The sequence below is a fragment of the Staurois parvus genome, unplaced genomic scaffold, assembly GCF_062004578.1.
Source record: "Staurois parvus isolate SC_StPar_1 unplaced genomic scaffold, SC_StPar_1.0 ptg002985l, whole genome shotgun sequence".
NCBI classification, from domain to species: domain Eukaryota; kingdom Metazoa; phylum Chordata; class Amphibia; order Anura; family Ranidae; genus Staurois; species Staurois parvus.
In genome coordinates this window covers 44015-115192 of record NW_028320781.1, presented here as the reverse complement: position 1 = coordinate 115192, position 71178 = coordinate 44015, and the positions used below count along the sequence as shown (strand labels likewise).

The following is a 71178-nucleotide window of genomic DNA, read 5'->3' as shown; positions in this document are numbered from 1 at the left end:
CTGTGCAGCTGCAGCACACCCCTCATCTCTGCCCCCACCTTGTCTCAGCGGTTGGTAGCAGAGAGGAGGACAGAACTACTCCTACAGATCCTGTGCCTCTCTGTGCAGCCGCAGCACCCCCTCTTCTTAGCAGTCAGCAGTACAGAACTCCTACAGATCTTGTGGCACCCCCTCACCCCCATGTTGTCTCAGCAGTTGGCAGCGGAGAGGAGGACAGAACTCCTCCTACAGATCTTGCGCCTCTCTGTGCAGCTGCGCGCCCCCCCTCATCTCCACCCCCACCTGGTCTCAGCAGTTGGCAGCAGAGGAGGACAGAACTACTCCTACAGATCCTGTGCTCTCTGTGCAGCTGCGTATTCCCCTCATCTCCCCCCCTACCTTGTCTCCGCAGTTGGCAGCAGAGAGGACAGAACTCCTCCTACAGATCCTGCGAGTCTCTGTGCAGCCGCAGAACCCCCTCATTTCTGCCCCCACCTTATCTTAGCAGTCAGCAGCAGAGGAGGACAGAACTCCTACAGATCCTGTGTCTCTGCACTAGTCTCAGTCCCCTGCTCTCAGCATTCAGCAGCCTCCAGCCTTCCTGTGGTCCTACTCCAGACCCTGTGCTTTCTGCTTCCCAGCGGCAGCACAAGGTAATGGGGGGTGCATTGTGATGTAAGGGAGGGGACTCTGGACTTTTGATGGTGGGGGGGGGAGGGCTCCTGACATCTGATGTAAGGGGGGACGGGGCAGGGTTCTCTGGACATCCAGTCTCACAGATACAACTGAACCTTTGAGGGCGACCCTAGCGCTGATGGGGGCCACGATGCAATGGACAGCCGTGATCTGAGGGGTCAGACGGGCGATTTATACCATGACACAAGCCAAACAGATGCCTGCTGTACCCCATTATTACCGCCCGGGGACAGATTTGTAGTCTCCGATCCTATGAAAGGACTTACATTCACCACAATATGGAGGTTGCCATACTGACCAGAGTCCTGTGGGGCGGCAACACTCACCTGACAGGTCGTACATTGGGGTGGTGACACTCACCTGACAGGTCGTACATTGGGGTGGTGACACTCACCTGACAGGTCGTATATTGGGGCGACTTCCACCAGGTCACCACCTACGATATTCAGTCCCCGGCATCCGCGGATGATCTCCAGAGCCTGAAGGGGGGAGGGGAAACAAGAAAAGTTCGAGCGTGAGGAACTTCAGTCCCAGGATCGGTGTGCCCCTCCTCTCCCATGCGGCCATCTTTGAGTATCCTGCGTGTGTACAGATTTGCCGCAGGCTCTGCTGGGTCCCGAAGAACTGCGGCACACCTGGGAACGTGCAGAGCCTTCCAACGAGCACGCACCGGTCAGTAAGACTGCCTCCTAGGATGTGTGATATGGATATCCAAGGGGGGGGGGGTGCCATCTCATTCTGGCCTAGGTGAGAAAGAAGAAAGAGCTGTGCCCCAAAAAAGGTCAGTGGACAATATCCAATAGGGAGGGGGGGGGGAGCCAGAAGGAAAACGTTGTGTTATTGGGTGAAGGTCACACCTTCAGTACTCCTTGCTGCCTCTCTGAAAAGCGAAGAAGGCTCTTCATGGAGAATTAGGTGGCAGGTGATACTTCCACCTCCTGAAGGCCCTTTTGTTTGGTATATTAATACCATCACCACCCGTGAGCCAAGCCAACCATCTACTTGAATGGGTTGTGGATGGTGGTGGGTCAGGAGATGTAACTTTTGCCATGGCCGTGAATGTACAGCCCCAAGCGGTTGCCTGTTCTCTCATAGGTGGGCAGTTGGTGAGCGGCCCAAGGTGTGAACGAAGCCTTTGAACCACCAATTCATGATGGTCTTCTCAGCCTTCAGCAACAACCAGACCCCTTAATTTTGCATCATCTTGGAGGGCCAGCTTAGGCTCAGGTGGCATTGGCCATCTCCAACCATGGGCCATCTCCAACCATAGGCCATCTCCAACCATGGGAAGTCTCGATCTACCAGTCCCACGGGCTGGTTTTGCCTACCTGGTGTGTTGTAAGTCCGGCAACCTCCGGTGTCCCGGTGCCGGGGGCAAATGATGGGTCGATTCCGTCAATGTCAAAAGAGATGTAAACGGGTTTGTCCCCCATCTGCTGGCGAATCTCCGACATGAGAGGAACCAAAGACTTGAACCAGCAATCGTCAGCGAGGACGACGCGGAATCCCTGAAAGAGACATGAGACAGCGTGACTCCATCCTGCTCGGGGACGGGTTCCAGCATAGCCAACGTTGGCTGCGACCTTGGAGGCCTCCATAGATGACGTTTCTGACCACCATTACAACTCCCCAGAGTCCTCCGTGGATGACGTTCCTGACCGCCATTACAGCACCCTGAAGGCCTCCATGGATGACGTTCCTGACCGCCATTACAGCACCCTGAAGGCCTCCATGGATGACGTTCCTGACTGCCATTACAACACCCTGGAGGCCTCCATGGATGACGTTCCTGACCGCCATTATAACACCCTCTGCATGATACAAGGTTCAGGGGTCCTACCTGCTGCTGCCATCCAAACCTCAGTTTTCCTCAAGGTGGCATCATCCTCTGTTTCTATGTTTTTTCAAGGCCCCTAACTTTTTTTTTCTCCAGGAAAATCCAAGTATTTATTCAGAGAATAAAAGCCAAACTAAATTTGGGGGGGCAGTGAAAATATACCTGGTCTCTGCAGAATTTGTAGGGATCGGCGCTGTAGGATGAGCCTCGGATTCCAATCTGTACCACCCTCTTACAGTCCAGGAGGCCCTCATCCACGCAGCGTCGGAAGGGTGTCCCGTGGTAGATCTTCTCGCCGAGCGCCATGTCGCCTGTGTCGGTGTGCGCGTCCACATGTACCAAGCCCACCGGACCGTGCCTGCGGTGGGTGAACACAGGAAAGGGTTGTCATGTTAAGTTGTCGCTCTAATGAGTCATATAATAAATCTCTGACGTGAGGATGGTTCCCCTTTCCTCTGTGCTCTCACCCTCAAGCTGCACCTCACCCCAGGGGCGGACTGACAACTCATGGGGCCCCCGGGCAATAGGGGATCATGGGGCCCCTGCGTCCTTGCCCACATTCAAAAAAGGCTATGAAAAAAAAGGTACCAGGGGCATCTCATGGGGCCCCCTACTGACCCCGGGCCCTCGGGCAGTGCTCGAGTTTCCAAATTGTCAGTCCGCCCCTGCCTCACCCCTACCCCCGCACTCACAACATCGCCAGTGTACACCACCCCCTCCTTTTCACCATTGCACCTTTAGAGCCTCCCATGTTCCCATCACCGCACCCCGATCACCACACTCTTGTCACCCCCATCACCGCACCGGACCCCCATCACCGCACTCTCGTCACCCCCATCACCGCAGCGGACCCCCATCACCGCACTCTCGTCACCGCAGCGGACCCCTATCACCGCACTCTCGTCACCCCCATCACCGCACTCTTGTCACCCCCATCACCGGACCCCCATCACCGCACCATACCAGACCCCCATCACCGCACCATACCAGACCCCCATCACCGCACTCTCATCACCCCCATCACTGGACCCCCGTCACCGCACTCTCATCACCGGACCCCCGTCACCGCACTCTCATCACCCCCATCACCGGACCCCCATCACCGCACGCTCATCACCCCCATCACCGGACCCCCATCACCGCACTCTCGTCACCCCCATCACCGGACCCCCATCACAGCACTCTCATCACCCCCATCACCGGACCCCCATCACCGCACTCTCGTCACCCCCATCACCGGACCCCCATCACAGCACTCTCATCACCCCCATCACCGGACCCCCTTCACCGCACTCTCGTCACCCCCATCACCGCACCGGACCCCCAACACTAAAATACATGTTTTTGTTAAATCCAGCAGTGTGGGCCCTTGTGATGTACACGGATCAGCCGGAACATTATGACCACTGACAGGTAAAGGGAATAACATCGATTATTACAATGACACCTGAAAGTGGGCGCGGTATAATAGGTCAGGGAAGTGGGCGGGGTATATAAGGTCAGCGAAGTGGGCGGGGTATATTAGGTCAGTGAAGTAGACGGGATATATTAGGTCAGTGAAGTGGGCGGGGTATATAAGGTCAGTGAAGTGGGCGGGGTATATTAGGTCAGTGAAGTGGGCGGGGTATATTAGGTCAGTGAAGTGGGCGGGGTATATTAAGTCAGTGAAGTGGGCGGGGTATATTAAGTCAGTGAAGTGGGCGGGGTATATTAGTTCAGTGAAGTGGGCGTGGCATATTAGGTCAGTGAAGTGGGCGGGGTATATTAGGTCAGTGAAGTGGGCGGGGTATATTAGGTCAGTGAAGTGGGCGGGGTATATTAAGTCAGTGAAGTGGGCGGGGTATATTAGTTCAGTGAAGTGGGCGTGGCATATTAGGTCAGTGAAGTGGGTGGGGTATATTAGGCAGTAAGTGAACATGTTGTCCCTGAAGTTGATGTGTTGAAAGGAGAAAATAAAATGGACAAGTGAAGGATTGGAGGGACTTTGACTGGGACCAAAACTGCAGCTGTTGTGGGATGTTCCCGGTCTGCAGTGGTCAGGACCAACCAAAAGTGGTCCAAGGAAGCAGAACCAGCCAACCAATGACAGGGTCATATGGGGGGGGAGGCAAGGCTCATTGATGGAGGTGGGGAGTGGAAGGCTCATTGATGGAGGTGGGGAGGGGAAGGCTCATTGATGGAGGTGGGGAGGAGGGAAGGCTCATTGATGGAGGTGGGGAGGAGGGAAGGCTCATTGATGGAGGTGGGGAGGAGGGAAGGCTCATTGATGGAGGTGGAAGGGAGGGAAGGCTCATTGATGGAGGTGTGGGGGGGGGGGTGAGGCCCATTGATGGAGGTGGAAGGGAGGGAAGGCTCATTGATGGAGGTGGAAGGGAGGGAGGGCTCATTGATGGAGGTGGAAGGGAGGGAAGGCTCATTGATGGAGGAGGGAAGGCTCATTGATGGAGGTGGGGAGGAGGGAAGGCTCATTGATGGAGGTGGGGAGGAGGGAAGGCTCATTGATGGAGGTGGGGGAGGAGGGAAGGCCCATTGATGGAGGTGGAAGGGAGGGAAGGCTCATTGATGGAGGTGGGGAGGAGGGAAGGCTCATTGATGGTGGTGGGGAGGAGGGAAGGCTCATTGATGGAGGTGGGGAGGAGGGAAGGCCCATTGATGGAGGTGGAAGGGAGGGAAGGCTCATTGATGGAGGTGGGGAGGAGGGAAGGCTCATTGATGGAGGTGGGGAGGGAAGGCTCATTGATGGAGGTGGGGAGGAGGGAAGGCCCATTGATGGAGGTGGAAGGGAGGGAAGGCTCCTTGATGGAGGTGGAAGGGAGGGAAGGCTCATTGATGGAGGTGGAAGGGAGGGAAGGCTCATTGATGGAGGTGGGGAGGAGGGAAGGCTCATTGATGGTGGTGGGGAGGAGGGAAGGCTCATTGATGGAGGTGGGGAGGAGGGAAGGCCCATTGATGGAGGTGGAAGGGAGGGAAGGCTCATTGATGGAGGTGGGGAGGAGGGAAGGCTCATTGATGGAGGTGGGGAGGGAAGGCTCATTGATGGAGGTGGGGAGGAGGGAAGGCCCATTGATGGAGGTGGAAGGGAGGGAAGGCTCCTTGATGGAGGTGGAAGGGAGGGAAGGCTCATTGATGGAGGTGGAAGGGAGGGAAGGCTCATTGATGGTGGTGGGGAGGGGGGAAAGGCTCATTGATGGTGGTGGGGAGGGGGGAAAGGCTCATTGATGGAGGTGGGGAGGGAAGGCTCTTTGATGGAGGTGGGGAGTGGAAGGCTCATTGATGGAGGTGGGGAGGGAAGGCTCATTGATGGAGGTGGGGAGGAGGGAAGGCCCATTGATGGAGGTGGGGAGGAGGGAAGGCCCATTGATGGAGGTGGGGAGGGAAGGCCCATTGATGGAGGTGGGGAGGGAAGGCACATTGATGGAGGTGGGGAGGGAAGGCTGGTCTGTGTCGTCTGGTCCAATAGAAGAGCTAATGGAGCTCATATTACTGACCTAGTGAGTGCCGGTTCTGATAGGAAGGTGTCAGAACACGCAGAGCATCGCAGTTTGCTGTGTATGGGGCTGTGTAGCTGCAGAGCGGTCAGGGTGCCCCATGCTGATCCGTCTCCACAGACAAAAGCTCCTACAATGGGTAAGTGATCATCAGAACTGGACCACAGAGCCATGGAAGAAGGTGGTTTGGTTTGAGGAACACAACAAGGTCAAGGTGTTGACTTGGCCTCCACATTCGCCAGGTCTCAATCTGATCAAACATCTGCAGGATGTGCTGGAAAAACAAGTCCGATCCATGGAGGCCCCGCCTCCCAACTTACAGGACTTGATCTGCTGCCGTCTTGGTGCCACCACAGCGTACCATCTGAGGTGTCGTGGGGTCCGGAGGGGCACAAGGGGGGCCCTACTCAGTATCAGGCGGGTGGTCATAATGTTATGGCTGGTCGGTTTATATAAATTGCTGATGAGAAGCGATCGCACCGACTTACCTTTCGGCTACGGCCTGCAGGATGGGGTAAGTGATTGTGTGATCCCCGCCTGCCGAGACAAAAACACCATCATTAATGGAGTCCCACAAACCGCCGGAGAGGGGACACGCCATGGCTGCAGACGCTCCCCCGAGTCTGCTGGGACTTGTAGTTCTACAGGGACATGGTGACCCCGGGGGTTCTGTACGTGACTCCACAGCGGGTGTATCTGTATTCACAGTCCCATCAGTGACTCTGGGGGGGGGGGGGGGGGCTCTGCAAACTCCTCAGTATCCCCCCAACATTGTATATTTTATAAAATCGGGATTAAAAAAAAAAAATCGGTTTTATAAATGAACTCATCGAACGTGAAGTAAAAGAAGGCAAAGAGTCCCTCCTCGCATGTGAGTCCCCCATACATTAGAGTCCCCCCTTACATAACAGTCCCCCCCCATACATCAGGGTCCCCCTCAGCACCCCCCCCTTTAGACAGGGTCCCCACCAGAGTCCTTTATACATTAGAGTCCCCCCTTACGTAACAGTCCCCCCCCGTACATCGGGGTCCCCCTCAGCACCCCCCCCTTTAGACAGGGTCCCCACCAGAGTCCTTTATACATTAGAGTCCCCCTTACATTACAGTCCCCTCCCCCCCGTACATCAGGGTCCCCCTCAGCATCCCCCCCTTTAGACAGGGTCCCCACCAGAGTCCTCCATACATTAGGTTCTCCATCAGGGTCCCCTTATAGGAGTCCCCATCAAAATCCCTCATGCATCAGAGTCCCCCCTTACATCAGAGTCCCCCCCCTTACATCAGGCGGCTAGGTATAATTTTGTCAGCCGGAACTTACTTCCTCCTACAGACGAATCAATACAACAGACCAGGGGGGGACTGACAACTCATGGGGCCCCCGGGCAGTAGGGGATCATGGGGCCCCTGTGTCTTTGCCCAAACTAAAAAAAGCCTATGAAAGGTCCCAGGGGCATCTCATGGGGCCCCCAACATGACGCATAATAGACATTCTAGATTTGTCAGATTTTCGGTCCATTGAAAACCGAATGGGTGAAAAGAGGGTGTGGCTTATCTAAAGTGGGCGTGGCGCAGGGAGTGTGATTTAGTCACAGGTGAAATACAGGTGGAGGTGCAGAAAACCGGAGATTCTGGTAGAAACCTGAGCAGGTGTGTCCCCTCCGTTCTGTCTCAGCGTGGCCCCTCCCATCCCCCCACACTGGATGGATCAGGCCAGGTTGGTTCTCTGTGGTCCCGGGAGTGTGCGGCGTGACGCGTGGCGCTCCCAGGAGGACCTTCCAGGTGATGCAACCGCAGCGCCCGACAATCACAGCGCCCGACACCGACATTCACAGCGCCCGACAATCACAGCACCCGACAACCACAGCGCCCGACACCGACATTCACAGCGCCCGACAATCACAGCACCCGACACCGACAACCGCAGCGCCCGACAATCACAGCACCCGACACCGACAACCGCAGCGCCCGACAATCACAGCGCCCGACACCGACAACCACAGCGCCCGACAATCACAGCGCCCGACACCGACAACCACAGCGCCCGACAATCACAGCGCCCGACACCGACAACCACAGCGCCCGACAATCACAGCGCCCGACACCGACAACCGCAGCTCCCGACAATCACAGCGCCCGACACCGACAACCACAGCACCCGACAATCACAGCGCCCGACAATCACAGCGCCCGACACCAACAACCACAGCACCCGACAATCACAGCGCCCGACACCGACAACCGCAGCACCTGACAATCACAGCGCCCGGCACCAACAATTGTGGCGCCCAACACCGACAACCGCAGCGCCCGACAACCGCAGCGCCCAACACTGACAACCGCAGCGCCCGACAATCACAGCGCCCGACACCGACAAGCGCAGCGCCCGACAATCACAGCGCCCGACAGTGACAATTGCAGCGCCCGACACCGACAACCACAGCGCCCGACAATCACAGCGCCCGACACCGACAACCGCAGCGCCCGACAATCACGGCGCCCGACACCGACAACCGCAGCGCCCGACAATCACAGCGCCCGACACCGACAACCGCAGCGCCCGACAATCACAGCGCCCGACACCGACAACCGCAGCGCCCAACACCGACAGACACATCTTCCCCCATCATGGGCCAACCAGGGGCCCCTGCACCGCGCTTTACGTACTGCGCTTCTGCGACTGTTGGTGTCACTGTGTACATAAAGTGGGTGGAGTTGAGGGATTCATTACATGCGATTTTCAGTTCCCAGATCGCACCGTGTGACCGCAGTCTTAAGGGTTAGAAGATTTTCAGCGATTTCTGGCCGTTTGCCGTGCGATTTCCATTCTGTGAAATCGCAACAAAACTGCGGAAAACGTCACGCAGGAGCGACTTTAGAATTGCAAATGTTAAGACGCCGACATTCACCCCCCGCCCCGGGAACACCAATGCGACTTTGAAATACACCGCCGCCCCCCAGCCTGACTGCCCCTGGCCCCGCCCCTTTCATAGGAGCCCACCCCATCTCCAGTGAAGTCGCACGATTTCAAAGTCAGATGTCGTTCAGGACTTGAGGTGCGCCTGGCAGGACATCTGCACCTCAGGTAGCGCATGCACTACGTAGGAAATCCGCACGGCTCGGAATCGCACTGATTGGACCGCTGTAATGGCGGACGATAGGATGAGACTTGCAACTCGCATGGAAAGTTGCACCCGGGGTGTCGCATTAGATGCGATTTCAGCTCCCGAATTGCAGCGGTTTGGCCGGCACGTAATAGACCCGACTCTTCGGTGACATATAAAAGACGACTGCATCGAGTGCATAGATACCAAACGTGTCAAGACGTCATATCGCACACACGCCTATCACCAGTCAGGCCCCTCTCCCCATTGCTTTGGCTCCTCCTACTGCCAGGAATGGAAAGTGTTGCACACGGCGCCCCCTACCTAGTGTGAGCGGGATGCACCCGGCCGCCATGATGATCTGGTAGGCCTCTCTGATTCGCCGGCAGCTGTCCTTCAGGTCGTACAGATTGACGTTGACGTCGCCGATATCGGCCACCATGATGGAATCGTAGGGGGCGGAGCGTGTGGAGATGTTGTACCGTCTCACCATGGAGGACTCCGCCCGGATGTGGCGCGGACCGAACCTGTGAGGCAGAATGTCGCTTTAAGGGGATGCTTTGTGTGTCCCCCCCCAGCCTGACTGCCCTGACCCCGCCCCTTTCATAGGAGCCCGTCCCATTTCCTGGCTGGAGGATGTCCAGCATCATCTAGCACTTTCCTCCCCAGCCTGGCTGCCCCTGGCCCCGCCCCTTTCAGCACCCTCCAGCCCCTCCCACCAGCCATGATCTGCCTTCAGTGCCTAGAGAAGTGGTTACATCACATGTACGGCTGCTGAACCCCCCCCCCCCCCCCCCCAGTATAGTGCGCTCACATACTTTTCTATTTTGGAAAGGCCAAGACTAGCCGCACACACAATCTGATTGTACAATCTCTATTAAAGTCACAGGAGAGCTTACCGATCCCACCTTCAGTCTGCGACCGTTCAAGCAGGACTTGGTAGATCTGATGGTGATTGTACAATCAGATTGCAGTGTGTATGGTGATTGTACAATCAGATTGCAGTGTGTGGTGATTGTACAATCAGATTGCAGTGTGTGTGGTGATTGTACAGATTGCAGTGTGTGTGGCCGGCCTCATCGATGTATAAATATTTGATTGGCTATGGATTGTACTGTGTATGGATGGATCATCGCCTTGCCTGGCTCCAGGTCGGTTGGAGGTCCCGGTGTCCAGAGGCACCCCGATAAACGCCGCGTCCAGCCCGTCCACCGACTCCTGATAGGGCAGCTTCATCATGGTGCAGATCCCGGAGGGGCGGGCCACGTACTCCGCGCTCAGGGGGGCGTTCAGCTTCTTATCCGAAAGACTCCGGCGGGGGGGGCCCCAGAGCGCCGTCACCCATCGCAGGGCCACCGGCTGCCTCCATGGGGACAGGGGCCCCTGAGGGCCAGTCTGGAGCAGAGTGCAGATTCGCCGGAGATTGGCCATGGCGGCTGGACTGGATCTGCGGGGCTCAAAGTACGATTCCCGACAAACCTGCCAGATCCTTAAATAGACACGCCTCCGCCCCCCCCCCCGGGGGTAATTGTATCCTCCTACAGAACTTCTCGATGTCAGCCTGCAGTCCTCGACTTACTGGGATTCCGTGTACAGGGGCCCCACCCTGTCTATAGGGGCCCTGCACTGCCTACAGGGACTCCTCACTATCTATAGGGACCCCATACTGGCTACAGGGACCCCATACTGGCTACAGGGACCCTGCACTGTCTATAGGGCCCCCACATTGACTACAGGGATTCAGATCCATCTACAGGGACCCCGCACTGTCTATAGGGACCCCGCACCATCTATAGGGACCCCGCAACGTCTATAGGGACCCCGCACTGTCTGCAGAGGCTTTACCATAACGTAGATCAGGACGACACAACGAGGGAATTTTACTAATACTGCAGAATCCGCATTTGTGCACAGCGACCAATCAGATTCCAGCTTTCATTTTCAAAGTTTAACTGAATAAGCTAAAGCTAGAAGCTGATTGGTCCCCGTACACCACTGCCCCAGTTCTCCTCCTCCCCTTCAGTCTTGCACAGGTGTATCGGCTCCTCCCCTCCAGTCTGGCACAGGTGTACCGGCTCCTCCCCTTCAGTCTTGCACCTTCAGTCTTGCACAGGTGTACCGGCTTGATGCGTTTTACCGCGTTCCAGTACAGCTCTGTGCAGGAAAAATGTGGCCTGTTCTACTTTTTTTTCTGCATCTGAAAACCATATCACCGACTTTCTGTGCATTTTGGATGCTGAAACTCATGGGGTATGAACCGGCTCTCACACCATAGAAACGCAGTCCAGATGCGTTTCTGCATGCACATTTTTTGTGTTTTTGGCACGTTTCGGTGCGATTTTGATGCATTTTTTACGCGTTCCAGTGTTTTTTTAAATGCTTTCCAGTTATTTTTTTCCCCCTCTCTTTTTATTCAACTTAAATAGGTGCATTCCGGTGCGTTTTTGATGCGTTTCATTGCATCCCAGTGCAGTTCTGTGCAAGAAAAATGCCTCCTGTTTTTTTCTGCATCAGGAACGCACCGGAACTGCAAGCGCTGATGTGAACAGTGACACCGACAACCAGATCACCAACTTTCTGTGCGTTTTGGATGCAGAAAAAAAAGCGACTGAAACGCATGGAGTGTGAACCGGCCCTTAGGGACTCTTCACACCAGACGCAGCGCAGGAATGGCTGTGAAATCGCACATTTTCCCACACCGCATAAAAACTTGCTGTCTCCCGCCGACGCTCGCGGGTGCACGCACATGCGTCTACAGCTGCCGAGCCGCATGGCATAGCAGCCCCACGCTGATTGTCGCAACACGGTTTTTGAAATTGCGCCTTCCATTGATGAAATCGGCGGGCTTCCTTTAAACGCACCACCTGGAAACGCAAGCGCCGGGACTGAGAACTCATGGGGCCCCCGGGCAATAGGGGATCATGGGGCCCCTGTGTCCTTGCCCAAACTCAAAAAAGCCTATGAAAGGTACCAGGGGCATCTCATGAGGCCCCCTACTGACCCCGGGCCCTCGGGCAGTGCCTGAGTTCCCAAACTTATTATTTTATCGTCATTGGGCAGAGAGGACGACTCTCATTGATTGTCCAATCAGCAGGATGAGGGGGCGGGGAGGTGACACAGGAAGTGGCATTGCTGAGCCAGGAAATGGGCGTGTCACCGGCCTGGCAGATCACAAGACCGGCCGAACAGAACTAAAAACTCATTTCACAGATAACGCTTCATGTATGGCGGCTTATGATGGGTTGTGGCTCCACCCCCTATCATATGTTGCCATGGAGATGCTCTGGGAAAGGAAAGTTCCGGAAAGGCGAGGACACAAGTCTCCATTTTTTCTCTTTATTTAGGTTTTGGTTGGAAGTTCAGCAATTTAAAGGGGAACGCCTGCGCCCCCTAATGGTGTGATTTAATTACTGGCCCTTTTTAGCATCGCTCACAAAACTTGGCGCGCCGTCGCCGCTGGCATTCGCTCCAAAATGCTTCCCCCCCCCCCAATCTTATTTATTTATTTATTATTGATAGGGATCCAATCGATTTCTGCAGAGCCACTCGCACCACAAGAGCTGACACTCTAATGTCCTCACCGCAATCACACCCAATGCAGGATCGCCGCGAGAAAATAAAGGACAAAAGAAAACGAATGCAGCCGCCACATCGGAGGAGCGGGACGCTGTAATGTGTGACATCATCGTTCTTCTTGGGTTTAGATACATTTTAAATACATTCCTGAGTTCTGATTGGTTGATTTGCATTTACATACACTTTAATTACATCCCGAATTCTGATTGGTTGATTGATTTGGGTTTAGATACATTTAAAATACATCCTCAGTTGTGATTGGTTGATTTGGGTTTACATATGCTTTAAATACATTCCTGAGTCCTGATTGGTTGATTGATTTGGGTTTAGATACACGGTAAATAAATTATGAATTCTGATTGGTGGATTTGGGTTTTAGATACATTTTAAAATACATCCTGAGTTCTGATTGATTGATTTTGGTCTTAAATACATCCTGAGTTCTGATTGGTTGATTGATTTGGGTCTTAAATACATCCTGAGTCCTGATTGGTTGATTTTGGTCTTAAATATATCCTGAGTTCTGATTGGTTGATTTGGGTTTAGAAACACATGAAATACATCCTGAGTTCTCATTGGTTGATTGATTTGGGTCTTAAATACATCCTGAGTTCTGATTGGTTGATTGATTTGGGTCTTAAATACATCCTGAGTCCTGATTGGTTGATTTTGGTCTTAAATATATCCTGAGTTCTGATTGGTTGATTTGGGTTTAGAAACACATGAAATACATCCTGAGTTCTCATTGGTTGATTGATTTGGGTCTTAAATACATCCTGAGTTCTGATTGGTTGATTTGGGTTTAGATACACTTTAATTACATCCTGAGTTCTGATTGGTTAGACAGGTAATAAACTGGCGGCCCTCCAGCTGTCGCCAAACTACAAGTCCCATGAGGCTTTGCAAGGCTGACAGTTTCAAGCATGACTCCCAAAGGCAGAGGCATGATGGGACTTTCGCAACAGGTGGAGGGCCACCAGTTTGACATTTAACCAATCAGAACTCAGGATGTATTTAAAGCTTTTAAAAAGCTTTAAATACATTCTGAGTCTTGATTGGTTGATTGATTTGGTTTTTAGATACACTTTAAATACATCCTGAGTCCTGATTGGTTGATTTGGGTCTAGATACACTTTAAATACATCCTGAGTCCTGATTGGTTGATTTGGGTCCAGATACACTTTAAATACGTCCTGAGTCCTGATTGGTTGATTTGGGTCTAGATACACTTTAAATACGTCCTGAGTCCTGATTGGTTGATTTGGGTCTAGATACACTTTAAATACATCCTGAGTCCTGATTGGTTGATTGATTTGGTTTTTAGATACACTTTAAATACGTCCTGAGTCCTGATTGGTTGATTTGGGTCTAGATACACTTTAAATACGTCCTGAGTTCTGATTGGTTGATTTGGGTTACTGTCACTCTTTGAATAATCCGTCTGATCCAATCTTGTATGTGAAAGTTACAATGTATTTCAGAGCAATGGGACGACATCCCGCGCCTTCTGTGACGTCATCACGTCCAATAAATAACAGAATATACAATGCGAATATACAGGATGGCCATCATCAGTCCTAATTCTTCAGGTTCTCCGGCCCGAAGGACATCGGCAGCATCTGGTGGAGGGAGGTCAGCAGGTAGGAGCCGCTCGGCTTGGTGAGGAAGATTTCCAACTCCGTCCCGAACTGGAAGGAGAACAAAGAGGAGAGCGGTGAGAGTGTGCGACACGACAAGGCCACAGAGCTTCTCCTGCGTCAGGTGACCCCTCTGCCTGGATCAGAACCTCTGAGGGGAGATTTCTCCTCTCTTCCTCTCTGCATCGGAAGTGATGGAAAATCTCCCTAGTGAGAGGTAGACATTTCATCCCGGCAAAGGTTTTAAGTGTTGGGGTTAGTGGTGATTACCAGTGGAAGGGTCAGTATTAGTGTTGGGGTTAGTCATTACCAGTGGTAGGGTCAGTATTAGTGTTGGGGTTAGTCATTACCAGTGGTAGGGTCAGTATTAGTGTTGGGGTTAGTGGTGATTACCAGTGGTAGGGTCAGTATTAGTGTTGGGGTTGGTGGTGATTACCAGTGGTAGGGTCAGTATTAGTGTTGGGGTTAGTGGTGATTACCAGTGGAAGGGTCAGTATTAGTGTTGGGGTCACATCTGGGGTGCAGTGTGGAGCAGCAGGAAGGTGTGTGGGGTCCAGAGTGGAATGGTGCAACTAGCAGGTGGGACACGTGGTGGGCAACATGGGAATGCTATAGCGGAAGGTGAGTGGGGACCAGAGAGAGGACTGAGCAGAAGAGGATCAGCAGAGCTGGGGGACCAGAGCAGGAGAAACTAGCAATGTCGCACTGAGTGGGGGAGCAGCAGAGCTGGGGGTATTACTGAGTGGGGATCAGCAGAGCTGGGGGTACCAATGAGCAGGGGACCTGCTGAACCAGGGTACTAATGAGCGGGGGATCTCCTGAACGAGGGTACCAATGAGCGGGGGATCTGCTGAACAAGGGTACCAATGAGCAGGGGATCTGCTGAACGAGGATACCAATGAGCGGGGGATCTGCTAAACGGGGGTACAAATGAGCGGGGGATCTGCTGAACGGGGGTACCAATGAGCAGGGGATCTGCTGAACGAGGGTATCAATGAGCAGGGGATCTGCTGAACGGGGGTACCAATGAGCAGGGGATCTGCTGAACGAGGATACCAATGAGCAGGGGATCTGCTGAACGAGGATACCAATGAGCAGGGGATCTGCTGAATGAGGGTACCAATGAGCGGGGGATCTGCTGAACGGGGGTACCAATGAGCGGGGGATCTGCTGAACGGGGGTACCAATGAGCGGGGGATCTGCTGAACAAGGGTACCAATGAGCGGGGGATCTGCTGAACGAGGGTACGAATGAGCGGGGGATCTGCTGAACGAGGGTACGAATGAGTGGGGGATCTGCTGAACGGGGGTACCAATGAGCGGGGGATCTGCTGAACGGGGGTACCAATGAGCGGGAGATCTGCTGAACGGGGGTACCAATGAGCGGGGGATCTGCTGAACGGGGGTACCAACGAGCGGGGGATCTGCTGAATGAAGGTACCAACGAGCGGGGGATCTGCTGAACGGGGGTACCAACGAGCGGGGGATCTGCTGAACGAGGGTATCAATGAGCGGGGGATCTGCTGAACGGGGGTACCAACGAGCGGGGGATCTGCTGAACGGGGGTACCAATGAGTTGAGGCATATCATGTCCATTTCTGTTTATAATTTTTGTGTATTCTGGATTCATTTTCATGTAGATGGGAAGGTAGGTGGGTGTACCTACCTCTCTCATGACTTGTCGGCAGGCTCCGCAGGGACTGATGAACTCCTCCTCCACGTCACTGCAAAGACACAAACAGGTCAGTAATGGGGGACCCGACACCGGGCCGCATGTCTTCTTTTTTGTCCTCTTAGTAAATTTCCCTTCATTTCCTGCCCCAGAGGCACAACAGGAAGTGGGAGGAAATCTCTGCAGAGGGAAAAGAAAACTGCTGCCTCCTTCTTCTGCTATCAGCATGATCCACATCTGATTTGGTTTTCCTGCCACCAAGAGAAAAATGGTGACAGGGGGAGGACACAGCCTGTGATTGACAACCTCAGCTTTGTTCCTGTGTGCTGTGTGGAGGGGGGGGCATGTCCCTTCCCTCCAATCAGCGCTCTCCTCACTGGTCTAACTTCAGCTCTCCGCCCCCTGCTTGTCAGAGCTGAGAAATCCTGTGTAGATTCTGCACTTTGAATCTCTGTAGAGGGCTGCAGATAAGCAGGTACAACTCCACGTAGGAGGATTTCTTTCATCTCTGCGTATCACTTCACTGGGGATATGGAGGGTTCCCAGCGCCTTCCATTGAGATCACACACCTGTTTTTCACTGGTTTTGCATTTGGCTCGGGTCAGTGTCACTACTGGTACCATGAGGCCATACCTGGACCCTACAGAGGTCGCACAGGGAGTCCAACTCCTCCAGGAGGGGTCAGTAGGGGGCCCCATGGGATGCCCCTGGTACCTTTCATAGGCTTTTTTGGGTGTGGTTTGAGTGTGGGTGAGGACACAGGGGCCCCATGATCCCCTATTGCCCGGGGGCCCCATGAGTTGTCAGTCCGCCCCTGGTCCCCTCTACAATCTCTGCTACTGTTGGGGCCCCGAGGGAGGTGAACAACGAGGGCCGCCGCGCAGGTGAATATTTGGCGCACCAGACGCACAGATGCCGTCAGTTATATAACCTCTGAAATCGGGGTGAGCCAGTTAATGGATAACCGCGGTGACTCGGGCCCCGTGTGTGGGGGCCGGGCCCTCCGTCCGCGCTAATCATTAATCGCACTTTGTCAGCTTTTTCTTTTTTCGTTCCCAGATTTTGTGGAATCATTTACAGCCGATGAACGGAGGTGACTGGCAAACAAACTAAAGGGGGCCGCCAGCCCGACACCTCTGCAGGCTCCGCCCACTGCGCTGCCTATTGGTGGAATCTCCTCCCACATCAGCAGTCCTAAATATATAAATGTAAAGGCTGAAAACTGCATATCATGTGACCGGCATCAACCAATCAGAAATGATTGCTGAAGTCCCAATGTGTGACATGGGGTTCTGATGCAGCCTACGAGCGGCAATTTCAATGGACTTACACAGGCCTGGCTCGCTGTTGTCCCTGGTGATCCTGCCATGAAGGTCCTTACTGAGGCACTTCCTGTTGTAGAGTGACAACGCTTCGTCCCTGTCTCCCAGCTGTGTTTCTGCGTTGTCACCCTGTCATATGAAGTTCTGATGGAGACTACAAGCAGCCATTTCAACAGACTTTACACATTCATGATCCAATGTTGTCCCTGGTGATCCTGCCATGAAGGAACTTGTTCAAGCACTTCCTGTTATAGGGTGACAACGCTCCATCCCTGCCTCTCAACTGTGTTTGCATGTTGTCACCCTGACATATGGAAGTGGCTGCAAAGAGGCTGCAGGAGATCAGCAGCCCGGAGATGCAACAAAGGATGGGAAAGGTGAAAGCAAGGATTTTATAAAAATGGTGACGGGTTCTCTTTACATCGGCCCTGAAGGAGAATTCTCAGCAGTTGTCAGCCCGGCCTGTGACAACACATCTGGAAGTTACTTAATAATTGCATAACGGAGCGTATAACAGGCTGGTGACGCATGAATGGCGTGCGATCTGCTACGTCCGCGCAATACCTGATCCCTCCCCGCAATATCTGCTACATCCCTGCAATACCTGATCCCTCCCCGCAATACCTGATCCCTCCCCGCAATACCTGATCCCTCCCCGCAATACCTGATCCCTCCCCGCAATATCTGCTACATCCCTGCAATACCTGATCCCTCCCCGCAATACCTGATCCCTCCCCGCAATACCTGATCCCTCCCCGCAATACCTGATCCCTCCCCGCAATACCTGATCCCTCCCCGCAATATCTGCTACAGGGAACGCGGGGCGCAGCCAGCGCTATTACTCATCGTCTGCCGAGAAAACTTCCAGGTTGTGTCACTTCCTCCGGCGTCTGGCCTGTAGATACTCATAATGATGAGCGGCGCCACCTCCTGACCTGCGCCACCTCCTGACCTGCGCCACCTCCTGACCCGCGCCACCTCCTGACCCGCGCCACCTCCTGACCCGCGCCACCTCCTGACCCGCGTCACCTCCTGACCCGCGTCATCTCCTGACCCGCGCCACCTCCTGACCCGCGCCACCTCCTGACCCGCGTCACCTCCTGACCCGCGTCACCTCCTGACCCGCGTCACCTCCTGACCCGCGCCACCTCCTGACCCGCGTCATCTCCTGACCCGCGTCACCTCCTGACCCGCGCCACCTCCTGACCCGTGCCACCTCCTGACCCGTGCCACGTCCTGACCCACACCACCTCCTGACCCACGCCACCTCCTGACCTACACCACCTCCTGACCCGTGCCACCTCCTGACCTACACCACCTCCTGACCCGTGCCACCTCCTGACCTACACCACCTCCTGACCCGTGCCACCTCCTGACCTACACCACCTCCTGACCCGTGCCACCTCCTGACCTACACCACCTCCTGACCTGCGCCACCTCCTGACCTGCACCAGCTTCTAATGCACATTGTGAGGAGCTACCAGTGTGTGGTGATATAAGAGGAAGCCAGTCAGTCCAGGGGAGGAGCCGGTACACCTGTGCAAGACTGGAGGGGAGGAGCCGGTACACCTGTGCAAGACTGGAGGGGAGGAGCCGGTACACCTGTGCAAGACTGGAGGGGAGGAGCCGGTACACCTGTGCAAGACTGGAGGGGAGGAGCCGGTACACCTGTGCAAGACTGGAGGGGAGGAGCCGGTACACCTGTGCAAGACTGGAGGGGAGGAGCCGGTACACCTATGCAAGACTGAAGCGGAGGAGCCGGTACACCTGTGCCAGATGGAAGGGGAGGAGCCGGTACACCTGTGCAAGACTGGAGGGGAGGAGCCGGTACACCTGTACCAGACTGAAGGGGAGGAGCCGGCACACCTATGCAAGACTGAAGGGGAGGAGCCAGTATGCCTGTGCAAGACTGAAGGGGAGGAGCCGGTACACCTGTGCCAGGCTGGAGGGGAGGAGGATACGATCAATACTGCTACAATGTATGGATCTATTGATGATCTTTCTCGTCGGGTTACATTATTTCAGTTTGTTGTGAGATTCGGATTCGGTGAGATCGCGGCACAGAAGGTTCCGGCGGGGGATCTCCCGATGGGCGGTTCCTGCGCACCGCGTGTTACGTTGTCACCGCTTGTTGTACAACCATAAAACATGGCGGAGGGATCGGCGGGACTCCTATGGGGTCTATCCATCCATCTGTGGACACCCCGGTTGACAGTCGGATGGAGTCGGGAATGGTTTGCGTCTCATTGGTCGGGATTCTCCTGGACTTCCTGTCCCAGAGTCCCAACAGGAAGTTCCTGTTCTGGTGACACCGGATTCCCCATCACTTCCTGTACTGGTGACACCAGGACTAATAGAGGGGGGGAGGACAAAAGACCCGACAGGGGCGCCAACTCTTCCCTGCTGCCAGCAAATAAAAAACAATCGCCGACGTGCGCTTGAAGATTCGGGGGTCACCTGGTGATGGCGATGGCGATGAATTGCTTGCAGCCTTCGGCCACGGCTCTGTGGATGGCGTTGCGTTCGGCGCAGATCCCCAGGGTGTAGCAGGCGTTCTCCACGTTGCAGCCTGCGGGATAAAGCAGAAGGAGCACCGTGAGAGGCCTGCTGAATCTTACAATGATTAACGGCCATACAATCTGATTGTACAATATTTGTAGATCTGCCAATAGCTGTGTAATACTAAAAATCGAATCTTCACGTGTACCGCGCGCCCGATTCCCGGTCATCCCAGATTCCGCCTGATTGGATACAGATTGTACGGACTGTTCACCCAGACGTGTTCCAGAGTCTGGGTGATTGACACGATATTGTACAATCAGATTGCAAGGTGTGTGGCCAGTATTGGGTAGATGAAGATTTCCCTGCCGCAGCGTTCTCTGGATGGGATTGCTGAGCGTTAGCTGCCATCTTACCGCAGGCAGAAATCCAGAGCCGGCAACTATTAACCCCCCCGGGATAACAACCCCCCCCAAAAAAAATAAAATAACCAAAAAAACCCCAGAAAAAAAAAACAAAAAACAACCCCCCCCAACTCCCCCCCCCAAAAAAACACACACACACAAAAAAAGACAAAGAACCCCCCCCCCCAAAAAAACCCAAATAAAAACCCAAACAACCCCCTCAAAAAAACAAATAGAAACCAAAAGAAAAACAAATAAAAAACAAAACACCCCCCAACAATCAAAATAAATAAAACCCAACCCCCCCAAAAAACACACACAAAACAAAGACCCCCCCCCCCCCAAAAAAAAAAAAACTGGGCAGACTTGATGGACCACTCAGTCTTTTTCACTTTTCTATGTTTCTATAACCGAACAGGAAATTAGATGTGCGTCTGAAAATAACTCCCCCCGCTCCCTCCACTGTGACTCCACCTCCACTGTGACTCCACCTCTACCTCCACTGTGACTCCACCTCCACTGTGAGTCCACCTCCACTATGACTCCACCTCCACTATGACTCCACCTCCACTGTGATGCCACATCCACTGTGACTCAGCCTCCGCTGTGACTCCACCTCCACTATTACTCCACCTCCACTGTGACTCCACCTCCTCTATGACACCACCTCCACCTCCACTGTGACGCCACCTCCATTATGACGCCACTTCCACTATGACGTCACCTCCACTGTGACTCCACCTCCACCTCCTCTATGACACCACCTCCACTATGGCGCCACCTCCACTATGACGTCACCTCCACTGTGACTCCACCTCCACTATGACGTCACCTCCACTGTGACTCCACCTCCACTATGATGCCATCTCCACTGTGACTCCACCTCCACCACCACTGTGACTCCACCTCCACTATGATGCCACCTCCAATATGACGCCAACTCCACCTCCACTATGACGCCACCTCCACCACCACTGTGACGTCACCTCCACTGTGACTCCACCTCCACTATGACGCCACCTCCAATATGACGCCACCTCCACCTCCAATGTGACACCACCTCCACTATGACGCCACCTCCACTATGACGCCACCTCCACTATAACGCCACCTCCACTATAACGCCACCTCCACTATGACGCCACCTCCACGTCCTCTATGACGCCACCTCCACCTCGAGCACTCACCCAGGTAGATCTTCCCGTTCTTGGCCAGCAGTGCCGCCCCCACCCGGAACTTGCTGTAGGGGCAATAGGCAAAGCCTATGGCTTCCTGACTCTTGGCGAGGAGTTTCTGGATCAGGTCGGCATCCAGGGACGACTTGGTGCTCTTCTCCAGTTTGTGGTTGGACAGGAAACGGTCTCCTTGGCAGGAGGAATTGTGGTTCGTTTTTCCCATTGAGGGTTGCGTGTGCGCCACCGCGTCCTCCATCGTGTGCGCCACCGCGTCCTCCATCGTGTGCACCACCGCATCCTCCATCGTGTGCGCCACCGCATCCTCCATCATGTGTCTGGAAGACTGTATGTGTGTGTACTGTCTGTGTATGTATGTCTGTATGTGATTACTATGTATCGGTCTGTATTATGTGTATATCTGAATTACGTGTATATTTATATTATGTGTATATGTTTACTATGTCTATTTCTGTACTATGTGTATATTTTATAATATATATGTGTCTTTATTGTCCTGTTTATGTCTTTACTATGTGTATGTGTGTGTGATTACTATGTATCGGTCTGCACTATGTATGTGTGTGTGATTACTATGTATCGGTCTGCACTATGTATGTGTATGTGTGTGTGATTACTATGTATCGGTCTGCACTATGTGTATATATTTACTATCTGTATGTCTTGACTATGTCTATATCTATACAATGTATAAATGATGTCTGTAATATGATGTATATATGTTTACTATTTGTATGTCTATACTATGTGTATATTTATAATATATATGTGTCTATTTTGTCCTGTGTATGTCTTTAATATGTGTATGTTTGGACTGTGTGTGATTACTATGTATAGGTATATGTGTATATGTTTACTATTTGTATGTCTATTCTATGTCTATACAATGTATATCTCTAAGCTAAGTTTCCTATGTCTATTCTATGTGTATATTTTATAATATGTTTAAATGTTTACTATTTGTATGTGTAGACTATGCCCGTGTCTATACAATGTATAAATGATGTCTGTACTATGTGTATATTTATATTATGTGTCTATATTGCCCTGTTTATGTCTTTACTATGTGTATGTTTAGACTGTGTATGTGATTACTATGTGTAGGTCTATAATTTGTGTATATCTATATTATGTGTATATGTTTACTATTTGTATGTCTATACTATGTCTATATTTATATGTGTGTCTTTATTATGTGTATGTATATACTCTTTTCTGTCTGTACTGTAGGTATGTCTATATTATGTGTATACTTATATCATGTGTGTGTCTATATTATGTGTATACTTATATCATGTGTGTGTCTATATTATGTGTATACTTATATCATGTGTGTGTCTATATTATGTGTATATTTATATCATGTGTGTGTCTATATTATGTGTATACTTATATCATGTGTGTGTCTATATTATGTGTATACTTATATCATGTGTGTGTCTATATTATGTGTATATTTATATCATGTGTGTGTCTATATTATGTATATATGTTTACTATTTGTATGTCTATACTATGTCTATATTTATAATATGTGTGTCTTTATTATGTGTATGTATATACTGTCTGTATGTCTTTACTCTTTTCTGTCTGTACTGTAGGTATGTCTATATTATGTGTATATTTATATCATGTGTGTGTCTATATTATGTGTATATTTATATCATGTGTGTGTCTATATTATGTGTATTTCTATGTTATGTGTATTTCTATATCATGTGTATTTCTATACCGTGTGTATGTCTTTTTCTGTCTATACTGTAGGTATGTCTATATTATGTGTATATTTATATCATGTGTATTTCTATACTGTGTGTATGTCTGTATTACATGTACATGTGTACCACATATAGGTCGAAGATACTTGTATGTCTCTACTATGTATATCTGAACCACGTAGATGTGGATGTTGTGTCTATGTGTACTCCGCGTGTGGGTGTAAACTACGTGTGTGCGTACCGTGTGTATGTCTACGCTTTATATACAAGTTTCCTATGTGTATGTTCCGAAGATGCGTGTGCTATACTGCGTGTATCCTGTGTGCATGTCTTTGCTATGTGTATATGTATGTTGTGTGTATTTCTATGTGATGTGTATTTCTTTGTGTGTTCTGCTGTTTATATTTGTCCCATGTTACGTTGTGAGTTTTTGATTTCTCCTTTATATTCCGCGGTCTGGATGTATGTGCTGCGTGTGAAATTTTTTTAAAAAAAATAAATATATATATTATTATTATTCAGGATTTATATTATTATTATTATTATTATTCAGGATTTATGGCGCCAACAGTTTGCTCAGCGCTTTACAATATAAATATATATATATATATATATGTGTATGTGTGTGTGACGGTACATAGATGTGTGTGGGATTTCCCGGCTCTCCTTGTATGTAGATGTGATGTGGATCCGTGTACCTGTGTGTGATCAGCGGAGCGGATTGCGCTGTGTATGACGTCTGCAGTCCTCGGTAGGATGTCGGCGTGCGATGGATGTGCGATGGATGTGCGATGGTCGCCCGGCGTACGACTGAATTCCTCTTCTCTCTCCACAGATTATAAAGTGAGAGATGTGATGACTCTTCCTGGCTGCGGGGTGTCACCTCGCCCTCCAGCGTATTGCAGCTCTGCACTGTACTGTGAGCTCACCCAATGACAGCTGACCCGGCCTTTCATCGCTTCGCATTGTACGCAGGAAGAGTAAATATTGTCCACCGCTGGACAGGATACAATACCCGACTGCCCATAATCTGGGAGCAAAAGGAAAAAAAAATCACTAAATTATTTTCTAACAAAAGGAAAACAAAAATTAAAAAAAATACTTTTTTTTTTCTCTAGAAGAAAAAAATATTTTCTTAAAAAACATATTAAAAGAAAATAAATTCTGGAAACATAACACTTAAAGATATAGTTAAGAAAAAATAACAAACAATTATTTTTATTAAAAATAAAAAGAACAAAATTATCTGCTAACAAAAGGAAAACAAAAATTAAAAAAATACTTTTTTTTTCCCTAGAAGAAAAAAATATTTTCTTAAAAAACATATTAAAAGAAAATAAATTCTGGAAAAATAACAATAATATAGTTAGGGAAAAATAACAATTATTTTTATTAAAAAAAAAGAACATAAAATTATCTTCTAACAAAAGGAAAACAAAAATAAAAAAAAAAATACTTTTTTTTTTCCCTAGAAGAAAAAAATATTTTCTTAAAAAACATATTAAAAGAAAATAAATTCTGGAAAAATAACACTTAATAATATAGTTAGGGAAAAATAACAATTATTTTTATTAAAAAAAAAGAACATAAAATTATCTTCTAACAAAAGGAAAACAAAAATTAAAAAAAGACTTTTTTTTTTCCCTAGAAGAAAAAAATATTTTCTTAAAAAACATATTAAAAGAAAATAAATTCTGGAAAAATAACACTTGATATAGTAAAGAAAAAATAATTATTTTTATTTACAAAAAAAAAAAAATGAACATAAAATTATCTTCTAACAAAAGGAAAACAAAAATTAAAAAAAAAATACTTTTTTTTTTCCCTAGAAGAAAAAAATATTTTCTTACAAAACATATTAAAAGAAAATAAATTCTGGAAAAATAACACTTAATAATATAGTTAGGGAAAAATAACAATTATTTTTATTTACAAAAAAAAAAAATGAACATAAAATTATCTTCTAACAAAAGGAAAACAAAAATTTAAAAAAGACTTTTTTTTTCCCTGGAAGAAAAAAATATTTTCTTAAAAAACATATTAAAAGAATATAAATTCTGGAAAAATAACACTTGATATAGTTAAGAAAAAATAACAATTATTTTTATTTAAAAAAAAAAGAACATAAAATTATCTTCTAACAAAATCAAAACAAAAATTAAAATAAAAAGACTTTTTTTTTTTCCCTAGAAGAAAAAAATATTTTCTTACAAAACATATTAAAAGAAAATAAATTCTGGAAAAATAACACTTAATAATATAGTTAGGGAAAAATAACAATTATTTTTATTAAAAAAAAACATAAAATTATCTTCTAACAAAAGGAAAACAAAAATTAAAATAAAAAGACTTTTTTTTTTCCTAGAAGAAAAAAATATTTTCTTAAAAAACATATTAAAAGAAAATAAATTCTGGAAAAATAACACTTAGTGATATAGTTAAGAAAAAATAACAATTATTTTTATAAAAAAAAAGAACATAAAATTATCTTCTAACAAAAGGAAAACAAAAATTAAAATAAAAAGACTTTTATATAATCCGAGGCGGGGAGAAGAGATCGCCGATAATCCGAGGCGGGGAGAGGAGATCGCCGATAATGGAGCCTTCCCTTTCATGGGACAATCCGTGGATTAGGATTTGCTCTCTCCCCGGGTGGAGTCTACGTTGGTTTTAGTACATAGACTGTAAACCCGAATTGGACACACGTGGAGATCGAACAGATTTCTCCATCAACGCTGCACAATGCAGATGGAAGAATCTGCTTCTTCGGTTTTTATATTTTGACCGTCACCCCCCCCTCCTCATAGCTGTCATAATACCCCAATAGCGGCTGCATCTGATTGGCTGTAGTCACTGTTGCCCACCTGGCTCTTTTGATTTTTTTCAAACGAGGGCTGTTGGCCAGGAGGGGGCAAATGGGAATTTGAACAATGTATGGCCAGCTTTAGTTTGCTCTGTGCATCATGTACAATTTTTATCGTTTTAATTAAAATCTATTATTGCTTTTTTCCATCTTTTGTTCCATCTCTGCGCTGCTGATCTCCCGCAGCCTCTTTGCAGCCACTTCATGCATGGCATTTGTCAGGGTGGAGTTCCTCATGGTGACAACGAACGACCGTGTCTATGTAACGTGTGCAGAAACTGTCTTGTGTGACAGGGTGACAACGGAGGAACACAACAGTGAGACAGAAGCAGAGCGTTGTCACCCTATAACAGGAAGTGTCTGAACAAGGACCTTCATGGCAGGATCACCAGGGAGTAGGGCTGTGTAATGTGTATTGAAACAACCACTTGTAGTCTCGATCAGAAGCCCATGTGACAGGGTGACAACGCATGAGCACAGATGGGAGACAGGGAGAGTGTTGTCACCCTATAACAGGAAGTGTCTAAACAAGGATTTCTGTGGCAGGATCACCGGGGAGTAGGGCTGAGTAATGTGTGTTGAAACAACCACTTGTAGCCTCGATAAGAAGCCCATGTGACAGGGTGACAATGCATGAAGACAGCTGGGAGACAGGGAGAGTGTTGTCACCCTATAACAGGAAGTGCCCGAACAAGGATTTTCATGGTAGGATCACCAGGCACATCAAAGTCCAGGCCTGTGTGGTGTGTGCTGAAATGACCACTTGAAGTCTCCATCAGAAGCCCGTGTGACAGGGTGACAACGCAAGTGAAGGGATGGATGCTGCTCAGCCGACCCCAGGAGTCCAATGTTAAGGAATGGCCTCAGCCACCATATTGGCCACACCCTCTGACGTGTTTCGCCCCGCCAGACCTCTGTGACCAAGCCCCCGGTAGGCGGGGTGAAACACATCAGAGGGCGTGGCCAGTACGGCGGCTGAGGCCATTCCTTAACATTGGACTCCTGGGGTCGGTTGAGCAGCTTGTATTGGCTGACACTGGAATCGCTCGCACTCATGCTCCCCTCTTCTCTCTTGCCGGTGGGTTGATCCTTTTCCTTCCATCCATAGTTTGGAGTGGCGCCATAAGGTATACTTTTCAGGGTGACAACGCAGGAGCACAGCAAGGAGACAGGGACCATGTTGTCACCCTATAACAGGAAGTGTCTGAACAAAGATTTTCATGGCAGGATCACCAAGCACAGGAATGACCAGGCCTGTGTGGTGTGTGTTAAAATGACCACTTGAAGTCTCCATCAGACGCTCATGTGACACGGTGACAACACAGGAACACAACAGTGAGACAGAAACAGAGCGTTGTCACCCTTTACCAGGAAGTGTCTGAACAAGGACCTTCATGGCAGGATCACCAGTGAGTAGGGCTTTGTAATGTGTGTTGATACAAGCACTTGTAGTCTCGATCAGAAGCCTGCGTGACAACGCAGGAGCACAGCAAGGAGACAGGGACAGTGTTGTCACCCTATAACAGGAAGTGCCTGAACAAAGATTTTCATGGCAGGATCACCAGGCACAGCAATGACCAGGCCTGTGTGGTGTGTGCTGAAGTCTCCGTCAAACACGCATGTGACACGGTGACAACGCAGGAACACAACTGGGAGACAGAAACAGAGCGTTGTCGCCCTATAACAGGAAGTGTCTGAACAAGAACCTTCATGGCAGGATCAACAGTGAGTAGGGCTTTGTAATGTGTGTTGATACAAGCACTTGTAGTCTCGATCAGAAGCCTGCGTGACAGGGTGACAACGCAGGAGCACAGCAGGGAGACAGGGAGAGTGTTGTCACCATATAACAGGAAGTGCCTGAACAAAGATTTTCATGGCAGGATCACCAGGCACAGCAATGACCAGGCCTGTGTGGTGTGTGCTGAAGTCTCCATCAGACGCTCGTGTGACACGGTGACAACGCAGGAACACAACTGGGAGACAGAAACAGTATCAGAACAAGGACCGTGCCTTCCAATGATGGGTTCTTGGTGTTTCTCGGGTCGGGAATCCTCATGGCGGACCAGGCCTGTGTGATGTGCGCTGAATCTGCAAATCGCAAAGTCGATAAACTGAGATCAGTGACAGCAAGAATACAGGTAAGAATGACCAGAAGAAGGACAACCCTCGAAGGATTCAATGAAACGACAGGAAGTGTTGAGAAACCGCGAATCATCAAGAACAGACGGCGTGCAAGACGTGGCAGGAAATTGCCGAGAAACTCGCCGTCATCCTGAAGAAAGAACTGAATCAACGAAGAAATCCTTCATCTGATGAGTCAAAGAAAAGAGAAACGGATCAAAAGAAGATTGGAGAAATGTCAAGAATAATAATCCGAAGAATGTGCCAAACACTGAAACAGAAACAATCGATGGGAGGAAATCTACAAAAGAGAAACGAAACAACGGAAGATGGAGATGGAAGGAAAGAAACGAACGAGAAGATCAAAATGTAACAATGGAGATGGAATTGGAGACGAAGAAGGAAAAGTATCAACCACAGAGAGTGAGGTGGAGAGAATACATGGAGGAACTTCTGTGTATGGAAGTGGAAGACCTGGGAAGGATGAAAAAACCCGGGAAGGATGGAAGACCTGTGAAGGATGAAAAACCCGGGATGGATGGAAGACCTGGGAAGGATGGAAGACCTGGGAAGGATGGAAGACCTGAGAAGGATGGAAGACCTGGGAAGGATGGAAGACCTGGGAAGGATGAAAAACCCGGGATGGATGGAAGACCTGGGAAGGATGGAAGACCTGGGAAGGATGGAAGACCTGTGAAGGATGAAAAACCCGGGATGGATGGAAGACCTGGGAAGGATGAAAAACCCGGGATGGATGGAAGACCTGGGAAGGATGAAGACCCGAGAAGGATGGAAGACCTGGGAAGGAAGGAAGACCCGGGAAGGATGGAAGACCTGGGAAGGAAGGAAGACCCAGGAAGGATGGATGGAAGACCCGGGATGGATAGAAAACCTGGGAAGGAAGGAAGACCTGGGAAGGATGAAAAACCTGGAATGGATAGAAGACCTGGGAAGGATGGAAGACCTGGGATGGATAAAAGACCTGGGAAGGATGGAAGACCTGGGATGGATAAAAGACCTGGGAAGGATGGAAGACCTGGGATGGATAGAAGACCTGGGAAGGATGGAAGACCTGGGATGGATAGAAGACCTGGGAAGGATGTCCCACAAAACCAGGCTACAGACATATTGAATTATGAGATAATGAAGGCAATGCAATGCTTCGGTGCCAACTAGGCCACCGGAATGAAGAGATGGAGAGAATACATGGAAGAACTTCTGTGCATGGAAGTGGAAGACCTGGGAAGGATAGAAGACCCGGGAAGGATGGAAAACCCGGGAAGGATGGAAGACCTGGAAAGGATGGAAAACCCAAGAAGGATGGAAGGCCCTGGGAAGGATGGAAGACGTGGGAAGAATGTCCCACAACAGCAGGCTACAGACATATTGAATTATGAGATAATGAAGGCAATGCAATGCCTCGGTGCCAACAAGACCACCAGAATGAAGAGATGGAGAGAATACATGGAAGAACTTCTGTGTATGGAAGTGGAAGACCTGGGAAGGATGGAAGACCCGGGAAGGATGATAGACTCGGGAAGGATGAAAGACCTGGTGTGACGGGAGTGACTTTTGGGGGTGGGGGGACCGCTTGGTCAGCTCATGTTCCCCTCATTATGTTTAACCCACCCTGTGCCTGTTAAGGGGTACAGGGTGTAAATGTGAATGTCCCAGTCTTGTGTATAGTGTGTGTTCCTTTGTTCTCGGCCATGTGGTTACCCATTGTCTACTGCCATGTGGCTATTCCTTTGTTCTCGGCCACATGGCTGTCCATTGTTTGTTTGCCATGTGCTTCATCCCATTGTTCTGTGTCTTGGGTTGGTTGGGGTGGTTCCCTGTAGCTCTTCCCACTGATGGGGCTGGCTGATGATGTATTCCCTGTAGCTCTTCCCACTGATGGGGCTGGCTGATGATGTATTCCCTGCAGCCCTTCCCACTGAAGGGACAGGTTGATGATGTGTTTCCTGTTCCTGGTTGTGTTTCCCCGCCCTCTGTATATATCCTGTGTTTTGTGTTAAAATAAAGAGTTGGCTTCCTGTTTTAAGAAGAGCTGGGTGCTGTCTATTTCCTGAGGGATTTCAAGGGTGTGGTCCGTGGATGGTGTTCAGAGAGGGAAGCTGCGGTATAACGGAATATTCCCAAGAGTGGTCGGGTTCCAGTTCCGTTACACCTGGGAAGGATGGAAGACCCGGGATGGATGGAAGACCCGGGATGAATGGAATACGCGGGAGGGATGGAAGACCCAGGATGGATTGAAAGACCCGGGAAGGATGTAAGACCTGGGAAGGATTGGAAGACACGGGAAGGATGAAAGATCTGGGATGGATGGAAGACCCGGGAAGGATGGAAGACTCCGGAAGGATGGAAGACCTGAGAAAGATGGAAGACCTGGGAAGGATGGAAGACCCTGGAAGGATGGAAGACCCGGGAAGGATGTCCCACAACACCAGGCTACAGACATAATGAATTACGAGATAATGAAGGCAATGCAAAGCCTGGGTGCTAACAAGGCCACCGGCATGGAGATAATGGAGAGGATAAATGGAAGAACTTCTGTGTATGGAAGTGGAAGACCCGGGAAAGATGGAAGACCCAGAAAGGAAGGAAGGCCCGGGAAGGATGGAAGACCCGGTAAGAATGTCCCACAACACCAAGCTACAGACATAATGAATTACTGGATAATGAAGGCAATGCAAAGCCTGGGTGCCAACAAGGCCACCGGCATGGAGAGATGGAGAGAATACATGGAAGAACTTCTGTGTATGGAAGTGGAAGGATGGAAGACCCAGGAAGGGTGGAAGACCCAGGCAGGATGTCCCAGGATGTTTTTTGCTTTTTAATTTTTCAATAAACCTTGGTGTTTGCGCCCCCCTGTGTGCTTTTCTTTCCAGGATGTCCCACAACACCAGGCTACAGACATAATGAATTACGAGATAATGACGGCAATGCAAAGCCTGGGTGCCAACAAGGCCACCGGCATGGATGAACTGCCAATTTATATGTTAAAGCCCCGATGACACTGGAGTGCATTGTGGTAATGAAGGTTTTCAGAGGTAATCTCCAACCACAAAACTTCAAAACAAAATTGGTCCACTGTGACTGGATGATAAGATGATACCATCCAGAGCATGGCCACCCCAAAAACTCTGCTAGCAAATCAGATCAACAAGCGAAGAGTCGGACATCCTCATAGAAACACTCTTGAAAAATTATCATAATCATTATCTAACACAAACAGCAAGATGAATATCTGTCATGAGTTTGGGTTGGGTTCCACCTTGAGTTCACAAGGACCCAGAATGCAGTTAGACATTCCTAATCAGCTGCAACCAGGACATTCCCACCCCACAGCTGAATGGACACAAAGGGGAAGGGGTGCTCATGACATCTATGACCTCATATGGCCAAATTAGTTCAATGACATGGACCATACAATGATAGTACAAAAAAAAAAGTTTCCACTGATGTGCGGAGTTTCCTCAGAGACTCTATATGGTGATTCTTTTTTCTTCGGAGACTCTACATGGCAGTTTATTCTTCTTCAGACACTCTACAAGGCAGTTCCTTTTTTTCATAGACTCTGTATTGCAGTTTCTTTTTCCTCAGAGAGTGTGCATGGCAGTTTCCTCTCTTCAGTGACTCTACATGGCAGTTTCTTCTTCTTTGGAGACTACATAGCAGTTCCTTCTTCTTCAGAGACTTTACATGGCTGTTTCTGTTCCTTCAGGAACTCTACATGGCAGTTCCTTCTTTGGAGACTCTGCATGGCAGTTCCTTCTTCTTCAGGGACTCTACATGGCAGTTCCTTCTTCTTCAGAGACTTTACATGGCTGTTTCTGTTCCTTCAGGAACTCTACATGGCAGTTCCTTCTTTGGAGACTCTGCATGGCAGTTCCTTCTTCTTCAGGGACTCTACATGGCAGTTCCTTCTTCTTCAGAGACTTTACATGGCTGTTTCTGTTCCTTCAGGAACTCTACATGACAGTTCTTTCTTTGGAGACTCTGCATGGCAGTTCCTTCTTCTTCAGGGACTCTACATGGCAGTTCCTTCTTCTTCAGAGACTCTACATAGCAGTTCCTTTTTCTTATAGATTCTGCATGGCAGTTTCTTTTTTTCAGGGACTCTACATGGCAGTTCCTTCTTCTTCAGAGACTACATGGCAGTTCCTTCTTCTTCAGAGACTCTACATGGCAATTTCTTCTTTGACAACTCTACATAACAAGTCCCTCTTCTTCAGGGACTCTACATGACATTTTTTCCTTCTTCAGAGACTCTGCATAGCAATTTCGTTTTTCTTTGGAGACTCTACATGGCAGTTCCTGTTCCATCAGAGACTCTACATGGCAGTTTCTTCTTTGGAGACTCTACATAGCAATTCCTTCTTCTTCAGGGACTCTACATGGCAGTTTCTGTTCCTTCCGGAACTCTACATGGCAGTTCCTTCTTCTTCAGAGACTCTACATGGCAGTTCCTTCTTCTTCAGAGACTCTACATGGCAGTTCCTTCTTCTTCAGAGACTCTACATGGCAGTTCCTTTTTCTTATAGATTCTGCATGGCCGTTTCTTCGTCTTTAGAGATTCTACACTTCTTTTTTTCAGAGATTCTATAAGTCATTTCCTCTTCTTTGGTGACTATACATGGCAGTACCTTCCCCCCCCCCAGAGACTCTACATGGCAGTTTCTTTTCTTTTAAGAATCTATATGTCAGCATATTCTTCTTCAGATACTCTACACAGCAGTTTCTCCATGACATTTTCTCCTTCTTCCATGACTCTACTTGGCAGTTTCCTTTTCTCCAGATGCTCCACAAGGAAGTTCCCTTTCCTTTCGAGACTCTATATGGCAGTTCCTTTTCATTCAAAGACTATACATGGCAGTTCTTGTTCCATCAGTGACTCTACATGGCAGTTTCTTCTTCTTTGGAGACTACATAGCAGTTCCTTCTTCTTCAGAGACTTTACATGGCTGTTTCTGTTCCTTCAGGAACTCTACATGGCAGTTCCTTCTTTGGAGACTCTGCATGGCAGTTCCTTCTTCTTCAGGGACTCTACATGGCAGTTCCTTCTTCTTCAGAGACTTTACATGGCTGTTTCTGTTCCTTCAGGAACTCTACATGACAGTTCTTTCTTTGGAGACTCTGCATGGCAGTTCCTTCTTCTTCAGGGACTCTACATGGCAGTTCCTTCTTCTTCAGAGACTCTACATAGCAGTTCCTTTTTCTTATAGATTCTGCATGGCAGTTTCTTTTTTTCAGGGACTCTACATGGCAGTTCCTTCTTCTTCAGAGACTACATGGCAGTTCCTTCTTCTTCAGAGACTCTACATGGCAATTTCTTCTTTGACAACTCTACATAACAAGTCCCTCTTCTTCAGGGACTCTACATGACATTTTTTCCTTCTTCAGAGACTCTGCATAGCAATTTCGTTTTTCTTTGGAGACTCTACATGGCAGTTCCTGTTCCATCAGAGACTCTACATGGCAGTTTCTTCTTTGGAGACTCTACATAGCAATTCCTTCTTCTTCAGGGACTCTACATGGCAATTTCTGTTCCTTCCGGAACTCTACATGGCAGTTCCTTCTTCTTCAGAGACTCTACATGGCAGTTCCTTCTTCTTCAGAGACTCTACATGGCAGTTCCTTCTTCTTCAGAGACTCTACATGGCAGTTCCTTTTTCTTATAGATTCTGCATGGCCGTTTCTTCGTCTTTAGAGATTCTACACTTCTTTTTTTCAGAGATTCTATAAGTCATTTCCTCTTCTTTGGTGACTATACATGGCAGTACCTTCCCCCCCCCCAGAGACTCTACATGGCAGTTTCTTTTCTTTTAAGAATCTATATGTCAGCATATTCTTCTTCAGATACTCTACACAGCAGTTTCTCCATGACATTTTCTCCTTCTTCCATGACTCTACTTGGCAGTTTCCTTTTCTCCAGATGCTCCACAAGGAAGTTCCCTTTCCTTTCGAGACTCTATATGGCAGTTCCTTTTCATTCAAAGACTATACATGGCAGTTCTTGTTCCATCAGAGGCTCTACATTGCAGTTCCTTCTTTGGAGACTGTAAATAGCAATTCCTTCTTCTTCAGGGACTCTGCATGGCAGTTTCCGTTCCTTCAGGAACTCTACATGGCAGTTCCTTCTTCTTCAGAGACTCTACATGGCAGTTCCTTCTTCTTCTTTGGAGACTCTGCATGGCAGTTCCTTCTTCTTCGGAGACTCTACATGGCAGTTTCTCTTTCTTCAGGGACTCTACATGGCAGTTCCTTCTTCCTCAGAGACTCTACATAGCAATTCCTTCTTCTTCGACAACTCTACATGGCAAGTCCCTCTTCTTCAGGGACTCTACATGACATTTTCTCCTTCTTCAGAGACTCTGCATAACAATTTTGTTCTACTTCGGAAACTCTACATGGCAGTTCCTTTTCCTTCAGGGACTCTATATGACATTTTCTAATTCTACAGAGACTCTAAATGGCAGTTTATTCTGCTTCAGAGACTCTACATGACAGTTCCTTCTTCTTCAGAGACTCTACATGACAGTTCCTTCTTCTTCAGAGACTCTACATGGAAGTTTCTTCTGCTTCAGAGATTCTATAAGGCACTTGCTCTTCTTTGGTTACTATGCATGACAGCACCTGTCTCCAGAGATTCTACCTGACAGTTCCTTTTCCTTCAGAGACTCATCTTCACCTCTTCTCCAGCAGTGGAAAGCCAGGAAGCTAGGGAGCACATATCTGCTTTGGCCACTTTAGGTTCCTCTGCTACTTATAGGTAGTCCCACATACAGCCTGAGCACATCCAGTTACACAGCACTCCATTTTCCCTAGCTTCCTGGGGAGAGGAATAGTACAATTCCTGTACAGGCAGTGGACAGTGAGAGGACCACCGGATTGTGTCTTTCTAGATACATTGCTAGTTATGATAGTATAGTACTGATTGTGTTTCTGCGGACATGTTTCTGGTTGGGTCAGTATGGTAATGATTGTTTCTCTGCGGACATATTTCTGGTAGGGTCAGGGTTAGGGGTCTCCACAATCATGTTTCTGGTTGGGTCAATATGGTAGTGATTGTATCTCTGCGGACATGTTTCTGGTAGGGTCAGGGTTAGGGGTCTCCACATAAGTTTCTGGTAGGGCCAGTATGGTAGTGATTGTTTTTGGTAGGGTCAGGGTTAGGGGTCAGTATGGTAGTGATTGTCTTGGGTAGGGTCAGGGCTAGGGGTCAGTATGGTTGTGATTGTCTTTGGTAGGGTCAGGGTTAAGGGTTTCCACATTAATGTTTCTGGTAGGGTCAGTACGGTAGTGATTGTGTCTTTGCGGACATGTTTCTGGTAGGGTCAGTATAGTACTGGTTGAGTCTCTGCAGACATGCTTCTGGTTGGGCCAGTATTTTAGTGATTGTGTCTCTGTGGACATGTTTCTCGTAGGGTCAAGGTTAGGGATCTCCACCATCATGTTTCTGGTTGGATCAGTATGGTAGTGGTTGTATCTCTGTGGACATATTTCTGGTAGGGTCAGGGTTAGGGGTCTCCACATACGTTTCTGGTTGGGTCAGCATGATAGTGGTTGTATCTCTGCATACATGTTTCTGGTAGGGTCAGGGTTAGGGGTCTCCACATACATTTCTGGTTGGGCCAGTATTTTAGTGATTGTGTCTCTGCGGACATGTTTCTGGTAGGGTCAAGGTTAGGAGTCTTCACAATCATGTTGCTGGTTGGGTCAGTATGGTACTGATTGTGTCTCTGTGGACATGTTTCTGATAGGGTCAGGGTTAGTGGTCTCCACATACATTTCTGGTTGGGCCAGTATGGTAGTGGTTGTATCTCTGCGGACATGTTTCTGGTAGGGTCAAGGTTAGGGATCTCCACAATCATGTTTCTGGTTGGGTCAGTATGGTACTGATTGTATCTCTGCAGACATGTTTCTGGTAGGGTCAGGGTTAGGGGTCTCCATATACGTTTCTGGTTGGGCCAGTATGGTAGTGATTGTGTCTCTACGTACATGTTTCTGGTAGGGTTAGGGGTCTCCACATACATTTCTGGTTGGGCCAGTATTTTAGTGATTGTGTCTCTGCGGACATGTTTCTGGTAGGGTCAAGGTTAGGAATCTTCACAATCATGTTGCTGGTTGGGTCAGTATGGTACTGATTGTATCTCTGCGGACATGTTTCTGATAGGGTCAGGGTTAGGGTTCTCCACATATGTTTCTGGTTGGGCCAGTATGGTAGTGATAGTGTCTCTGCGGACATGTTTCTGGTAGGGTCAAGGTTAGGGATCTCCACAATCATGTTTTTGGTTGGGTCAGTATGGTACTGATTGTATCTCTACAGACATGTTTCTGGTAGGGCCAGGGTTAGGGGTCTTCACATACGTTTCTGGTTGGGACAGTATGGTAGTGATTGTACATGTTTCTGGTAGGGTCAAGGTTAGGGGCCTCCATAATCAAGTTTCTGGTTGGATCAGTATGGTAGTGATTGTATCTCTGCGGACATGTTTCTGGTATGGTCAGGGTTAGGGGTCTCCACATACATTTCTGGTTGAGCCAGTATAGTACTGGTTGAGTCTCGGCAGACATGCTTCTGGTTGGGCCAGTATTTTAGTGATTGTGTATCTGCAGACATGTTTTTGGTAGGGTCAAGTTTAGGGATCTTCACAATCATGTTGCTGGTTGGATCAGTATGGTACTGATTGTGTCTCTGCGGACATGTTTCTGGTAGAGTCAGGGTTAGGGGTCTCCATATACGTTTCTGGTTGGTCCAGTATGGTAGTGATTGTGTCTCTACGTACATGTTTCTGGTAGGGTTAGGGGTCTCCACATACATTTCTGGTTGGGACAGTATGGTAGTGATTGTACATGTTTCTGGTAGGGTCAAGGTTAGGGCCTCCATAATCATGTTTCTGGTTGGGTCAGTATGGTACTGATTGTGTCTCTGCAAACGCGTTCCCCATTGGGTCAGTACGGAACTAGATGCTTCTGAAGACGCATTTCCTCATTAACATTTAATCTCCCAATGCAGTCATCTAACGTATAATCCACCGTGTCTATAATTACTTCTTCACTTTTATGTGGCAGGCTGCGTATGCGCCGTGTGTGCGTATGTTGGGGGTGTGAAGGGGGTGTAGCAGCATCCAGAATATTCGTTAGGAGAAGGTGGAGAAGAGATTGCACAAGGTGGGTGTCCTGGGGAAGGAAAAGTATAAAACTGTCTGATGACGGGCGCCCTGTAACGCATTGATGTCTGCGAGTGCCGCCCGCTGATAATTAGGGCCGCCAGCTCTGTCTATAAAAATGCGTCTTCTGAACGCCTGGCTGTCCTCAAACTCAGAGGGAGCTCAGGTCCATATTGTGGCCCCTGTGGCCCTCTGGGTAAGGCATCCACTTTGTTGTATAATAAAGATGCGAATTAAAAAATAGATAACAACCCGAAGTCAGCAGTGAGGCCGCACGCCCTCCGGTGACTGACCCGCCGGTGAAGAACTGGTTTGCTTTCTAGAATTTAACCTTCGGAATTCTCGTCCGTGCGTGTCATCGTCCTTTACAGCTGGAGTATGTATGGCTGACTCCGCCCCTTAGAGGAACACACCACTCATGCTAAATATTATCCTGACCTCTGTATATGTCAGACATGAATGAACCCTCATCCCGCCCATCGGAGGAACACTCCGGTAAATCATTTCCAGCATTCCAAGTGATTGCCATCCCAGCAATAATCCCCCCCCCCCCGGATAATGCCCTATCCTTCCCAGGATTCTCTGCTTCTTGATGGTCCTGAACAGGGGCGGACTGACCATTTGGAAACTGACTGCCCGAGGGCCCGGGGTCAGTAGGGGGCCCCATGAGATGCCCCTGGTACCTTTTTCATAGGCTTTTTTGAGTTTGGGCAAGGACACAGGGGCCCCATGATCCCCAATTGCCCGGGGGCCCCATGAGTTGTCAGTCCGCCCCTGGTCCTGAATATAAACAGCCAGCGGGTTCCCAGGTTCTAGCTCCGCCTTTTCTCCGAACTAACTTCAGCCCCGCCCACACCTTGGAGAACGAGGGGAAGAGAGAGGCTGCTGGGCTTTATAGGAGCACCGTGAAAGGCCTTCTGAATCCATCTGTGGTATATCTTTCCTAAATGTAACTATTGACTCCTCGTATAAATGATCTCATTTATTTCTAGAAACATTTTTTTATGCATCTAAATCCTATTTTTTTTTTTTATTTCGTTTCATCGTCTCCAATAATTATATAGAATGTATATATACAGAACCCTTATGTAGAACTCTGCGATACACAGGAGACACCAAGCCGTAGGGATCAGTCCAGATACGTTCCTAAAGGATCCGACACGTTTCAGGGTTTAGACAAAGATCCCCCTTCATCAGGGATGAAGAACACAGAGCATCCAGAAAGTATTCCCGGTATATACAGAGCATCCAGAAAGTATTCCCGGTATATACAGCGCATCCAGAAAGTATTCCCGGTATATACAGAGCATCCAGAAAGTATTCCCGGTATATACAGAGCATCCAGAAAGTATTCCCGGTATATACAGAGCATCCAGAAAGTATTCCCGGTATATACAAAGCATCCAGAAAGTATTCCCGGTATATACAGAGCATCCAGAAAGTATTCCCGGTATATACAGAGCATCCAGAAAGCATTCCCGGTATATACAGAGCATCCAGAAAGCATTCCCGGTATATACAGAGCATCCAGAAAGTATTCTGAGTATATACAGAGCATCCAGAAAGTATTCCCGGTATATACAGAGCATCCAGAAAGCATTCCCGGTATATATGGAGCACCCAGAAAGTATTCCCGGTATATACAGAGCATCCAGAAAGTATTCCCGGTATATACAGAGCATCCAGAAAGTATTCCCGGTATATACAGAGCATCCAGAAAGTATTCCCGGTATACACGGAGCATCCAGAAAGTATTCCCGGTATACACGGAGCATCCAGAAAGTATTCCCGGTATATACAGAGCGTCCAGAAAGTATTCCCGGTATATACAGAGCATCCAGAAAGTATTCCCGGTATATACAGAGCATCCAGAAAGTATTCCCGGTATATACAGACATTCAGCTGATTGGAATTCACCTATGGGACATTCAGCTGGGAAGGCTCATTGATGGAGGTGGGGAGGGAAGGCTCATTGATGGAGATGAGGAGGGAAGGCTCATTGATGGAGGTGGGGGGGTTATTGGTGGTGGTGGGGAGGGAAGGGTCATTGATGGAAGTGGGGGGGAGGCTCATTGATGGAGGTGGGGAGAGGAAGGCTCATTGATGGAGGTGGGTGGGTCATTGATGAAGGTGGGGGGGGGGGGGGAAGGCTCATTGCTGGAGATGAGGAGGGAAGGCTTATTGATGGAGGTAGGGAGGGAAGGCTCATTGGAGGTGGGGAGGGAAGGCTCATTGATGGAGGTGGGGGGGTCATTGATGGAGATGAGGAGGGAAGGCTTATTGATGGAGGTGGGGAGGGAAGGCTCATTGATGGAGGTGGGGAGGGAAGGCTCATTGATGGAGGTGGGGAGGGGAGGCTCATTGATGGAGGTGGGGAGGAGAGGCTCATTGATAGAGGTGGGGGGAAGGCTCATTGATGGAAGTGGGAAGGGAAGGCTGGCCTGTGTTGTCCAATCAAATCAAAGAGCTACTGGAGCTGAAATTGCTGAAATATTCAATGCTGGTTCTGATAGGAAGGTGTCAGAACACACAGCGTTTGCTGTGTATGGGGCTGTGTAGCTGCAGACCGATCAGGGTGTCCATGCTGACCCGTGTCTACAGCCAAAAGTGCCTACAATGGACACGTGAGCATCAGAACCGGAACAATGAAAGAAGGTGGTCTGGTCTGGTTTGAGGAACACAAGGTCAAGGTGTTGACTTGGCCTCCAAATTCTCCAGATCTCAATCCAGTTGAGCATCTGTGGGATGTGCTGGAACAAGTCTGATCCATGGAGACCCCACCTCCCAACATACAGGATTTATAGGATCTACTGATGGCTTGGTGCCACCACAGCGTACCTTCAGAGGTCTAGGGGGGTCCATGCCTGGACGGGTTATGGTGGGTGGTCATAATGTTATGGCTGATTGGTGTCATTTGTTAACAGTGGCATAATTGCTGCCATTTCTAGAGGAGCTCAGTGATGCCGACTGCGGGATTTGACCTTCCAGCTACAGCCTGGAGTCCCCTGGAAGGTCCCCTGAAGGGTTGGGTTGCCTATAAAACGCTCCAATCTTTGTGGGATCTGCGGTGATAATAGAAGACCCTCCCCCGGGGCTTTGTCTGTTTTTATAACGTCTCACATTCCAAGAAATAAAGTTTTTACAAACAGCTCAGACTTTGTAGTCCATCCGGATGGGGCTGGCTTCAGCCTCTCCAGCAAATATCTCCCATAATTCTGCTGTCCTAGAGCTCTGATTGGCGTCTCCTTCATACCTCCCATCACATGACCCTGTAAGTGCGCAAGAGGCACTGCATGCATGAAGCGGGACATTGTCCTGTGTGCGGCTCTTTTCTCAGGTGTTCCAGATTGTTCCCACAGTTTACAAACAGATCCAATCAGCCGCAAACCCAAACTCCCCCTGGAGGGTTTATGTGGGGCTGTAGGGGGGATATTAGAGTGTCAGCTCCCTGGGGCGGTGCTGAGTGCACTGTGTGTGCCCTGTAGCTGAATACAATGAATTTGGAGGTGCAGTATCAGTGAGAACCAGCAGATGGCAGCAGGACTCAATTAAAAAGAAACATTTTGATACATTTATTGACCAATCGAGTTGATCCGCCATGAAAAGACGGGAAATCCGGCATCCCAGAATAATTATATTAATGACAGATTTTACATTCATTTACACACCAAAGTAGATGAAACCACAAGTACTTGGGGCCCCTGGGGCTCCTCATTCTCCTGTATCTTGGGGCCCCTCATTCTCCTGTATCTTGGGGCCCCTCATTCTTCTGTACTTTGGGGCCCCTCATTCTCCTGTATCTTGGGGCTCCTCCTTCTCCTGTACCTTGGGGCCCCTCATTCTCCTGTATCTTAGGGCCCTCATTCGCCTGTATCTTGGGGCTCCTCATTCTCCTGTACCTTGGGGCCCCCACATTCTCCTGTCCCTTGGGGAGTACCTTGGGGCTCCTCATTCTCCTGTACCTTGGGGAGTACCTTGGGGTCCCTCATTCTCCTGAACCTTGGGGCCCCTCATTCTCCTGTATCTTAGGGCCCTCATTCGCCTGTATCTTGGGGCTCCTCATTCTCCTGTACCTTGGGGCCCCCACATTCTCCTGTCCCTTGGGGCTCCTCATTCTCCTGTACCTTGGGGAGTACCTTGGGGCCCCTCATTCTCCTGTACCTTGGGGCCCCTCATTCTCCTGTATCTTGGGGCCCTCATTCTCCTGTATCTTGGGGCTCCTCATCTGTACCTTGGGGAGTACCTTGGGGCTCCTCATTCTCCTGTACCTTGGGGCCCCTCATTCTCCTGTACCTTGGGGCCCCTCATTCTCCTGTACCTTGGGGCCCCTCATTCTCCTGTACCTTTGGGAGTACCTTGGGGTTCCTCATTCTCCTGTACCTTGGGGCCCCTCATTCTCCTGTACCTTGGGGCTCCTCATTCTCTAGTACCTTGGGGCTCCTCATTCTCCTGTACCTTGGGGCCCCTCATACTCCTGTATCTTAGCGCCCCACTTCCTGTTATAGGGTGACAACACTGTCCCTGTCTCCCAGCTGTGCTCCTGTGTTGTCACTGTGTCACATGATGGAGACTTCAAGTGGTCATTTCAGCGCACACACCACACAGGCCTGGTCTTTGCTGTCCCTGGTGATCCTGCCATAAAGATTCTTGTTCAGACACTTCCTGTTATAGGGTGACAACACTGTCCCTGTCTCCCAGCTGTGCTCCTGCGTTGTCACCCTGTCACACAGGCTTCTGATCGAGACTGCCAGTGGTTGTTTCAACACACATTACACAGCCCTACTCCCTGGTAATCCTGACATGAAGGTCCTTGTTCAGACACTACCTGTTATAGGGTGACAACGCTCTGTTTCTATCTCACTGTTGTGTTCCTGTGTTGTCACTGTGTCACATGATGGAGACTTCAAGTGGTCACTTCAGCGCACACACCACACAGGCCTGGTCTTTGCTGTCCCTGGTAATCCTACCATGAAGGTCCTTGTTCAGATAGGGTGACAACACTGTCCCTGTCTCCCAGCTGTGCTCCTGCGTTGTCACCCTGTCACACGGGCTTCTGATGGAGACTACAAGTGGTTGCTTCAACACACATTACACAGCCCTACTCCCTGGTGATCCTGCCATTAAGGGTGGTCATTTCAGCACACACTACACAGGCCTGGTCTTTGCTGCCCCTGGTGATCCTGCCATAAAGGTCCTTGTTCAGACACTTCCTGTTATAGGGTGACAACGCTTTGTTTCTGTCTGACTGTTGTGTCCCTCCGTTGTCACCCTGTCACACATTACATAGACATGGTCGTCTGTTGCCACCATGAGGAACTCCACCCTGGAGTGCCTCCCCCCCCCCCACGTTCACTGAATTCCCGAATTGTTGGCATCTTCTGCCTGTAAAACGTTTTCTCGTTATCTGTACGTGAATCAGCTCATTAGCCTCTGAATGTCCTTTTATTGTGTCTCTTCCCGGCCGTTTCGGGGTTAACATCCATCAGACGGAAACGGGATACCGAGATGTTCTGGGTTCAGTTCTCGGGTCGGCGACCTGGATGCGCGCGGCGCTGTAAGGGGACGCAGTCTCACGTTTACAGAGCCGGTGCCAATGTAACCGGAGCCGACCCGATGCCACCTATCGCTGTGCGCCATGAGATGCGGGGAAAGCTGAGCCCCATCCGCCGGACCCCTCTGTCCTCAGGTACCTTATCGGAATAATAGGCCATTCTCCGCAGCTGTGGAGGCGCCATGGTAACGGGCGGCGCCGCCGCCGCGCGCATTTTTCTTTCCAACGATTTCTGTGGGCGGTTGTATCGCGGATCAGCCTCACTCGGGCAGCCGCGCCGTAACATTCACGATGGGTTGTCACTGTCTGCAGCTGCTGCTCGTCCTGCAGATTACGGGCGTGGCGGGTGAGTTTTATGCATTGTTACGCCGTGACGTCGCGTCACCGCGGCAATATATGTCCCCCGAATCGGCTGCCATCGGCTCTTCAAATAAGTGACGGGCCGAGCAGCTCCGGGTTCTGATCAGTGTGGGGGAGGGGGGGGGGGATTCGATGAACTTCAACGAAGTTTGGAACCTGAACCCCCATTGAGATCAATGGGAGGCGAATCGATCAAATTGTTTTTAAAAAAGGCAATTTTCTGGGTAAGGGGCGGACTGACAACTCATGGGGCCCCCGGGCAATAGGAGATCATGGGGCCCCTGTGCCCTCGCCCCCACACTCAAAAAAGCCTATGAAAGGTACCAGGGGCATCTCATGGGGCCCCCTACTGACCCCGGGCCCTCGGGCAGCGCCCGAGTGCCTAAATAGTCAGTCCGCCTCTGGTAAGGGGTGTCAAAAAAATAGCATGGGGGGGGGGTAATGCCCTGGGGACCAGGTACTGCACCAGGGATGCAGGCCATACATGGGTCAAATTCCGAACGATTTTTTTGATTGAAAACGCCGTTTATTCTATAATCAATGGGAGGCGAATTTGTCAAAAAAAAAAAAAAGGCAATTTTCTGGGCAAGGGGGTGTCACAAAAATAAAATGGGAAGGGGGGGTAATGCCCTGGGGACCACGTAATTATGCGGGCCATACACGGGTCAAATTCCAAACGATTTTTCAATTGAAAATCGAAAACGGCGTTCGTTCTGTAATCCGGGGCTGTCACCAATGATTTTGAAAATCGGTTGTTTTTCATGAATTTTCCAGCACGGCCGATTAAAAAAAAATGGGGAGGAGTCACGAAAATCGTCCGGAACCATCGCCCCACTAACAGAGCGAAAATCCGCCGATTATTCTTAGGTCTGATTTTTGAACAAAAAATTGTTCGAAAATGAAGTCGACCCGTCTATGGCCGGCCTAAGGCCAGTTTTTTTTTTTTTCGAATCCTTTTTTACACCGATATTCACAAAGGAAAAAAGGTGCAAAATTGCCGCCAAATGACTTTCACAGCTGCCATTGCCGAAAAAAAAGCAACCCCAGCAAACTTCAGGGGGGGGGGGGGGGGGGGGTGTCTGTTTGTTGTTTTTCCTTTTTTTAAAAAAAAAAGCAGCAAGAATGAGCAGAGAATCGCACACTGCTGACCCTTTGTCTGGTATGGATGGGGCGGTAAAAAAGCAGTGTGAGGTTCCCCTGGAGATCCCCTTCAGATCTGGTTCTGATTTTAAATCATGTGGCCCCCTCCTAAAATTCACACCAGACCCAGGGGCAGACTGACCATTCAGAGATTCGGGCACTGCCTGAGGGCCCGGGGTCAGTTGGGGGCCCCATGACATGCCCCTGGTACCTTTCATAGGCTTTATTTGGGAGTGGTTTGAGTGTGGGCGAGGACACAGGGGCCCCATGATCCCCTATTGTCCGGGGGCCCCATGAGTTGTCAGTGCACCCCTGCACCAGACTTAATCCGACCACACAGCCAGGACAGGGATGGAGGGGGAGGGGCAGGTTGCGGCTCCCACCCTCCTGAACCATATCAGGCCACTTGGCCCCAAGATGAGAAGGGGGTTGTCTCCGTGTTGGCCCATGTTGTCTCCATCTTGTCTCCGTGTCGATGAGGACAAGGGTGACAACTGGCAGCTACACGGCGCTCCAGGGCCCAGGCAAAGCTCCTCCCCCAAAACAGGAAGCAGTCCTGCAAGCCAATGGCAATAGAGGAGTGTAGGGAGTGGTGGGCGGTACAGGCTCGGTTAGTGCACTGCCTGATGGTAATAGAGATCTCTGTGACTGTGTCAGCCTCACCCCGGCCGCATGCGGATTAACCCTTGCCTGCTGTGCTGCTCGCTGCTGGTGCCATGTGCAGCAGAACGGGGACACCCTGCATTTCATTTTTGGCAGGATGGCGAAAGGTTTGAACCCCCCTGACCCCCCTCCTTATCTACGCCCCCAGGGTAGATCTATACACCCCTATGAGATCTATCCCAACATAATAGTCCTGTCCCCAGCCCACACTTGACACACCTACTTTCCTGGGGTCATGCCCAAACCACACCCACTTTCTGGCATGACCCTTCCCTTATGTATGCAGGAACTGCAAACTCGCAGTCACTACCCCCCCAGTGAATACACTTTGTTTTATGCTCAGTAAGTCCAGCAAGGGTGATGCTGTGATTCCGGGACACAGCCTGGGACACATCCTGACATGGGACTGTCCCACCAAATCCGGGACGCATCCTGACACGGGACTGTCCCACCAAATCCGGGACGCATCCTGACACGGGACTGTCCCACCAAATCCGGGACCCATCCTGACACGGGACTGTCCCACCAAATCCAGGACCCATCCTGACACGGGACTGTCCCACCAAATCCGGGACACATCCTGACACGGGACTGTCTCCCCAAATCCGGGACACATCCTGACACGGGACTGTCCCCCCAAATCCGGGACACATCCTGACACGGGACTGTCTCCCCAAACCCGACACACATCCTGACACGGGACTGTCCCACCAAATCCGGGGCACATCCTGACACGGGACTGTCCCACCAAATCCGGGGCACATCCTGACATGGGACTGTCCCCCCAAATCCTGGACACATCCTGACATGGGACTGTCCCCCCAAATCCTGGACACATCCTGACACGGGACTGTCCCCCCAAATCCGGGACACATCCTGACATGGGACTGTCCCCCCAAATCCGGGACAGCTGGCACCTATGCAGGCAGACAACCTCCATGGCCACGGAACGGAGCTCACAAGGCAGCATGACAACACCGCTGCTGATTGCAGGGAAATGGTTTTACGTTGTCAGTCTGCGGCAGGAAGTTCTGTTACCGGTGGGATCCGCAAGTGAAAGAAACTCGCAATGCAGAAAAAATTGATTTAACTCCTTCCCGCCCACCAGCATCTATATAACAGGGGGGTGGGGCTGCCCAATCACATGACGACCGTCGTGCAACCACTGTATGCAATGCAGGCAGATCATGGCTGGTGGGAGGGGCACCCTGCGTCAGTCCTCTCGAAAGGGCTCAGTAGTGGGCTGGTTCTTGGGAGGAGTTATGCAAATACAAAAATGCCTTAATAGGTGGGTGTCGGTCTGGAGTAGGAAGCTATGTACAGCACCTGGCTAGCCCCTCCCACCAGCCATGATCAGCCTGCAGTGCATAGAGGAGCACAGGGACCCAGTAATGACATCACTGAGTCTAACGTTTGATGTTTTTCTCCCCCTTGCTCTGGTCTCTCAATATTGTGAAATTTGCAGGCGAGGGACAGGACAGCATAACGCGAATCATCGGCGGCTTCATCGTCCCGCCATACTCAGCGCGGTATCTGGTGTCACTCAGGAGGAACACAGGAATCCACTTCTGTGGGGGGTCCCTCGTCAGCCGCTTCTGGGTCCTCTCCGCCGCCCACTGCAAGACCGAGTGAGTATATTATATATACAGTGTGGCCTATGCCGGCTCATCTTGTGACTTGCTACAAAGTTACTATGTACAGTCTGATCACTGGGGGAGGGGAGACTGAGGAAATGCTTCCTCCTCCTTCTACAAAGTTACAATGTACAGTCTGATCACTGGGGGGAGGGGAGTTTGAGGAAATGCCTCCTCCTCCTTCTACAAAGTTGCAATGTACAGTCTGATCACTGGGGGAGGGGAGACTGAGGAAATGCTTCCTCCTCCTTCTACAAAGTTACTATGTAGTGTCTGATCACTGGGGGAGGGATTTCGTGTCAGTCATCCCTGTGCTGTGTCTGTAATCGCACTAAGAGGCTGATTTCAGCTTTCTGCTGGTGTGAAATGATAGGGTATGACATTGATAGAAATGTATTTGTAATGGAATCTCCCCATCGAGTCAATCTCCCCGTCTTTTGCTCGTCCATTCCCAATCTGTTCCTCTTCTGTTCTCCGCTCGTTCCTCGTCCGTTCCCCTTCTGTTCCCCGTCTGTTCCTCATTCGTTCCCCGTCTGTTCCCCATCTGTTCCCCGCCCGTTCCTCATCCGTTCTCCGTCCGTTCCTCGTCCGTTCCCCTTCTGTTCCCCGCCCGTTCCTCATCCGTTCTCCGTCCGTTCCTCGTCCGTTCCCCTTCTGTTCCCCGTCTGTTCCTCATTCGTTCCCCGTCTGTTCCCCGTCTGTTCCCCATCTGTTCCCCGCCCGTTCCTCATCCGTTCTCCGTCCGTTCCTCGTCTGTTCCCCATCTGTTCCCCGCCCGTTCCTCTTCTGTTCCCCGTCTGTTCCTCATTCGTTCTCCGTCCGTTCCTCGTCCGTTCCCCTTCTGTTCCCCGTCCGTTCCTCATTCATTCCCCGCCCGTTCCCCTTCTGTTCCCCGTCTGTTCCTCATTCGTTCCCCGTCTGTTCCCCATCTGTTCCCCGTCCGTTCCTCATTCGTTCTCCGTCCGTTCCTCGTCTGTTCCCCATCTGTTCCCTGCCCATTCCTCATCCGTTCTCCGTCCGTTCCTCGTCCGTTCCCCTTCTGTTCCCCGCCCGTTCCTCATCCGTTCTCCGTCCGTTCCTCGTCTGTTCCCCATCTGTTCCCCGCCCGTTCCTCTTCTGTTCCCCGCCCGTTCCTCATCCGTTCTCCGTCCGTTCCCCTTCTGTTCCCCGCCCGTTCCTCATCCGTTCTCCGTCCGTTCCTCGTCTGTTCCCCATCTGTTCCCCGCCCGTTCCTCTTCTGTTCCCCGCCCGTTCCTCATCCGTTCTCCGTCCGTTCCTCGTCTGTTCCCCATCTGTTCCCCATCCGTTCCTCTTCTGTTCCCCGTCCGTTCCTCATTCGTTCCTCGTCCGTTCCCCTTCTGTTCCCCGCCCGTTCCTCATCCGTTCTCCGTCCGTTCCTCGTTCGTTCCCCATCTGTTCCTCGTCCGTTCCCCTTCTGTTCCCCGCCCGTTCCTCATCCGTTCTCCGTCCGTTCCTCGTTCGTTCCCCATCTATTCCTCGTCTGTTCCCCATCTGTTTCCTGCCCGTTCCTCGTTCGTTCCTCATCCGTTCCCCATCTGTTCCCTGCCTCTTCCCCACCATTCCCTGCCCGTTCCTCGTCCGTTCCTCACTCATTCCTCATCCATTCCCTATCCGTTCCCCGTCTGTTCCTCGTCTGTTCCCTGCCTCTTCCCCACCGTTCCCTGCCCGTTCCTCGTCCGTTCCTCACTCATTCCTCATCCATTCCCTATCCGTTCCCCATCTGTTCCTCGTCTGTTCCCCGCCTCTTCCCCACCATTCCTCATCTGTTCCCCGTCTGTTCCCCACCTGTTCCCCGCCTCTGGATCCTCCAGGCAGAAGCAGATGCTGGTTGTTGCCGGGGAATATTCGCTGTCCACCTTCGAAGGAACAGAACAGATATTTCGCCCCGTGAAGATGATCGCTCACCCGGAATATAGCTCCTCCTCCAAGAATGCCGACATCATGCTGATAAAGGTGATAATAATGGGGGGCGGGGCGGAAGGGGTGGGAGGGGAGGGATGGGCGGGGTGGGAGGGGCGGGATGGGCGGGGGGAGGGGCACATTTCCTAAAACATACACATTATTCAAATTTGAAAATGAAACCTGTATGAATCATTGCTACTTCCATAGGTAGCCAGCAGGGGGGCCCTCGTCTCCTCTTTGCATTTTCCATCCACTCCTTATCTCCTCTGTTGAGAAAACGTTTGTTGTATACAGAACTCAACAGCTCAAGCTGACATTTACATATGCAGCCGAATGAGTTAGTGACTCCTCCCCTCTCCAGAGCAGTGACTCCTCCCATTCCCTATGGCTCTACCCAAGGTTTCAGTTAGATACAGGGTGCCTGAAAGCAGACACCTTCTGCTGTGCTGCCTTCCTAGCTAACATGGGGGGTGCTCTGGGAATCCTTTGTCTCAAATATGAACAATGGTGTTCGTAGCAAACAAAATAGATCTGAAACGTCAGTTCAAACACATTTAACACTTTATAAGAAAATGTAAACATTGAAATGAGAAGAAATTAAAAGAAAATTAAAAATAAGGAAAGAAAATAATAAATAAAAAAAAAATATAATAAATATAATAATAATAAAATCTAATAAATTAAAATAATAAAATAAAATCTAATAAATATATAAAATAAAATAATAATAATTTAAAAATATAGTAGAATAAATTAAAATAAAATAATAAAATCTAATAAATATATAAAATAATAATAACAGTAATAATAATAATAATAATAATAATAATAATAATAATAAAATAAATAAAAATAAAATAGTAAAATACAATACATATATAAATATATAAAATAATAAAATCTAATAAATATATAAAATAATAATAATAATAAAATATAGTAGAATAAATAAAAAAAAATCTAATATATATATATATATATATATATATATATATTATACAGTATTTATAAAGCGCCAATAGTTCGCTCAGCGCTGTACATTACAAAGGGGGACAGAACAATACCAATACAATGCAAAACATGAGGGGATTGAGGGCCCTGCTCTTTCGAGCTTACAATCTAGGATGTATATATATATATATAAAAATAATAATAAAATAAATTAAAAATAAAATAGTAAAATACAGTAGATATAAAAAATAATAACAATAATAAAAGTAAAATATAATAAGTATATAAAATAAATAAAATAAAATAATTATAATAAAAATAAAATATAATAAAATAAAATAAATTAAAAGAAAATGTGGAATCGTTCCTGACCCCATTTGTGACGCCAGGCATTTTGAAGTATGAACTGGTCACTGGAGGAAGCTCCGCCTCCATAATACAATTGATGCCATAGTGAGGCGTAGACATGGGGTAGATAGGATTTAAATTTGGAGAACATTTTTATCATTTAATACCCTCCCTGACAGGTTCTCTTTCCTTACAGCTGAACCGGCCAGCCATCTATAACTCCTTCGTATCCATAGTCCCTCTTCCAGCGCAGGGGATGGCGCTCGGCGAGGGGCGCCTGTGTCAGGTATCCGGATGGGGGTACACCAGCACCAACAGTGGTAAGGCCTCGGACACCCTGCGCAGTGTCAAGCTTCCCATCGTCTCCGCCCGCCGCTGTAATAGCTCCGCCTCCTACTCCGGGCACATCACCAACAACATGATCTGCGCTGGGTTCACCAACGGGGGCAAAGACGCCTGCCAGGTGAGACTCCTAACCAGCCTGGGGGGGCAGCAAAGGTTATGAGAGCGAATTGACACACAGCAAGCCCTGTGTGAGAAGGCTCTGACGGAAGCTGACTTCTTTTCCCCCCCAGGCCACCAGTTCTGGGGTAGTGATGATCTCACAAAAGCTGCGGTCGTTTTTAATGGGGGGGAAGGAAGTTGACAGCTTTCGCCAGCTGCTTTTCACTCGGGTGTTTTGCTCTCATCTGTTCTCCAATCATTTTCCTTTCCCTTTTCTTCCAGGGGGACTCCGGGGGGCCCCTGGTGTGTGACGGCAGAGTGTTCGGCGTTGTGTCTTGGGGCCACAGCTGCGCCAACCCCAAATACCCCGGGGTGTACACGGCCGTGGCCAATTTCCAGAAGTGGGTGTACAGGACGATCTTCTCCAGAGATTTCCAGAAATTCGGCCAATGAGAGCCCGCGAGCGGATTACCAGAGGAGCCGCAGAGGAAGACGCGAGGGCCGGCCAATGGCTTGACGCATCCACCAAAATCGCCTCCTTGTGGGCGGGAAAATAGGGCGTTGGCTAAAACTTAGATTAGCGCCGAATTCTTGGCTTCCTGGGGTCTGTCTATAAAGATCGCCATTTATTTCACCAGAAATGTTGTTTGATCTCCTCCTAGGGCATGGGGCCGTTTTGGGGTTCATTTAAACATTTTAGGTAAAAAAATAAAGTGATACTATAAGCCACACCTCCAACTCCGCCCCCTACTCCACCTTCATTGTCAGGAATGGCGACAGCCAATCGCCAAGTACCAGAGCGAGGAAGGGAGCGCGTCACATGATCCTCATACCACGTAGTGCCGGGTATTTCTCCTCGCTCTCGGGGGAGGGGAAGTGAAGATGAGTATATGCAGGAGGGGGGTGGGGCTCCCTTCAAGGCCACGCCCAAGCTGCGCTAATGTGCGATTCTTGGCGGCGAGAAGCTTCAGAACGATTTCATTCCAATCAAATTCCACCATTCTGCCGATCTTTATAGACAGACCGATTTATTGTATGTCTGACTCTGAAGGTGAAATGTTTTCCCTGCGACTGCAATCGTCCTTCTGGTGCTTCGCTTTGTTCGGATTATTTGGTTGCAGCTGTTCGAGTGAGACTGCGCTTCATGGAATAAACAGGTTCAATCCAGACCAGGCTGGGCGTGATGTGTGACGGGAGTGATGTGTGACGGGTGTGACGTGTGACATGTGATGGGTGACGTGATGGGTGTAATGTGTGACATGTGATGGGTGTGACATGTGATGGGTGTAATGTGTGATGGTTGTGACATGTGATGGGTGTGACGTGTGATGGGTGTAATGTGTGACGTGATGGGTGTGACGTGTGATGGGTGTGACGTGTGATGGGTGTAATGTGTGATGGGTGTGACATGTGATGGGTGTAATGTGTGACGTGTGATGGGTGTGACATGTGACGGGTGTAATGTGTGACGTGTGATGGGTGTGACATGTGACAGGGGTGATGTGTGATGTGTGTGACATGTGATGAGTGTAGTGTGTGATGGGTGTGACATGTGATGGGTGTGACGGTGTAATGTGTGACAGGTGTAATGTGTGACATGTGAAATGTGTGACATGTGATGGGTGTAATGTGTGACATGTGATGGGTGTAATGTGTGACGTGTGATGGCTGTGGCATGTGACGGGTGTAATGTGTGATGGGTGTAATGTGTGACGTGTGTAATGTGTGACGTGTGATGGGTGTGGCATGTGACGGGTGTAATGTGTGACGGGTGTAATGTGTGACATGTGATGGGTGTGGCATGTGACGGGTGTAATGTGTGACGGGTATAATGTGTGACGTGTGATGGGTGTGGCATGTGATGGGTGTAATGTGTGACATGTGATGGGTGTAATGTGTGACGTGTGATGGCTGTGGCATGTGACGGGTGTAATGTGTGATGGGTGTAATGTGTGACGTGTGACGGGTGTAATGTGTGACGTGTGATGGGTGTGGCATGTGACGGGTGTAATGTGTGACGGGTGTAATGTGTGACATGTGATGGGTGTGGCATGTGACGGGTGTAATGTGTGACGGGTATAATGTGTGACGTGTGATGGGTGTGGCATGTGATGGGTGTGGCATGTGACGGGTGTAATGTGTGACATGTGATGGGCGTAATGTGTGATGTGATGGGTGTGACATGTGATGGGTGTAATGAGTATTTCCTAGCGCAGGTCACATCACGTATATTAGTTCACCAAACACACAATGAATCACAGTGCATGTTCCTTTGGCATGTGACACGTATGTTGGGTTGTTACTTTGTCCCTTTACACCCGAACACATATCAATCACACAGGTTGTGGGGCTGATGAAGGTGGTCATTGCGCTCCCCTGGCTTCTTATCTGCGTGGAATCTCCCTCACACGCGTGTCATTATCATGTGTTGGGGTGTCACGGGGTGAGGTGCCCCCCGGATGGACATCAGACGTCGGAGGATCACACGTGTATTATGTTGTTGTGCAGATTTGTGTATATTTAGGGGGCGGAGTGAGCTGATTGGTGGGCGGAGCCGTAGACAGCACAGGATTCATCCAGATTGGTCAGGGTTACCATGTAGCCACACCCCTCCACACCTGGCAGGTCATATATACAGGTAGGTGGGGGCGGGGAGCACAGGTGTATATGATATCTATTGCAGGGCGGGGGAGGGGGGCGCACACCTGAACCTGCAGTTCTCCCCCAACTTCCCGTATTGGCGATCTATATATCCCTGAAGTATACTAGAGGTGTTCTGTACAGTCGGGATTGGCCGGGGAGGGGTCACGTTGGCGCAGTTGTCCGGGGAGGGGTCACGTTGGAGCAGTTGTCCGGGGAGGGGTCACGTTGGCGCAGTTGTCCGGGAGGGGTCACTTTGGCGCAGTTGGTCGGGGAGGGGTCACTTTGGCGCAGTTGATCGGGGAGGGGACACTTTGGCGAAGTTGGCCGGGGAGGGGTCACTTTGGCGCAGTTGATCGGGGAGGGGTCACTTTGGCGCAGTTGGCCGGGGAGGGGTCACTTTGGCGCAGTTGATCGGGGAGGGGTCGCTTTGGCGCAGTTGATCGGGGAGGGGTCGCTTTGGCGCAGTTGATCGGGGAGGGGTCACTTTGGCGCAGTTGGTCGGGGAGGGGTCACTTTGGCGCAGTTGGCCGGGGAGGGGTCACTTTGGCGCAGTTGTCCGGGGAGGGGTCACTTTGGCGCAGTTGGTCGGGGAGGGGTCACTTTGACGCAGTTGGTCGGGGAGGGGTCACTTTGACGCAGTTGGTCGGGGAGGGGTCACTTTGGCGCAGTTGTCCGGGGAGGGGTCACTTTGGCGCAGTTGGCCGGGGAGGGGTCACTTTGGCGCAGTTGTCCGGGGAGGGGTCACTTTGGCGCAGTTGGCCGGGGAGGGGTCACTTTGGCGCAGTTGGCCGGGGAGGGGTCACTTTGGCGCAGTTGGTCGGGGAGGGGTCACTTTGGCGCAGTTGGCCGGGGAGGGGTCACTTTGGCGCAGTTGTCCGGGGAGGGGTCACTTTGGCGCAGTTGGTTGGGGAGGGGTCACTTTGGCGCAGTTGGTTGGGGAGGGGTCACTTTGGCGCAGTTGGTCGGGGAGGGGTCACTTTGGCGCAGTTGTCCGGGGAGGGGTCACTTTGGCGCAGTTGGCCGGGGAGGGGTCACTTTGGCGCAGTTGGCCGGGGAGGGGTCACTTTGGCGCAGTTGATCGGGGAGGGGTCACTTTGGCGCAGTTGGCCGGGGAGGGGTCACTTTGGCGCAGTTGTCCGGGGAGGGGTCACTTTGGCGCAGTTGTCCGGGGAGGGGTCACTTTGGCGCAGTTGGCCGGGGAGGGGTCACTTTGGCGCAGTTGGCCGGGGAGGGGTCACTTTGGCGCAGTTGTCCGGGGAGGGTCACTTTGGCGCAGTTGGTTGGGGAGGGGTCACTTTGGCGCAGTTGTCCGGGGAGGGGTCACTTTGGCGCAGTTGGCCGGGGGGGGTCACTTTGGCGCAGTTGTCCGGGGAGGGGTCACTTTGGCGCAGTTGGACGGGGAGGGGTCACTTTGGCGCAGTTGGTCGGGGAGGGGTCACTTTGGCGCAGTTGATCGGGGAGGGGTCACTTTGGCGCAGTTGGTCGGGGAGGGGTCACTTTGGCGCAGTTGTCCGGGGAGGGGTCACTTTGGCGCAGTTGGTCGGGGAGAGGTCACTTTGGCGCAGTTGTGCGGGGAGGGGTCACTTTGGCGCAGTTGTCCGGGGAGGGATCACTTTGGCGCAGTTGGTCGGGGAGGGGTCACTTTGGCGCAGTTGGTTGGGGAGGGGTCACTTTGGCACAGTTGTCCAGGGAGGGGTCACTTTGGCGCAGTTGTCCAGGGAGGGGTCAATTTGGCGCAGTTGGCTGGGGTCACTTTGGCGCAGTTGTCCGGGGAGGGGTCACTTTGAATGTCAGCGTCTTAACATGTGCAATGTACAGTCTGATCACCGGGGGAGGGGATACTGAGGAAATGACTCCTCCTCCTCCTTCTACAAAGTTACAATGTACAGTCTGATCACTGGGGGAGGAGACTGAGGAAATGACTCCTCCTCCTTCTACAAAGTTACAATGTACAGTATGATCACTGGGGGAGGGGAGAATGAGATGATGACATCACTGCAACGAATGATTTTTTTCTACAAATATTTCCCAAAATGAGAAGATCGGCTACAAAGTTCAGAAATGTTTCCGTTTTTTGTATCACAACCGGCGATGCGTCACGGCGACAGGGAGCCTCGGATGGGGGGGGGGGGGGGATTTTCTGCGATCTGTTCGATCAGCCCTTCGTTTGGAGGGAACATTGGAAGCTGTCGTCATGGCAACAGGCGTGACGTCGTCGGGCGGGTTGGAACGGTCGCCTGTGCGCACTGACACACTTCTGCTGAGCGGTGGGGGTCGTATCGCCATGGTAACCGGTAACCCCTTCCTCGCCGGATCCATCGGTGGGGGGGGGGGGGGGGGGGTAACAGGTCGCTCTCGCATCTTCTTCCCATCGCATTTCTTCGCAATGAAAATCCTCATCCAATCGATCGGCCGGAGGCGATCATTAAAGCGCAGGAGCCCCCCCCCCAGATGTAGCATGGAAGGGCCCGTCAGCCGCGTCCCCGCTGGAGGGATTCACCCCAGGCCCCCCGACACAGCCGACGTTTCAGGGTGTCACGGGCGCAGGAACCGAGGGGAAATCCTCCCACCGGGGACACCTGTTCCAGTGACAACTCCAAGCCCGGCGTTTCCTTTCACTCTGGGGGGAGATTTCCTCTTACTTCCTGTTGTGGGTTTTTTACTTTCCAGGACAGGAAGTGAAAGGAAATCTCAGCGGGGACACAGTCGGCAGAAAACCAGATCTATATATATATAATTTCTTTTCCTCAAATTATTTTACTTCCGCCCCCATCGACTTCTATGTGATATCGATCGACGCAATTTTTTCATGTTAAAATCGGCATTTATAATTGAAATTGTTACAAACCTTCCAAAAAAGTCAATATTTTCTGAAAGCAGAGGCCCCGAGGAATAAAATGGCGGCCGGGATGACGCATCGAAGGTAGAAGGGCGCGTTCACACCTGCAGCTGCGCATTTTTTTCCCCTCGCACCGATGCATGCAGTGGACGCGCATTTTTCTAGAAGTGTTCAGTCGCTTCCTTCGTCTGTCCTTCGGCTTCTATGTGCGCTGTGATGCCTTTGCATGCGTTTTTGTGCGTTTGTGGCGTGGGAAAATGCAGCATGCTGTACTTTTCTTCGCTGCGCTGCAATGGTGTGAACCGAGCCAAGTCCAGGCCATCCTACGGGCGCAGTTCACACCATTGCAGAGCAGAAAAGTACATTTTCCCACGCCACAAACACACAAAAACGCATGCAAACGCATCACAGCGCACATAGAAGCCGAAGGAAAGAAAGACGAAGGAAGCGACCGAACGCTTCTAGAAAAATGCGCGTCCCCTGCATGCATCGGTGCGAGGGGAAAAAATGCGCAGCTGCAGGTGTGAACGGCCCTTCTAACTTCAATGCGTCATCCAGGCCGGCTGCCATTAGCCTGGATTGGGCTCGGTTCGCACCTCTGCAGGTTGCATTTGAACCGTTTCTGCGTCGCGTTTTTGCCGCGTTTTTGTTTTTCGTTTTTTTTTTGTCATTTTTGTTGATTCTGGTGCGGACAAAAAAACGGGTCCTGCGCTTTTTTGGTGCAAACGAGATGCGATTTGAGCCGTACAAAATTGCACCGCACAGAAATCGCATGTGATTTGCACAGGAATACGGTGCGGTTCCTGCGTGAATCACATGTGCTGCAGAAGTGTGAACCCGGGCTGACCCTTTCCAAAAAACGCAGCACAGTGAAAATGCGGAGATGTGATCCGGTCCCCTAGAAAATCATGTATACCCATAATATACCCCCATTATACCAGATATACCCCCATAGACCCCCCATATGGCACCCATAATATACAGCTGATATACGCCCCTTAGGCCCCCTATATACCCAACATAATATACTGCATAGACCCCCCATAATATACCCCCATATACTCCCCCACAATATATCCCTGATATACCCCCACATACCCAATATACCCCCATTATACCTGATATACCCCCATTTACCCCCTCATAATATACCCCATAGCCCCTCCCCCATATAACCACCACAATACACCTCCATATACCCCCATTATACCAATTATACCCACATAGACCCCCCCGCATATAACTCCTCATAATATGCCCCCCATATACTCACCATAATATACCCCATAGACCCCCCCATAATATACCCCCCATATACTCACCATAATATACCCCATAGACCCCCCCATAATATACCCCCCCATATACTCACCATAATATACCCCATAATATACCCCCATATACTCCCATTATCCCCAATGTACCCCCAATATACCCCCCATAATATATCCCTGATATACCCCCACATACCCAATATACCCCCATTTACCCCCTCATAATATACCCCATAGACCCCACATAATATACCCCCCATATACTCACCATAATATACCCCATAGACCCCCCATAATATACCCCCCCATATACTCACCATAATATACCCCATAGACCCTCCATAATATACCCCCCCATATACTCACCATAATATACCCCATAGACCCCCCATAATATACCCCATAGACCCCCCCATAATATGCCCCCCATAGACCCCCCATAATATACCCCCCATATACTCATCATAATATACCCCATAGACCCCCCTTAATATACCCCCCATATACTCACCATAATATACCCCATAGACCCCCCATAATATACCCCCCCATATACTCACCATAATATACCCCATAGACCCCCCATAATATACCCCATAGACCCCCCATAATATGCCCCCCATAGACCCCCCATAATATACCCCCCATATACTCACCATAATATACCCCATAGACCCCCCATATACTCCTATTATACCCGTTGTACCCCCATAAACGCTCCATATAGCCCACCTAATACTCCATATACTCCCCATTATACCTGATATACCCCCTCATAATATACCCCATGTACCCCCCATAATGTACCCCCTTCTGGCGGGATCCAGTGTGCTCGGCCCCCCCATACACTCTCTCTAGTGAGCTCTGTCCTGGTCTGTTTCTGTGCGATTCCATGGGGCTCATCTCAGCTACTGAACAAACATTCAGCGTCACTGTATGCAGGTGACCCGGGATCAGAGGACAGGGGATCAGAGGACAGGGGATCAGAGGACAGGGGATCAGAGGACAGGGGATCAGAGGACAGGGGATCAGAGGACCCGGGATCAGAGGACAGGGGATCAGAGGACAGGGGATCAGAGGACAGGGGATCAGAGGACAGGGGATCAGAGGACACGGGATCAGAGGACAGGGGATCAGAGGACAGGGGATCAGAGGACACGGGATCAGAGGACCCGGGATCAGAGGACCGGGGATCAGAGGACAGGGGATCAGAGGACAGGGGATCAGAGGACAGGGGATCAGAGGACACGGGATCAGAGGACCCGGGATCAGAGGACAGGGGATCAGAGGACAGGGGATCAGAGGACAGGGGATCAGAGGACAGGGGATCAGAGGACCCGGGATCAGAGGACAGGGGATCAGAGGACAGGGGATCAGAGGACACGGGATCAGAGGACAGGGGATCAGAGGACACGGGATCAGAGGACCCGGGATCAGAGGACAGGGGATCAGAGGACACGGGATCAGAGGACAGGGGATCAGAGGACACGGGATCAGAGGACCCGGGATCAGAGGACAGGGGATCAGAGGACAGGGGATCAGAGGACAGGGGATCAGAGGACACGAGATCAGAGGACCCGGGATCAGAGGACAGGGGATCAGAGGACACGGGATCAGAGGACCCGGGATCAGAGGACAGGGGATCAGAGGACAGGGGATCAGAGGACACGGGATCAAAGGACACGGGATCAGAGGACAGGGGATCAGAGGACACGGGATCAGAGGACAAGGGATCAGAGGACACGGGATCAGAGGACACGGGATCAGAGGACACGGGATCAGAGGACACGGGATCAGAGGACACGGGATCAGAGGACACGGGATCAGAGGACCCGGGATCAGAGGACAGGGGATCAGAGGACACGGGATCAAAGGACACGGGATCAGAGGACAGGGGATCAGAGGACACGGGATCAGAGGACAAGGGATCAGAGGACACGGGATCAGAGGACACGGGATCAGAGGACAGCGGATCAGAGGACACGGGATCAAAGGACACGGGATCAGAGGACAGGGGATCAGAGGACACGGGATCAAAGGACACGGGATCAAAGGACACGGGATCAGAGGACCCGGGATCAGAGGACTCGGGATCAAAGGACATGGGATCAGAGGACCCGGGATCAGAGGACATGGGATCAGAGGACAAGGGATCAGAGGACAAGGGATCAGAGGACACGGGATCAGAGGACAAGGGATCAGAGGACACGGGATCAGAGGACAAGGGATCAGAGGACACGGGATCAGAGGACACGGGATCAGGAGATCAGAGGACAAGGGATCAGAGGACACGGGATCAGAGGACAAGAGATCAGAGGAACTGGGATTAGAGGACACGGGATCAGAGGACACGGGATCAGAGGACAAGGGATCAGGGGATCAGAGGACAGGGGATCAGAGGACAGGGGATCAGAGGACAAGGGATCAGAGGACAGGGGATCAGAGGACAGGGGATCAGAGGACAAGGGATCAGAGGACAGGGGATCAGAGGACAGGGGATCAGAGGACACGGGATCAGAGGACACGACGCCACATTGTGTGCTGACGGATTCATAAAAGCCATCCCTCGACAACTTATTTGTTGGTTTTGGGTGGAGCAGGAAGAGTTAAAGTCAGGTTTTTTTATTTGTGTGACCCCACTGGGGAGATTCTCCCTCATTTCCTCTTCCGGTGACACCAAGACAGTATATGGGGGGCTGCCGCTGTCACAGGAAGGCACAAGAAGCTACCTGACGGGGGCGCCAACCCTCCACCTTCTGTTCTGGCTGGAGCTGGGCTTTACAGGAGACCTGGACACAGGAACGTGTGAGCTGCCTCCTGAAAATGCCACTTCCCTGGCTGCCATGCTGGTCCAATGGACCGTATTGTATGTAGTCATCAAATCTGACAGCGGATTGGTTCCTGGACAATTGTCACATCACATGGCACTCTGTATGATCACATGACGCCCAGTATGATCACATGGCACTCTGTATGATCACATGACGCCCAGTATGATCACATGGCACTCTGTATGATCACATGACGCCCAGTATGATCACATGGCACTCTGTATGATCACATGACGCCCAGTATGATCACATGACACTCTGTATGATCACATGACATCCAGTATGATCACATTGCACCCGAAATGATTACATGACACCCAGTACAATCACATGACACCCGGTACAATCACATGACACCCGGTACGATCACATGACACCCGGTACGATCACATGGCAACCGGTACGATCACATGGCACACGGTACGATTGCATGACACCCGGTACGATCACATGACACCCGGTACGATCACATGACACCCGGTACGATCACATGGCACACGGTACGATCACATGACACCCGGTACGATCGCATGACACCCGGTACGATCACATGACACCCGGTACAATCACATGACACCTGGTACGATCACATGACACCCGGTACGATCGCATGACACCCGGTATGATCGCATGACACCCGGTACGATCGCATGACACCCGGTACGATCGCATGACACCCGGTACGATCACATGACACCCGGTACGATCACATGACACCCGGTACGATCACATGGCACACGGTACGATCACATGACACCCGGTACGATCGCATGACACCCGGTACGATCACATGACACCCGGTACAATCACATGACACCTGGTACGATCACATGACACCCGGTACGATCACATGACACCCGGTACGATCGCATGACACCCGGTATGATCGCATGACACCCGGTACGATCACATGGCACACGGTACGATCACATGACACCTGGTACGATCGCATGGCACACGGTACGATCACATGACACCTGGTACGATCGCATGGCACACGGTACGATCACATGACACCCGGTACGATCGCATGACACATATATACAGTACATGAAGTATAACACGCAGTATTATGACACAATGTATCAATAACATGAAGGGACAATAATGAGGTCATCAGGAGTCAGGAAATTGTGTTTATTGTCAGGAAGTGGAATCATTGGAAGTCCTCGGGGACTGAGCAGGATATCAGATTACTCCGTACAATACACGCTGAGCGGTCCCTCGGGCGATGGCGGCAGACCAGCCTCTTGGCGGTGTAAGGACCGGACACACGCAGTCCAGGACGGTGAATGATGCCACAATTGTCTGCCTGCTGAGAATGGATAACTCGGAGGATTTCCAGCATGCTGGACAGTTTTTCTTGGCTGATGCTCAATTTGAATAAAATGCTGATGTCACAGTGCAGGGACTCCTTCACACCCAATAGCCACAGTGTGCCCCTCCCCCATGAACTATGTAATCAGTACGGGTCACCACACGTCCGGTCCTTCTTGCTTCCCCCTCCTGCCACTTCTACCCTCCGCCCAGTCCTACCCATATATAGTGATCCCATATACAGGCTCGTGTATGGACAGTGATCCCGTATACAGGCTCGTGTATGGACACTGATCCCATATACAGGCTCGTGTATGGACAGTGATCCCATATACAGGCTCGTGTATGGACAGTGATCCCGTATACAGGCTCGTGTATGGACAGTGATCCCATATACAGGCTCGTGTATGGACAGTGATCCCGTATACAGGCTCGTGTATGGACACTGATCCCATATACAGGCTCGTGTATGGACAGTGATCCCATATACAGGCTCGTGTATGGACAGTGATCCCGTATACAGGCTCGTGTATGGACAGTGATCCCGTATACAGGCTCGTGTATGGACAGTGATCCCGTATACAGGCTCGTGTATGGACAGTGATCCCGTATACAGGCTCTTGTATGGACAGTGATCCCATATACAGGCTCGTGTATGGACAGTGATCCCATATACAGGCTCGTGTATTGACAGTGATCCCGTATACTGGCTCTTGTATGGACAGTGATCCCGTATACAGGCTCGTGTATGGACAGTGATCCCATATACAGGCTCTTGTATGGACAGTGATCCCATATACAGGCTCTTGTATGGACAGTGATCCCGTATACAGGCTCGTGTATGGACAGTGATCCCATATACAGGCTCGTGTATGGACAGTGATCCCCTATACAGGCTCGTGTATGGACAGTGATCCCATATACAGGCTCGTGTATGGACAGTGGTCCCGTATACAGACTCTTGTATGGACAGTGATCCCATATACAGGCTCTTGTATGGACAGTGATCCCGTATACAGGCTCGTGTATGGACAGTGATCCCATATACAGGCTCGTGTATGGACAGTGATCCCATATACTGGCTCTTGTATGGAAAGTGGTCCCGTATACAGGCTCTTGTATGGACAGTGATCCCGTATACAGGCTCGTGTATGGACAGTGATCCCGTATACAGGCTCTTGTATGGACAGTGATCCCATATACAGGCTCGTGTATGGACAGTGGTCCCGTATACAGGCTCTTGTATGGACAGTGGTCCCGTATACAGGCTCTTGTATGGACAGTGATCCCGTATACAAGCTCTTGTATGGACAGTGATCCCATATACAGGCTCGTGTATGGACAGTGATCCCATATACAGGCTCGTGTATGGACAGTGATCCCATATACAGACTCTTGTATGGACAGTGATCCCATATACAGGCTCGTGTATGGGCAGTGATCCCATATACTGGCTCTTGTATGGACAGTGATCCCATATACAGGCTCGTGTATGGACAGTGATCCCGTATACAGGCTCGTGTATGGACAGTGGTCCCATATACTGGCTCTTGTATGGACAGTGATCCCATATACTGGCTCTTGTATGGACAGTGATCCCATATACAGGCTCGTGTATGGACAGTGATCCCGTATACAGGCTCGTGTATGGACAGTGGTCCCATATACTGGCTCGTGTATGGACAGTGATCCCATATACAGGCTCTTGTATGGACAGTGATCCCATATACTGGCACTTGTATGGACAGTGATCCCATATACTGGCTCTTGTATGGACAGTGATCCCATATACTGGCTCTTGTATGGACACTGATCCCATATACTGGCTCTTGTATGGACAGTGATCCCATATACAGGCTCTTGTATGGACACTGATCCCATATACTGGCTCTTGTATGGACAGTGATCCCATATACAGGTTCGTGTATGGACAGTGATCCCATATACTGGCTCTTGTATGGACAGTGGTCCCGTATACAGGCTCTTGTATGGACAGTGATCCCGTATACAAGCTCTTGTATGGACAGTGATCCCGTATACTGGCTCTTGTATGGACAGTGATCCCGTATACAGGCTCGTGTATGGACAGTGATCCCGTATACAGGCTCGTGTATGGACAGTGATCCCATATACAGACTCTTGTATGGACAGTGATCCCATATACAGGCTCGTGTATGGACAGTGATCCCATATACAGGCTCTTGTATGGACAGTGATCCCATATACTGGCACTTGTATGGACAGTGATCCCATATACTGGCTCTTGTATGGACAGTGATCCCATATACTGGCTCTTGTATGGACAGTGATCCCATATACAGGCTCTTGTATGGACACTGATCCCATATACTGGCTCTTGTATGGACAGTGATCCCATATACTGGCTCGTGTATGGACAGTGATCCCATATACAGGCTCTTGTATGGACAGTGATCCCATATACAGGCTCTTGTATGGACACTGATCCCATATACTGGCTCTTGTATGGACAGTGATCCCATATACAGGCTCTTGTATGGACAGTGATCCCATATACAGGCTCTTGTATGGACAGTGATCCCATATACAGGCTCGTGTATGGACAGTGATCCCGTATACAGGCTCGTGTATGGACAGTGATCCCGTATACAGGCTCGTGTATGGACAGTGATCCCGTATACAGGCTCTTGTATGGACACTGATCCCGTATACTGGCTCTTGTATGGACAGTGATCCCGTATACAGGCTCCTGTATGGACAGTGGTCCCGTATACAGGCTCGTGTATGGACAGTGGTCCCGTATACTGGCTCTTGTATGGACAATGGTCCCATATACAGGCTCTTGTATGGACAATAGTCCCATATACAGGCTCTTGTATGGACAGTGGTCCCATATGCAGGCTCTTGTATGGACAGTGATCCCATATACAGGCTCTTGTATGGACAGTGATCCCATATACAGGCTCTTGTATGGACAGTGATCCCATATACTGGCTCTTGTATGGACAGTGATCCCATATACAGGCTCGTGTATGGACAGTGATCCCGTATACAGGCTCTTGTATGGACAGTGATCCCGTATACAGGCTCTTGTATGGACAGTGATCCCGTATACAGGCTCTTGTATGGACAGTGATCCCGTATACAGGCTCCAGTATGGACAGTGATCCCATATACAGGCTCTTGTATGGACACTGATCCCATATACTGGCTCTTGTATGGACAGTGATTCCATATACAGGCTTCTGTATGGACAGTGATCCCATATACAGGCTCGTGTATGGACAATGGTCCCATATACTGGCTCTTGTATGGACAATGGTCCCATATACAGGGTCTTGTATGGACAATGGTCCCATATGCAGGCTCTTGTATGGACAGTGATCCCATATACAGGCTCGTGTATGGACAGTGGTCCCATATACTGGCTCGTGTATGGACAGTGATCCCATATACAGGCTCTTGTATGGACAATGGTCCCATATACAGGCTCTTGTATGGACAATGGTCCCATATACAGGCTCGTGTATGGACAGTGATCCCATATACAGACTCTTGTATGGACAGTGGTCCCATATACTGGCTCGTGTATGGACAGTGGTCCCATATACAGGCTCTTGTATGGACAGTGGTCCCATATACAGGCTCCTGTATGGACAGTGGTCCAATGTACAGGCTCGTGTATGGACAGTGGTCCCATATACTGGCTCTTGTATGGACAGTGGTCCCATATACAGGCTCTTGTATGGACAGTGATCCCATATACAGGCTCTTGTATGGACAATGGTCCCATATACAGGCTCTTGTATGGACAGTGGTCCCATATACAGGCTCGTGTATGGACAGTGGTCCCATATACTGGCTCGTGTATGGACAGTGATCCCATATACTGGCTCTTGTATGGACAATGGTCCCATATACAGGCTCGTGTATGGACAGTGATCCCATATACAGACTCTTGTATGGACAGTGGTCCCATATACTGGCTCGTGTATGGACAGTGGTCCCATATACAGGCTCTTGTATGGACAGTGGTCCCATATACAGGCTCCTGTATGGACAGTGGTCCAATATACAGGCTCGTGTATGGACAGTGGTCCCATATACTGGCTCTTGTATGGACAGTGGTCCCATATACAGGCTCTTGTATGGACAGTGATCCCATATACAGGCTCTTGTATGGACAATGGTCCCATATACAGGCTCTTGTATGGACAATGGTCCCATATACAGGCTCCTGTATGGACAGTGGTCCCATATACAGGCTCCTGTATGGACACTGATCCCATATACAGGCTCGTGTATGGACAGTGATCCCATATACAGGCTCTTGTATGGACAATGGTCCCATATACAGGCTCTTGTATGGACACTGATCCCATATACAGGCTCGTGTATGGACAGTGATCCCATATACAGGCTCTTGTATGGACAATGGTCCCATATACAGGCTCTTGTATGGACAATGGTCCCATATACAGGCTCTTGTATGGAGACTGATTGCTAGCTCTCCTGCCAAGCAGAGTCTTTACCATTTCCTACCCACCCAGAATGGCATTAGGTCACCTGTAATCCAGACCAGCCTGGGACAGTCCTGCCGGGGATTGGACGGACTGGAAGGCGGTGGTGGTCCCGGAGATGGTCCCGGAGATGGGGTAAGGACAGCAGAGATTTAGGGTCAACAAATAGTTTGTACGGTCCACTTCCAGTCTGGGAGGTGTGTGGTGGCCACATAGGGGATTTGATTGGCCAGTTCCCGTTGGATGCTCAGTCTCCTCAGTTCCTGGGCCAGTTCTAGAATTGCGTCCTTCTCCTGCTGGTGGGTGACGAAGCGGTCCCTGATGTGGACGGGCGTCCTGCGCAGGTCTGCCCACTCTTCCTCGCCATCCTCCTCTTCCTCCAGGATGGAGCTGAGCCTAGGCACAGTCCTACTTCTCTCCGATGGGGGGTTATAAGAGCAGGTGCCGTTTAGGACCTTCCTCAGGGGCATCATGGGCACCACCAAGTCCCCCAAAAGTTCCTGCTGCTCCCTCCTGAAGTCGCTCTGCCTCTTCAAACTCTTGAACTCCTTGAAGGCCGCCAGGGAGGTCTGGCAAAGAGTCTGCGCCATGACTTTGGCTTTCTCCGCCTTGGACACCAGCACGGCGTGGCACCTCAACACCACCGCCTTGTTCTTGATCTGGTGCCTGTAGACCCAGGAGAAGACTTTGGGGTGCCCGGCCTCCGCCACGCAGCAGGTGATGCGGTGCAGCAGGTAGGTGTGCACCGTCTTCCTGGCGCCTTTCTTGCTGGGGGTCATCCTGATGCCGTAGGAGCCCAGGGAGATCTTCATCTTGGTGCTGTACCCTCCGAATTCGCTCTTCTCCCAGATCTTGTTGACCACCTCGGCCGTGCAGCCCTCTCCCTTGGCGCGGAGGGTGACCGCGTTGCCCAGGTACCACGCGGTGTACGACGGGTCGTCTCTGTTCAGCTCCACCTTCTGCCTCCTGGTGCTGAAGACCTTGCCCAGGCGTGCCAAGGGGGACTGGGGCAGCAGGTCGGGGCAGGAGCGCATGAAGGAGGAGAGCAGCGAGGAGTAGCTGACCCCCTTGGTCTTCTTCTCCTTCTTCACCAACACGAACTTGCTCCTCTTCCAGGGAAGCATGCCGACGGCTCCGGAGCTGAGCAGAGAGGCTCATCCAGGCTCGGGGAGGCTGGAGAATGGAATCCCCGGGTGGAAGTGGCTGAGTCTGATTACAGGAGAACGAGGAGGGGAGGTAGACGGCTGCCAGCCCCTTTCCTCTGCCACACCTCTGCTTCTTCAGCCCCTTTCCTCTGCCACACCTCTGCCTCTTCAGCCCCTCTCCTCTGCCTCTTCAGCCCCTTACCTCTGCCTCTTCAGCCCCTTACCTCTGCCTCTTCAGCCCCTTTCCTTGCCACACCTCTGCCTCTTCAGCCCCTTTCCTTGCCACACCTCTGCTTCTTCAGCCCCTCTCCTCTGCCACACCTCTGCCTCTTCAGCCCCTTTCCTCTGTCACACCTCTGCCTCTTCAGCCCCTTTCCTCTGCCTCTTCAGCCCCTTTCCTCTGCCACACCTCTGCCTCTTCAGCCCCTTTCCTCTGCCTCTTCAGCCCCTTTCCTCTGCCACACCTCTGCCTCTTCAGCCCCTTTCCTCTGCCACACCTCTGCCTCTTCAGCCCCTTTTCTCTGCCTCTTCAGCCCCTTTTCTCTGCCTCTTCAGCCCCTTTCCTCTGCCTCTTCAGCCCCTTTTCTCTGCCTCTTCAGCCCCTTTCCTCTGCCTCTTCAGCCCCTTTCCTTGCCACACCTCTGCCTCTTCAGCCCCTTTCCTTGCCACACCTCTGCCTCTTCAGCCCCTTTCCTTGCCACACCTCTGCCTCTTCAGCCCCTTTCCTTGCCACACCTCTGCTTCTTCAGCCCCTCTCCTCTGCCACACCTCTGCCTCTTCAGCCCCTTTCCTCTGCCTCTTCAGCCCCTTTCCTCTGTCACACCTCTGCCTCTTCAGCCCCTTTCCTCTGCCTCTTCAGCCCCTTTCCTCTGCCACACCTCAGATCCGCCCCATTGTCACCGCCAATTCTCGGTATCTGTCCCCATTCTGTATGTATGGACTCTACACAGTCCCACTTCTCCTGTCCCGGATGCCGGGTGTCATTCTTGGATAATTTATCGTTTTGAGGACAATAAAAGTTGGCTGTTTCCAGGAAGTCGTTCCATTCAATCCAACAATGTAACAAATCATGGGGAACGATTGATCACAAATCATCAATCACTGTGATTGGCTCACGTCTCCCCTGTACTGGGGATGTCACTTTGTATTCAGCAATGAGCTCCCTTCACTGAGAGGAAGGAGCAGAGTCCTCCAGCAGTACACAGGGCGACATATTCCAGATCAGATCACTCACAGGGTGCCGGGGTCAGTTGTATGTAACATACAGAGCGCAGGGGTCAGTTGTATGTAACATACAGAGCGCAGGGGTCAGTTGTATGTAACATACAGAGCGCAGGGGTCAGTTGTATGTAATGTACAGACTGCAGGTATCAGCAGCATCCCACCGTCCAATAGATCGCTACATCCCGCCATCCCACCGATCGCTACGTCCCGCCATCCCACCGATCGCTGCGTCCCGCCATCCCACCGATCGCTGCGTCCCGCCATCCCACCGATCGCTACGTCCCGCCATCCCACCGATCGCTGCGTCCCGCCATCCCACCGATCGCTACGTCCCGCCATCCCACCGATCGCTACGTCCCGCCATCCCACCGATCGCTGCGTCCCGCCATCCCACCGATCGCTACGTCCCGCCATCCCACCGATCGCTACGTCCCGCCATCCGACCGATCGCTACGTCCCGCCATCCGACCGATCGCTGCGTCCCGCCATCCGACCGATCGCTGCATCCCGCCATCCGACCGATCGCTGCATCCCGCCATCCCACCGATCGCTACATCCCGCCATCCCACCGATCGCTGCATCCCGCCATCCCACCGATCGCTGCATCCCGCCATCCGACCGATCGCTACATCCCGCCATCCCACCGATCGCTACATCCCGCCATCCCACCGATCGCTGCATCCCGCCATCCCACCGATCGCTACATCCCGCCATCCGACCGATCGCTGCATCCCGCCATCCGACCGATCGCTGCATCCCGCCATCCGACCGATCGCTGCATCCCGCCATCCCACCGATCGCTACATCCCGCCATCCGACCAATCGCTGCATCCCGCCATCCCACCGATCGCTGCATCCCGCCATCCCACCGATCGCTACATCCCGCCATCCCACCGATCGCTACATCCCGCCATCCCACCGATCGCTGCATCCCGCCATCCCACCGATCGCTGCGTCCCGCCATCCCACCGATCGCTGCATCCCGCCATCCCACCGATCGCTACATCCCGCCATCCGACCAATCGCTGCATCCCGCCATCCCACCGATCGCTGCATCCCGCCATCCCACCGATCGCTACATCCCGCCATCCCACCGATCGCTACATCCCGCCATCCCACCGATCGCTGCATCCCGCCATCCCACCGATCGCTGCATCCCGCCATCCCACCGATCGCTGCATCCCGCCATCCCACCGATCGCTGCGTCCCGCCATCCCACCGATCGCTGCGTCCCGCCATCCCACCGATCGCTGCGTCCCGCCATCCCACCGATCGCTACGTCCCGCCATCCCACCGATCGCTACGTCCCGCCATCCCACCGATCGCTGCTTCCCGCCATCCCACCGATCGCTGCATCCCGCCATCCCACCGATCGCTACATCCCGCCATCCCACCGATCGCTGCATCCCGCCATCCCACCGATCGCTGCATCCCGCCATCCCACCGATCGCTGCATCCTGCCATCCCACCGATCGCTGCATCCCGCCATCCGACTGATCGCTGCATCCCGCCATCCCACCGATCACTACCCCCCCCCCAACCTAGCGCCCAGAACAGCCAACATCCTGTAATACGTTTAATAATTCAAACGCCCCCCCCATGGAATGAATGTGAATGACGCCGCGCAGTCAGAAAACTTTCTATATATAACGCGCTGCGCACGGTTTCTACGGTAACTAAACTTCTGAAAATGATGTCAAGCAACCAACTTCATAACGCTGCCATGGAAACTGCCGGGAGGAGAGAAATGATTATATAAAATGTTCTCTCCGTCTTCATTCCTCAGCTTCTGTGTTCAGAGATCAAAGCGTCGCAGGAACCGCGATCGGGGGCGACCTCCGCTATATACATATATATGACATGTTTCACCCCCTGGGACCTCAATCCTCCTTCTGGCTCCACCTCAGTCACACAGGTGTGCCGGCTCCTCCCCTTCAGTCTTGCACAGGTGTACCGGCTCCTCCCCTTCAGTCTCGCACAGGTGCGCCGGCTCCTCCCCTTCAGTCTCGCACAGGTGTACCGGCTCCTCCCCTTCAGTCTCGCGCAGGTGTGCCGGCTCCTCCCCTTCAGTCCTACACTTCAGTCCTACACAGGTGTGCCGACTCCTCCCCTTCAGTCTCGCGCAGGTGTGCCGGCTCCTCCCCTTCAGTCTCGCGCAGGTGTACCGGCTCCTCCCCTTCAGTCTCGCGCAGGTGTACCGGCTCCTCCCCTTCAGTCTCGCGCAGGTGTGCCGGCTCCTCCCCTTCACTCTCGCTCAGGTGTACCGGCTCCTCCCCTTCAGTCTTGCACAGGTGTACCGGCTCCTCCCCTTCAGTCTCGCGCAGGTGTACCGGCTCCTCCCCTTCAGTCTCGTGCAGGTGTGCCGGCTCCTCCCCTTCAGTCTTGCACAGGTGTACCGGCTCCTCCCCTCCAGTCTTGCACAGGTGTACCGGCTCCTCCCCTTCACTCTCGCCCAGGTGTACCGGCTCCTCCCCTTCAGTCTTGCACAGGTGTATCGGCTCCTCCCCTCCAGTCTCGCACAGGTGTACTGGCTCCTCCCCTTCAGTCTCAGGTGTACTGGCTTCTCCCCTTCAGTCTCAGGTGTTCTGGCTCCTCCCCTTCAGTCTCAGGTGTACTGGCTCCTCCCCTTCAGTCTCAGGTGTACTGGCTCCTCCCCTTCAGTCTCAGGTGTACTGGCTCCTCCCCTTCAGTCTCAGGTGTACTGGCTCCTCCCCTGCCTTCCTCTGAAGTCACTGCACTGTCTCAGTGACAAAACTTTGTGGTGACAACCCTCCTCAGTAAAAGCTCTTCTAAGTGACAACTATTTTCGGTGACAACCTTCTCAGCCCCTCCCACCCAGAAGTCACCCCGGGACACAGGATTTCTGCACCTCTGCGTTAAACCCCGCCCACTCCCGAATGAAACCGTCTCCGGAGTGACATCATCAGGCCGCGCCAAGCTTCGACCAGGAAGTGAGTGTGGAGGAGAAGAGGTGGCGGGTGAGGGTGCCCGGACAGAGGAGGGGGAGGGATGGCTCATTATAATGATCTCCCCTCCTCCCTCCGGGCAGACATGGCGGTGACCCGGGAGAGGGGGGAGGGGAGTCTTCTAATGAGATGTCCAGCTGAAGCCCTGAGT

At 50.8% G+C, this 71178-nt stretch overlaps 5 protein-coding genes across 7 annotated transcripts in view; 2 read left to right on the top strand and 3 right to left on the bottom strand.

The window, feature by feature from the left end:
* The window catches only part of AGMAT (agmatinase (putative)), an 11986-nt gene extending 1407 nt beyond the window's left edge, over positions 1-10579 (bottom strand). The window contains exons 1-6 of the mRNA XM_089667042.1: positions 10240-10579; positions 9423-9625; positions 6489-6537; positions 2675-2870; positions 2004-2183; positions 1070-1154 (exon numbers count right to left, since the gene is read on the bottom strand). Of these exons, the coding sequence (XP_089523168.1) occupies positions 1070-1154; positions 2004-2183; positions 2675-2870; positions 6489-6537; positions 9423-9625; positions 10240-10529 (1003 nt within the window). The 5' untranslated portion in view covers positions 10530-10579. The remainder of the gene's footprint in view (positions 1-1069; positions 1155-2003; positions 2184-2674; positions 2871-6488; positions 6538-9422; positions 9626-10239) is intronic.
* Positions 10580-12736: 2157 nt separating this feature from the next.
* CDA (cytidine deaminase) lies at positions 12737-24145 on the bottom strand. 2 transcript variants are annotated; one of them, XM_089667044.1, is made up of 5 exons: positions 23817-24145; positions 21395-23587; positions 19762-19873; positions 15977-16034; positions 12737-14362 (listed from the first exon to the last, which is right to left on the bottom strand). In XM_089667044.1, exons 2-5 carry the CDS (start codon positions 21711-21713, stop codon positions 14252-14254), a joined length of 600 nt encoding a protein of 199 aa, XP_089523170.1. In that variant the 5' UTR covers positions 21714-23587; positions 23817-24145; the 3' UTR covers positions 12737-14251. The 2 variants fall into 2 exon arrangements, with proteins under 2 accessions (XP_089523170.1, XP_089523169.1); XM_089667043.1 differs by having other exon boundaries at positions 21395-24145.
* Positions 24146-43067: 18922 nt separating this feature from the next.
* LOC149428754 (trypsin-3-like) lies at positions 43068-51458 on the top strand. The gene is made up of 5 exons (XM_089667048.1): positions 43068-43172; positions 46455-46617; positions 48456-48597; positions 50042-50308; positions 50572-51458. Exons 1-5 carry the CDS (start codon positions 43118-43120, stop codon positions 50740-50742), a joined length of 798 nt encoding a protein of 265 aa, XP_089523174.1. The 5' UTR covers positions 43068-43117; the 3' UTR covers positions 50743-51458.
* A 14079-nt stretch (positions 51459-65537) lies between these two features.
* Positions 65538-66928, bottom strand: FAM43B (family with sequence similarity 43 member B). Its single transcript, XM_089667041.1, has one exon. It carries the CDS (start codon positions 66814-66816, stop codon positions 65851-65853), a length of 966 nt encoding a protein of 321 aa, XP_089523167.1. The 5' UTR covers positions 66817-66928; the 3' UTR covers positions 65538-65850.
* A 3884-nt stretch (positions 66929-70812) lies between these two features.
* Positions 70813-71178, top strand: part of MUL1 (mitochondrial E3 ubiquitin protein ligase 1) — a 13435-nt gene continuing 13069 nt past the window's right edge. The window contains exon 1 of one of the 2 annotated variants that reach the window (XM_089667045.1): positions 70813-71012. The gene's annotated coding sequence lies outside the window, so the exon portion shown is untranslated. Of the gene's footprint in view, positions 71040-71178 lie in introns of both variants that reach the window. The other variant, XM_089667047.1, reaches the window with a different exon arrangement.

Excerpts from the sequence above, each read along its gene's own strand:
- LOC149428754 (XM_089667048.1), top strand. The coding sequence starts at position 43,118 with ATGGGTTGTCACTGTCTGCAGCTGCTGCTCGTCCTGCAGATTACGGGC. Across the intron at positions 46,618-48,455 it reads GCCGCCCACTGCAAGACCGA|GCAGAAGCAGATGCTGGTTG; the intron begins GTGAGTATATTA and ends TGGATCCTCCAG. Across the intron at positions 50,309-50,571 it reads GGGGCAAAGACGCCTGCCAG|GGGGACTCCGGGGGGCCCCT; the intron begins GTGAGACTCCTA and ends CTTTTCTTCCAG.
- FAM43B (XM_089667041.1), bottom strand. The coding sequence starts at position 66,816 with ATGCTTCCCTGGAAGAGGAGCAAGTTCGTGTTGGTGAAGAAGGAGAAG.
- CDA (XM_089667043.1), bottom strand. The coding sequence starts at position 21,713 with ATGATGGAGGATGCGGTGGCGCACACGATGGAGGATGCGGTGGTGCAC. Across the intron at positions 19,874-21,394 it reads GAACGGGAAGATCTACCTGG|GCTGCAACGTGGAGAACGCC; the intron begins GTGAGTGCTCGA and ends TTTATCCCGCAG. Across the intron at positions 14,363-15,976 it reads GCCGACAAGTCATGAGAGAG|TTCGGGACGGAGTTGGAAAT; the intron begins GTAGGTACACCC and ends TTCTCCTTCCAG.